The 72,089-nt window shown below is 43.9% G+C and overlaps 2 protein-coding genes across 3 annotated transcripts; both read right to left on the bottom strand.

Moving 5' to 3' along the window:
• Positions 1 to 57,469: 57,469 nt before the first annotated feature.
• On the bottom strand, positions 57,470 to 59,960 carry LOC307236331 (leukocyte cell-derived chemotaxin-2-like). The gene is made up of 4 exons (XM_080008706.1): positions 59,886 to 59,960; positions 59,588 to 59,699; positions 58,220 to 58,371; positions 57,470 to 57,728 (listed from the first exon to the last, which is right to left on the bottom strand). Exons 1-4 carry the CDS (start codon positions 59,917 to 59,919, stop codon positions 57,556 to 57,558), a joined length of 471 nt encoding a protein of 156 aa, XP_079864832.1. The 5' UTR covers positions 59,920 to 59,960; the 3' UTR covers positions 57,470 to 57,555.
• Positions 59,961 to 61,496: 1,536 nt separating this feature from the next.
• On the bottom strand, positions 61,497 to 68,737 carry LOC307236142 (uncharacterized protein). 2 transcript variants are annotated; one of them, XM_080008444.1, is made up of 4 exons: positions 68,632 to 68,737; positions 66,542 to 66,602; positions 65,059 to 65,270; positions 61,497 to 61,781 (listed from the first exon to the last, which is right to left on the bottom strand). In XM_080008444.1, exons 2-4 carry the CDS (start codon positions 66,579 to 66,581, stop codon positions 61,725 to 61,727), a joined length of 309 nt encoding a protein of 102 aa, XP_079864570.1. In that variant the 5' UTR covers positions 66,582 to 66,602; positions 68,632 to 68,737; the 3' UTR covers positions 61,497 to 61,724. The 2 variants fall into 2 exon arrangements, with proteins under 2 accessions (XP_079864570.1, XP_079864571.1); XM_080008445.1 differs by having other exon boundaries at positions 65,059 to 65,267.
• Positions 68,738 to 72,089: the final 3,352 nt, after the last annotated feature.

Genomic DNA, 72,089 nt, shown 5'->3' with positions numbered 1-72,089 from the left:
TCTGTGTGTCGTACTTCCCACAGGATTTGGGAAAAGTTTGACTGACTAACTCAATCGCTCGGCGCTACGTCACACTGCGTCAGTTGGTAACTTAAAATCAACTTCAATTCCAGACTTAGACGCTTTTGTGATTTGGTCTGGCGATGCCAGGTTATCATTGAAGGTCAAACAGTTAGAATAAATCTGCTTTCTTCACATTATCTCTGCAGATTCTTGGTCCCTTCATTCTGCGAGCTCCTGATTCTTTGAATGCCGGGCGCTGCAAGGTCTGAAACTCTGTGCCGTGTTTCTTTGAACCCCACCGCGAGGTGTCACGTCTCCCAGCTGCCCCCCCTGTTTGCTCAATCTCGTTTTTTATTTGTCCTTTGATTTGCATATATATTAAAGTTTACAGGGATATGTAATCAAATAAACCACAGATAAATATGAAGATGTGAAAGGCACTCTTTAAATGGTAAATGGACTGCATTTGTTACGGCGCCTTTTCTGGTCCGGGGGAACACAAAGGAGCTTTACAACTATGAGTCACCCATTCAAACACGCATGGCGGAGGCGGCCATGCAGGGAGCCAACCTGCTCGCTGAAAGCAGTTCTGGGGTTCAGAGTCTGGCACTGCGTCTAAAACGGCAAACTATGTACTCAAGTGCACAATACATGTTGGAATGAAGGAAAAAGAGCAATGTCTTGTCGGACATATTACATCGGCGGGGAGCCGCTGCACTTCCTTTCAGCATGTTGGGGGTTGATGACCAAACTGCAGCGAGACTGCCCCCGGCGTCTCGCCCTCACAATGCATTGTGGGATACACTTCTCAGCGTAGTGGGCAGTGTTAGTACACAACTTTATTTCACGGGACGTAGTAAGTCGTCTTGGTACTTTTCACACGGTATTTGAGCTTACAACTGCGTCACACATACAGTACTTAAAACACTCATTCATTTGGTGTACTAAATAGTCTGCGAGGTTGTCATTTTGGACACAGCAAGGGTCAAGGACGCTTTGGTGCATTACCAGGAAGCGGCGGGACTCTAAGCCTGGAGTCTTGGGTACTACCTGGTCGCCTACTCTACTCTAACCACTACCACCTCAGGGTACGGTCACACCGTCTGCGGAGGGGCACTGCAAAGCGACAGGCTGCAATGCATTTCAAACAGAGCTGCAGGGGGCGGAGCTGGAGGGGGCGGAGCGACGCCCGGCGGCGAGCTGACAGCTACGCGGCAACAAGGAAAGTAAGTAAAACTTTATGCGAATGAGCAGCGGCGAGCGCCAGACGACAGCCAATAGGAGGGACGATACGCTCTCAATGGCGCTGGTCCTCGGAAAATGGGCGCTCAGACTCACCTAAACTATTCATAAAATAAGGAACACGTCATTATATGTTTCTCCAACCAGGACAATTCTTTATTTTAAGGGAAGGGTGACAAGATTATTTAGGGGATTTATTTTTGCCAAGTAAACAAACGACCATTTGTGACCCACCACATACTTTTAGGTCATTCGGCGTCTTTCGACTTGTCTTTTTTCACATCATTTGGCAGTGGAGAATCAGAGCCTCCAAACAAGGTCTCACGTGTGTGAATCAAGCAAATATTTTTAAAGCTATGACTTGTGAGTGACAAGGGTGTGGTGTTTCTGAGATAATCACCTTCAAAGTTTTCCCCCACACTTGGTTCATCCAGCCAGCTCCCAGAATGCAAATGGTTGGATGACTAACAAAGCTACTTAACATCCTGCTGAATGGGCCAATCACTGCTTTGTTCTTGTGCTTTGAGGGAATGTTGAACAGCGTCATTAACTATTTTTGATCAACTATTTTTGTTTTCAAAAAAGCTTTAATTTAACAGTAAGAATATACATCTTTTATAAAAGTGGAATTACATAGAAGTTTAAAAGTATTGACAACACAACAAAATGTAGAGTCTATCAATAATATGAGTCTCGGAAAATCTGGAATCTGAAATCTGAACATCTGCCCATCACCAACCTCAACGGACTTCATCACGTCGGTCTCCTCCGGTGGTTCTTGAAAATATTATGTTTCATCGTGACATTCAGGTTTGAAATCCGCTGTTTGAAATGTTCTCCAAGTCCGGGATGATATCAGATTCAGCGGCGCTGTCGTTCTGAGTGTCACTGTCTCACTGAGAACCGACTATGATCATGGAAAATGAAGTACGGTACCCGCCGCTTGGATCACTGACTTGGATCTATCGCACTGGTCAGATTAAGGTCCGCGATATGATTTAGATCTTCCTCCACCCGCTTCCCCTAATCCGTAACAACAAGGAGAAGGAAGTTTTCATAGACAAGTGAAACCGTAGAATCCTCGTCTTGTTGACGGAAGTGACGCCAGTGACGTCAGCGTTTCCTCTTCGATGGTAGACGTTGGTACGAGCCCCCTCCACAATGAGGTCCCCCTGTGTGTGTTTTAAAGTAGTACGATTTAAAGGTTGAACTCTATAAAACGGTTTTACATTGTGACTTCATATCACATGGAATATGGATGAATGATCTTCACCTGGACGCTCGATTAAAGGAAACGATCGATCTGGGTTGTTCAGCGCTGTTCAGCGTCTCGGTAAGTAAGGTGCGTTTCCCCATGTAATCTAAAGGGAATATTTAACTCCACGGCTTAACATTTTTCCGCTATTTATAAATCAAACTCGATAGATTAAAAAAAAAAATCCGCAGTGGAACACGAATCTGGAAAAATCGAATTTTCCTTCAAGAAAGGTTCTTTCAACAACTCCTGGCGATTTTAGCAATGCGCGAGAGCGGGTTTTGCTGCGGTGGGTCACATTTTAATAAAATATAAAGTATACACAACACCATCTATCTATGTAATGTACTGTATATTTAATGGAAAAGGAGAGAGGTTTGAAATGTTTGGCACGCCCACAACAGCCGGACGATTTTGAGCCGACACGCCCACAAACGGCAGAGGTCCAGAAACCCCAGCGGTGTGACCCCGGCATTAGGACTCCATGGCTTCCGGGCCCAACCTTACGACCAAAGTTGCGCTCCCCTCGGTGCAGTTTCAGCTCAGGGTAAGTGCCGCGAGTAGTGCTGTTGACCCACAGTTACAGCGGCGTGGGTTTGAATCTCATCTCAGGTGTCTGTCTGCGTGGGGGAGGGGTAGGTTTCCTTCCACTCCTAAAAAAGACATGGAGGTTAGTCTTTTGCCGAGTTCCGAGTCGGGCGTCGCCACTTCCCACCTGAACGCGTTCCGCCGCCTCTGTCCGGGAAACATGGATGCCCGCAGTAAATGTGTGTTTGTCAGATAAGCTGGCGGATAACTCTACAGGCGGATCTGCACGGGAGCTTGATCCACAGTGTTTTGGATTGAGTTAGGCGATCGGGTATTTCTGAGTTCCGATCTCATTGGAATGCAGCATACGTGTGACCCGAGGAAACCTGGGGAAGATGGGAGGGGCTTGCACTTAGACAGCCAGTCAAGTCTGAGCATCTGAAGAAACCTTCACCCAAACAGTCCGTATAGCTGGAAGGCATGAAGAAGATATTTACGATTATCATTTACATTTTGGGATCTTTATTTGACGTTCTGTAATCAAGCGACATTGCTGAAATAAAAAAATAAAAAAAGATTTGTGACCTTTGCATGTAGGCCTGTCAACAGTATGCGAGAAGGGGCTGTAAGAGAACTTTCTCCTCTTTGCCTCTTCCTTCAGACTTTTATCAAAACAGTTTCTGAGGTATTGTGTCTCTGTAAAATGGAGGTACATCTTTTCTGATGCAAATTCAAAATCCTCTTCTTTTGCACACGTCCTTTTGAGTCTTTGAAAGTGGCTGATAGGAGTCTCTCTTCAGAGGCTAACGGCTGAGGCTCTGGGTGAGTGGAACTGCTGTTCAATAAAAATATACAATCGCATTCTTTCTGATTTCCCGTTCAAAATCAAAGTGGCGCTTCATGTTTGAGTCACTCAACTCCACGTTTGATGGTCAGAAGCGGCGGAGAGAAGCGCTCCCTCCACTATATGCTCATGAAAAAAAAGAACACCTCAAAACACTGTCTGGTTGTGTGTGTAGTTTAGTAACCACGGGTTACCAGGATGTGGGAACAGCGGGACTGGAACAGGAACGTCCTGGAATCCGGACGAGCAATGGCTTAATCCAATTGCATGGATGGATATTTCCTTTGTTATGTTATGTTTTTTACACTTGACACAAATTTAATTTCTTTGATTTAATTAAATGTGCATGGCTTCAAATAGGAATGATGAATTCCAAAAATGGTTATTTTTGAAAGAATCAATTTATGTAGCAGAATGAATGGTTTCTGGGTCGGCTTTGGAACATAATCGTCATTATATTTTGCAATATATGCCTGAAAAAATATATTGTGTATTGCAGAATATATATGGGGAGTCCTTCCATATATTCAAATGTGTTATTTAATATATTACAGGAGTGGTCAAGAATCTGATTTAAGCAGGGACAGGATTCTGTTAATTGAGGGCTGAACCTCTAATAAATCCTGTTTTAGGTTTTCAGTTACAACATGAAAGCTTTTCTCTGGCTTCTGTAGCTTAAGGCCCACTTCTGATTGTTAAAAACAATTCAGAGGACCATCTTCCCAAATAAAGGCGAAAACATAAACTGGGCTGCGAAATATGTGTTATTCCACTGTCAGCTGTAATGACCAGAATAAATATTCTGCTTACCCTCAGTGAGACACTTGGCTTGCTTCTGGGAAATAATGAGATAGGGTCGCGGTGGGACAGGTGAGAGGCTGACATGCAGGGAAGCATTCAAAGTTGCTTTCAGTTTGTTCTTTGCCTTTGATTTTGTGACGGTCACAATGGAAAACCCTGACTCACACAAATAGGTGGCGGTGGTGAAAGGCAACAGAAATGTGATTGCCTGTCGTGACAGTGGGGGTCATTGACTGGCAGCCAGTATCCACAATGAAGCAAGGTCAACTGGCGTGAGCTGGAGCTTCAGGCCGCCCTCCGCCGATCGTCCCATCGGTTCATTTTCCGACACAGTGGACAGGGCCGTGTCTTCTGCAGCGGGATCCACAGAGAAATGGTCCAAAATCCAAAAGGTTTCCATGTCGTGTGTCCTCCGGGAAGTAGTCTGCAAATGTTTGTGACAAGTGAGTCAAATGCCGGGATATGCACTGGATATGTTGACACGAGGAGAGGCTTGCAAAGTTTCACTTAGGAGCGAAAACATGTCAAATTGTCCCTCCTCGACGCTTCCTTTCCAAAGGACATTTTTTCTTGAAGCCTTCAATCTGGTCTGAAATCAAAGACACTGTTTCTGCCTTGCATTGATATATTGAGCTGATTTAACTGGTCAAATATATATATATATATATATATATATCTTTTTTTTTTTATATATATATATATTTGACAGGTTAAATCATCAACAATCATCATCCTCACTGGCCAGGCCATTTTTGCACAAAAGTTACCATCAGTGTTATACTCAGCTAGAGGGGAGTGCCGCTCTTCCAGAATTGCGTGCGCTTCTTCTCTCAGTTTAGAAAGACGATGAAGCTCATGTCCTCTTGAAAGCTCTTGTGGTACGAGAGCTGCAAACGCTCTGCATCAAGTCTTTCACACAGAACACCTTGTGTCGAGTGCATTTTTATTAACATAGTTAACCGTGTTCACATCCACCTCCGCGACTTCACGTGGTTCCGGTGAATCTGCTTTGTTTGCCAGACGTTCCCTGTCTAAGAAACGACGCGTTGCAGTCCGGCGCCCTCTCTCGGATCTGCACCGTGATGTATTCCTGCCACTGACGCAATCACCTGTACTGTGTTTCCAATCAAGACCGTTTTTTGAGGAGGTAATCACCGGGCCAGCGCATTCCCCCATCCGTTGTTGTCGTGGGAAGATCTTTGCCAAACAGTCGTTTCTGGTGAACATAACTTTCCCTGCCGTCGACTGGTCCAGCTGTAGAGAAGAGTATGCCCTTGCCTTTATTCTTTGCACAGGTTGGCATTCGATGACGTCACTCATGTCAACAATTCTCCTCACGGTGTCATCGGAGAGTGGCATTGATTGACTTTGGTGGCGGCTGCCTCCCCCAGTAACTCTGGGCACATATCCACAGCGGCAGACAAAATAAGCTCCTCTGCGATCGTAAAGGGTTTCTCGCTACCGGCAGCAACCATACGGCGAGCTTTCGAAGTGGCTTTCGACTGAGCTGTTCATGCTGTGATGACTTGTGCCAGAAGCCCGTCCCCTTTCCTTAGAAATTATTCTTTTGCCTTCCCAACACATCTCGGCTGCTTTGTGTTCAAGTGTCTCTGGAGCTTCGATGGTTTTAGCGCCTCATTTGACAGGATTTCACCACGCTCAGCACACGGCTCAGCATCGCTGCCTGCCAATTATGAATCCAAATTGAATTAATTCAGGGTCATAGTTCCTCACCACAGGCTTTGCAGCTTTCAACGTCCCAGGGTTGTCTCCCACATCACTTTTTAGTTTCAAAAACCAATCCATTTTGTGTCACTGCGTCTCGCTGCATCCGAGGGCATGAGCATTGAGCCCCTCGGCCTGTCGCTGACACACGCCGGCATCGCCGCCATGTTGGAACGGGCAAGACTGGCCTGTAAGCAGATAAAAGGAAACAGGGGAGCTGCGGTTTTTCTGGACACTAGCACTATAATGTTTACATTTCTCAACTAATTTCAATGAGTAGTTCTTATATTGAGGGGTTTATGATCTACCTGGACCAGAAAATGTTTTTTTTTCTACTCCACGTAGATCCTAAAGTGCCAGGCCATTGTTCCAATGGCACATTATTCCCTAACCCCAGTTGCCCATAAAATGTCCCATTTGATCGAAAGCCCATTTGTCCGACAGCCCGTTATCCAGAAAACAAACGCTCATTGCGCTGAAACCCGCTAATACGCTAACCCTAACCACTCCGTAGAGCGGAGGTTCCCAACCACCGGACCACAGGGCATTTGTCAACTGTGCTGTGAGAAAACGGATTGAAATTTTTTAGAAGTGATTTCCTCGCTTGGTGGAGAGGCTCCATAGCGGAGAAGCTCAGCAGACCCCCCCCCCCCCCCCCCCCCCCCGGCTTGTTGGCGGAGCGGTAATGTGTATTTACGTTGCAATGGGCCCTTGGAGCAACGGGCGTTTGTTTTTGGGGATAACAGGCTGTCGGAAAAATGGGCTTTGTGTCCAAAGGGACATTTTTCAGACTATTGGGGTTTCGGAATAATGGGCAGTCCCTGATCATAAACCCTTGAATACAAGAAAGATTCATTGAAATCGGCGGAGAAATGTAAACGCTATAGTGCTTTTTATCCAGAAAAACCAACACTCCCCTGTTTACTTGTATTTTTTTGCTGGCCAGTCTTGCCCGTTCCAATTTGGCGGCGACGTTGACGTACGATCCATCTGCCAATGTGACGTCTATGGTGGTGATATTCACATCCAACTTGTCATTGAAATTATGCATTTTAATTTTTCATTTATATGAATTATTGAGCACATTTAGATATAAAAAATAGCTAGCTTTGAAAATTACAAAAAATAAAAATAAATAACTTTGACCTAACTAACCATTTGGCATTACCAGTATCATGTCCTCAAGGTTTGTACCACGATTTAAAATATATGTTTAAATAGCCTGAGATAGGGCGACAATGTTCATATTCCAGTTATTTATACTTGGTTCACCAATTCATGTACATTATATATTTAGTCAAATAGATAAATAAACAACCCCAGGAGGATCTTGTTGGAGTTTGCAGACGCATGAACTCCACTCTCTGTAATGATAATGTATTTTGGAGGAAAGAACAATAAAGAGTCCAACTTTCCCCCCCAGGGTGGTCCCTCCTTCAGTCACACTCACCTGACAAGCCATCTCTGACTGAGAGGCTGCCAACCCAGATGACCACGAGCCACCGGAGCAGGTGTTGCGCCATATTGATGCCCCGTTAATTATCCCGAAAATAATACACAGATCCATAAAACATGGATTGCACTGGATGACAACAACTTGGCCAACGGACTCGGGGAAACTTTCCTCGGCCGCCGGTCAGGGCTCTGGGGAAGTTGAGGATGTTTGGAAGTCGGGATGGACATTTGTCATCACAGTGATCATAGGAAAGTTTAGGTAACATCAATAAATAGAACAATGTTTTGAATTCGAAAAAAAAAAAAATCACATTTTAAGGAATCTAACTTGGGTTCGTCCCATTGAATCGCAGGGTGATTTAAGGTGCGTGACATTGACATCCCAAACGACGAGACAAAAAGTTTCTACAGTGAAATTACCTCTAACCAGATCTCATTTTGTGAAGAATGGAAAATCCTACATTCTCAAAGTCAAAATTATGCACGATGTGCATCGTGGTACGATACCAATAAAAGTCAATAAACAATAATGTTGATTTATGACTATTGTCGCTGATTGGAAGGATGAGTATTAATGGGAAGCAGCAGGAGTTTGGAGAAGAAGACGGAGAGGAAGTCCTGCTTCAGGATCTGGATCCTTAATCATCGTTAACTTGTTCATCTTACTACACGGAGCCGTGTGTGTATGTTTGTGTTTTTGGAATAAATATGCAAGTCTGTCTTTGTGCACGTTTTAATGTGGTCTTATGCATATGTGTGCGATTTTCTGCATGTCTGTGTGTGTGCATATTTTTGTCAGTGTGTCATTGTGCATGCATTCATGTGTTGCATTCGTGCGTGACTGTATGCGTTGAATTTGGACATGCAGAGAGCGAGCAAAAGCCACATGATTCCATTCCAGACATAAAGGAAAAAGCAACACCATTATCTTAAGTCCATTTCTGTGGGGCCTATTGTGTGCGTGTAAACTGAGCCTCTGCTCAGATTAATGTGTGTGTTTGTGGGCGTTGGAGCAAGAGATGGAGTTTGGGCGGGGTGAGGGTGGTGATGGTGTGGGTGTGTGTGTGTGTGTGTGTGTGTGGGGGGGGTGCGTCCTCGAAGATGGAATGGCAGCGTGGGGGTGTAATAGAAGACTGTTACTCCAGCTCTCCAGTGAATAGACTAAGCTCTTACCATTTGAGAGATGGGGAAGAGTGGTAGTGTGGGGTTTGGGGGGTGAGGAGGGGTGTAGGGTTCTGGTTTCGGAGGCTGGAGGAACAACAAGTAAACAAGGCTGGCTTCGGTGCCCAAAACAGCCATGGGGAGTCACGGGGGCTGGCTAGACAAAAAGGATTTCCACTTTCAAAAGGTAAAGCAGCATCCACCCCCAGCATATATATATATATAAATATATATCTATGCTAGGAGTGGATGCTGCTTTACCAAATATATATATTTGGTCAAATATATATATATATATATATATATATATATATATATATACTGTATATATAGGGGTGGGCAGATAATAGTCGTAATCAGATTTGTATCTCTAAAATGTACCCCGATAGTGGTGATCAGATGATCGGAATAAGAAAAAACTGAAGTTTCCTAAAAAAGTCAGTGAAAGGAACTACTCGCTTTTATTGTGCAAAAAAAATGTTTTTAATTTTTGCCAGAGGGGAACGCTGATGGTAAAAGGTGAATTATGTTGTAGGTTGCGCAACCTGTGTCTTCTACATTCACTAAAGCGCGATTGGCAAACAAAACGCAGAAAGCAGCTTGAGTCTGGCTCGGTCGTCAACCCTCACCCAATGTTGTCGCTGCACAGTAGCAGACGGGCAAATCCATCATCATCCATCATCCATCCTATGAGTATTTTCCAGAAGCACCACGTTCCCATATCCAATCCAATCCTCCCACATGCACACAACGTCGAATTTGGCCGTAAAGCAGTCCTGCCACTGATTTGCGGCACAGCTTAGGGGAGGGAACATAGGTGTGGAAACGTAAATTCGCCGCTGCTCAACATCCGCTTCTAAACAAATACAATGTCTATTGAGACATGCAGACTTCTCTACAAAATTGACTGCAACTCGGTTAAGTCTGAACCCTGTCTCGTGAAAATCGTCTCATAATTAAGCAAGTTACAGTAGGGATCGTGGCGGGACCGTGTGCAGCTGTCCTCTCACATGAGTGTGATCGGATCAATGCAATGTATTGGTCATGATGTACGGCAGAGATACCCAATGAGACCGTGGTTTTCCCGATCACGGATATAAACTCAAAATGTTCGGACGACAATCCTCATCGGACAAAATGCAATATGGTAATGGAAAGTCGTTTCATACAATCAATCCGCCCACCCCTAACAGACAGACAGACAGACAGACAGACAGATATATAGGTAGACAGACGGATAGACAGACATGAGGATAAGGCGTGGAGGAGAGTACGAGTACAAATTGGGCATGCCAGCAGAGAGACCGGGTCATCATCGCCCTAGGTTTAAACAAAAGCAAAGGGAAGAGAAAGAAAACAGATTCCCAGGATGCCTTGCTCCTGTGTCCTTTCTCCGCTGCCTAATGATGAAATGATGGGTAAGAGCCCCGGCGCTCCGCTGAGAAGCCTCGCTTCCCAGCCTCAGCTTCTCCTCGGACACGGGGCCCGGCTCGGTCGGTTCCTCTCTGCAGCAACGAGCGATGGAGCCCGCACTCGGACGCCGACGTTGAGGAGACGGCGCGCCGGATTTTAAAAACACGTTTTAAAAACCGCCGTTGTTTTGGTTTTGCATTTTTATGATCTTTTTCATGTTTTTCCAGTGAAAAAAATTTCCAGTCACTGCCATACATTTTAGAGTTTTTGCCGCAAATGTTGAACATTTCAAGATCCTTGATTTAAGCAGCCACACCTGTCTTGGTTAAGTTCAGTTAATTGGGATCAGGGGTGGCTGTACACCAGTTGCTCATCAGAGCAATCAATGAGCACGGGTTAAATCGCCCGTCCCCACACACACGCACACACGGGTGGGGAGCTCTGGTTATGGCACCATTCCATCTGCGCCTTGCACATTACATCAAGTCGATAAACCATTTTGTCCTTCACCATCCTTGCCTGTGCTTCTGTGCCCGGGAAAAGCCACTTGGAAGGCACGTGGCGTATGTGATGTATGATTAGCCCCATCACCCTGAAATGAAAACATTTATTTTCACTCTTTCTTAAAAAGCAACATACAGGTCAGGTCATATTGGTCAGAATCCATTTTGTTTATCACCAGTTGACACGGTGATGCTAATACATGAACTTCAATTAAGAACAATACCTAAATTCTCTGTTTGGGGAAAGGTTTAGATGAAAAGCAAGAAGTAAAATTGGTTATATATCCATTCATCCATCAATAGTAATAGTAAGGGGAGTCCCATCGGGCCCGTGGGATTATTTGAGATATGCATTACTATTATTATCATTCATATATTTTTCAATATATTTAAATCCAGTTGCTCTTTATGTGGGTAAAATTCATTGTTTCCACTATGAGGGCAGATAAGCACAGGCCTATTAGTGAAAAAAAAAACAAATCAAATGAGAGTGGAATCTGCCCTGTAATTTTGTATGCTTATGCTGGCTGCGAGGCCCTGCGGACAAAACGACACTTTTCTCCGCTTTCATTTCCCACAAAACCATCTATTCCCGGGCAGCACACAGTCGACTGATTCCACTTCTTATTACACTGAGAGAGCGTCTGAGTGGGACGCATCGTTCATGCGCACATGCACTAACGCATGGGCCTCCCCCTATATGTCTTAAAAAATGTAATTTCAACCCACATGAAGTTGTAGTTAGTCTCCTCTATACAGCCAAACCCGGATCTGGACCCAGGCAGAGGTCAAGGGTCTCAACAGGGGGTCCAGACAGAGGGGTTATTACACCAACTTCAAATAATCCTTAACTATTTTCATATTATTTACCCTGAAAAAACATAGAAATATCATCTGCAAAATGTATTCCTGTCTATGAAAGTTTGATTTAGATTTGTTATGAATGAATAAATAAACAAGGATTAACATGGGTATAAATACTCTAATTTAATAACCATTACTTTGGATGGGGCTCAGATATGATGCATTTCTGGTGAAACCCATCAATTGAATGTGTTCTTGGACACTCTCTTTGTGGGGACATGACCAATGACCCATCTACATGCACAGCACAATATATCACTTTTCACACTCATCTCCACTATCAGCTTGGTTTTCTTGGGTAAAAACACAAAAAGTCTCAAATGTCGATTCCTGGTGCTACCTCCCTCATGCCTCCGCTGTATTGACTATGGAATATGACTCATCATATATTCTTGGTTTAACCATTAAACGGTTCAAGGAAAGGCCTTCATATCCATTCTACTCTACATTTCGGCAGCAGCAGCAGCACGGCAAGCTAAAATCGTGGGTTTGCGCCCTTTTATTGTCCCTCACCTACAGTTGTTTAAATATGAACCGGCGTCTACAGCAAACATCAGAGGTTGATACAGGATTACAGTCAGTCTTGTGGATTTGGTGATTTCAATGTTTTATGTAGGTAATAGGAGTTATTTTTGATTGCAGATTACAAAAAACAGCATAGACAGCACAAACAAAGTCCTGTAGTCTGAACACCGGCAAGATAAGAAATGTGATATTTGGACTCAACTTCAGGAAAATCTCCGGGGCTGGTATAGATTTTTGATCTGTGACTTGTGCTGTACATTCTATTTTTAAATTTAAGACAACGCTTTATTGATCGCTGAAACGAGACTACTGAACGGTGTCTTTTTTTTTTTTTTTTTTCATACGATTGATTAATACCTCTAAAACCTCGCAACATATCTCTGAACACATATATTGATTATTGCCAGAACACCATCTCCAGTCAAACGGAATCAGCTCAGACACTTTACCAAGATTCTAAACGCGATAATCTGCAGTTAAATTGAGTCATGAAAAAAAAAAAAAAAAAAAAAAAGGAAAGCAAGAAAAAGCAAAATACAGAGTACGTTGTGGAGAGTGTGGCTAACAAAAGACAAGGTTGTCTGACTTTTGAATTCCTTTCAGGGCTGGAGCAGGACTCCAGCGTCCATGGCTCATTGAGCCTCCATCTGGAAAGTGCCCTTGTGCAAGCTTTGGAAAATGTGTCATCAACAGAGCATTACAGAGATACAGTACAAAGTGATATTTTCATCTCGTCTCCAAAAGATTACAAACATCACCCGCCGCTGTTTGGACGCAGCAGTGTTTTATTGTCAATGACAGAACTAATGTCTTCATTTACAAAAAAAACAAAACAAAAGCCGTCACTTATTTCGAAAATTGAGATCCGGCGATGGGTCTGCCGTCATCTACAATTATCTGTGTTATGCACGTTGGGGTACAAATGAAGATTTTAATGGCGTGTAATGGGCTGAATTTTGGATTTCTACAAAAGAATAGAAAAAAAAATAAAAACCCCGAACATTTCTGTTTTTGAGCTTTGAAGCACGTTATCTCCACCCACACAGCTGTGTCACCACTACACGCAGACAGGGATTTTTTATTTATTTTTTTTGGTGGGTGGGGGGCGTACTTTCAACTTCAGGAGCTGTAACAAAGGACAACTGGTTTCAAAACCATAAAACAACATGGTGATGGGCGATAAAGCAGCTAATTGGGTCCTGGAAGAGAGATAGCAAGGTGAGAGAGGCTTTTCTTTTATTTATTTATTTATCTATTTTGAAAAGGGAGGAAAATTCGCCCCGCAGTTATCTGCCTCAAAGTGGAAACACGGCGCTGGACGGCGGCTCTCAGGGGCGCTTTATTGGCTTGATGAAAGGAAATAAAGGTTTGCGGTGGGACTCTGCCGGAGCCCCGATCCACCTTTCATTAAGCGGACAAAGGGAATCTCGGCCCCGGCTAATTAGAATGCAGGTGACTGGGAGGCGGGTGGAAAAAAAAAAAAAAAAGGTGGGAAAGGGAAAAGGAAAACAGAGAGGAATCACTGTTTCTTCATCTCTCTCGGCTGAAGGGGGTCAGTAGGTGGCCCCCCGAATACAAAGAGAGAGAGAGAGAGAGAGAGAGAGGGCCGGTTTGATTGACAAAGAAATTGTTCGGGGGATTGTCGCCGGCTCTGCAGAATGGAATGAACAAAGCGACCAGGGTGGATTAAATGGGCAGATTGTAATCGAGCGGACATTTTATTTGAGCCCTGTCCAAAAATGTATGCATTGAATTTGTTGTTGTATTTAGCCTCCAAATTATATTAAGATATTTAAGGATTATCTAGTCAGTGTTTTCTCCCCTCTGTCTCGGCCCCCGTGGCCCCGTCGAAACCCCAGGCGGCCGTCAGCATCTGCCTCTCGCGGGCTCTGTGTCTCGCGAAGCCCTGGAATTGAATGAAAGCGAATGTTCTTTCAGAGCCCAATGTCTCTTTGCACGTCCGTCTCCTTCAGTGGTCTGGCACCGCTTTTCATTCAAGCCATTCCACAGCTTTTTGGATTAACCTTGGTTTGGTTGGGAGGCACTTGCTCCATTCTGATTTGTTGTAAAAAATAGCCCCTTGGTTTTATGTTCCTTTTCACCTCCATATGTCAATAGCGTAAAAAAATGCACTGATCTGCCACAACATTAAAACCAGCGACAGGTGAAGTGAATAATATTGATCATCAGGTTCCAATGGCACCGGTCAAGGGGTGGGATATATCAGGCAGCAAGTGAACAGTCAGTTGTTGAAGTGGATGTGTTGAAGCAGCGTAAGGATCTGAGCCACTTTGACAAGGACCACACTGTGATGCTAGACCACTGGGTCAGAGCATCTCCACAACAACAGGTCATGTGGGGTGTTCCTGGTATGCAGTGTTTAGAACCTACCAAAAGTGGTATTAGGAAGGACAACCGGTGAATGGACGCTCAAGGTGCAGTGATGCACATGGGGAGTGCAGTCTAACCCGTCTAGTGAATGGTGCTATGATTGAAATGTGTTAGAACACAGTGCATGGCAGCTTGCTGCGTATGGGAGCGGTCAGAGTGTCCATGCTGACCCTTGTCCACCACCCAAAACACCTACAATGGACACGTGAGCGCCACAACTGGACCATGGAGCAATGGAAGAAGGTGGCCATGTCTGATGAATCACATTTTCTTCTACATCATGTGGATGGGCGGGGTTAGGGTCCGATCCGATGGAGCATCTGTGGGATGTGCCGGAACAACAAGGCCGACCCATGGGGGCCCCACCTCACAACTTCCAGGACTTAAAGGATCTGATCTAACGTCTTGGTGCCAGATACCCCAGGACACCTTCAGAGGTCTGGTGGAGTCCATGCCTCCACGGGTCAGAGCTGTTTTGGTGGCACAAGGGGGGGCTACACAATTATTATTAGTGGATATTAGTGGTGGTTTTAATGTCGTGGCTGATCATGTGCTGGGCAGTTGCAATCTTTTTGGTGATTCGTTTTTTTCAAGTCTTTTCTTGGATCTAATCTGTCCATATTTCATCATTACCGGGAGCATTTTAGGCCAGTGTATTTGGTTTATTACATCATATAGTGATAAACCCCAGCCATTGCATTCTTAGATTATGAATTAATGAATAAATGATGAAAGAATTGTAAGCTTTGTCGAGTCCATATACATTCCATTTTGATGATTTGTTCATTTTGAGCCAGCAAGAAGTCAGCATAAAGGTAACCACCAGTGCCAGATGGATTATGTATCCCTCTGTGTATGTACCTTCAAAATTACTGTAGATTCTCTAAGACAGGCACAGTGACACACACACACACGCACACAAAACATTTCTTAGACAGCATCACTGCAATAAACTACATTCTTGTGCCGAGAATGTTGCAGAAATGTGCATTTGTTGTGCACCAACATGCCTTCCTCCTAACAGAATGATGAGTGGTTTATCTAGTGCGCATTGATAGGAAAAACATTTAAATTCTAAAGCCTTATTGGGCGTCTGGGAAGGAAGGTTGTACATCACTATAATGAGCAACGCGGGCGTCTAACCCTCTCAATCAGACAAGCAACAGTGGACAAATCACCTTCCTACTAGAATGGCTACTGGCTCCATCAGCAGTTCAGCGCCAGCCTCCCAAATGCTCACATAATCCCACTAACTTGGACCAGGCATCACCCATGTTTGCCCTGCTGGCCGGTCAGTTTGAAATGGAAACCTGCCTCATTGAAGGGAAATGACGGTTTAAAACCAATTTGTTCCAACATTCTTCTCCAGCTTCCCCCATGGGGTTGAAAAAACAGGGTGATTTAACAGCCAGACAAAGCGGATGGCTCCTACCTTGCCAGCAAATGAATGATAAAAGTACCATCAGGGAAAATAATAGGCTTGGTAACTGACCTGCCTTTTAGGATTAAAAAAAAAAAAAGGAGTAACGATATGTCAGCGAATGGGGAGATTTCACTTTATCCCCGCTGCAACAGAAGCAGGGATCAGCTGTTCAGTATATTAGGAGAACAAAATAGTGCAACAGCCTCTTTTCTGTGGGCAACAACACACTGTTTGGCAGTCTACAAACCTGCATACATCCCAATGGGGACAGGAGGACACCGCTTTTTTGCTACTAAGATGTTCATTTGCTTTTGATAGCCGTCTAAAACAAAAATACAGTAATGACGCCCAAACCTTTGTTGTTGAGAGCAGCTCTCAAACATCCAAATATCACTTTTCCTCGGCAGCTGCTGCATGTGCGGATTCGCCGCGTTCCTCTCGACGATGCCTCTTCCCGCTGCGCTTCATCGCGTTCGTCGCGCTGAAATATCCGGCGACTCCGCCCCGCCTCGAAACGCTCACGTTTCGCATATATATCTATATTGCATTCCGCCGCAGATACGTTATCAAACTCGGTGTTATTGCTCGTACCGGTTACCACGTGACCTCTCTTTACGCTACGTCGTGCTGCCTAACAAACCATAAGCGCGTTTCACCCTTCGTGTCTCAGCGGGGGGATATTCATCAGACCACGGCGTCGGATTACATCATATATTACTGTACGTCCTGACGGCCTGTAAATTGCTGCCTATACGCCTGAGGAAAGAACAATTACAACAGGTACAACAATGGTGCACTCTGGTCTGATACCAAGGTATGAGCCTTGAGACAGGGCTCCGTCTCATCTTATGGCCCCTCTCTCCCCCGCCAGTGGAAAACTACTACACAGAGTCAAGTGGAAGAGCACTGGAAAGGACAGCACATGGAACGAGTGAAAATGTACAGAGTTTACGATATGGAAACCGAAAGTTACAGAGTTATGGACTACGAGAGAGAGAGAGAGAGAGAGAGAGAGAGAGAGAGAGAGCGATGGACAGAGAGGGGTAGATAAAGAAGGAGAAGGAGGGAGAGAGAGACAGAGAGAGGGGGAGAAGTTTGACGGAAGCTCGTAAAATAGACTTATCGTACATCGCCACTTCTCAACATACACTAGGGATGACAGCATTTAAGAGAAGCAGCCGGTGGATGCAGACTGAGCAGGGATGCCACGCCGGCCCTGAGGGTGGCACAACCGGGATGCACCATCGCCGAGCGTGGCCGTCTCAGAGACCAACAGCATCGCGACCGCCTGTTAAAACCGCCCGAATAATGAGCGGTTGACACGTGCAGGAGCCCAGGTACCTGCTGTCGATCCAGGAGGAGGTCGGGCCGGATGTTCCTGGCGCGACTTCTTTCCGCTTCATGCGTTGCGGCATCTCTCGGCAGGGCAACATCGATCTCCCGTTGGCTGTTGTTGTAGCAGCACGGGGTCCGCGTCTGGAGACTTGACCCCCTTTTCTTTTTTTGCTTTTACTTAAGCGTTGACGGCCCATGGGACCGTACATCATGTTGTCAAACGACGGTGGATAATGGAATGAGTCAGACGTCTCCCCTCGCCGCAGTTGGGGAACAAGCCCCCGCCTCCCGCACGCTTCCTGGACCGACTGCTCTGTGAAATGGCCGACTCTTAATACACACATTGATTCAAGCGTGCCACCTCTCTTTCTAAAAGGCCCATCGCCTGCCACCTCACAGTGTTTTATTAACTTGTTTATCTCATTTTAAGAGGCGGTTTATATTCATATTGGAAAGGGGACAGATTGAGCTCCGTCTTCTCAATTGCAGCAAATTCCAGACTCCTTAATTAAAAAGATTAAAAATGATCGCTCTCATTTGGATCAAATATCCCAGTGTCCACACATGACGGTTTGGATTTGAGCTTATTTTGGGTTCCGTCCACGGCGCGCCACGTGCACGTACACTCCAGCAGACACTGTAACGTCTTAAGAAACGTTCAGCTTTCCAAGCTTCCCGCAGCTGCACCCTCCATAATTGTCAAGTCCCACAATCCAGTCGTTCAGGCTGTTCGGCAGCTCTGCTCGGTGCTGCAGCTCGACTCAAACCATTCCAGCGCGTCAACTCTTCATAATCAGGTTCAGCAACAGTGCAGCTGATTGAAGCAATTAAATTCACCTGACAGTGTATTTGACCTTTCGCGCTGCATTCAAGGAGTCGGCGAAGCACGAACCGCGGCATTGTGCTCTCGTTCGTGTTGCGGGGGGGTTTGAGTCACATCTTCGCCGAAGGATCATTACGAAGAGGAAAGGCTCGCGATGAGCACTGTACAACGAGCGACCGCGAATCGATGCGATCGCGGCGGATTCCACCACTTGGAAATCACAGGCACGATCCGGGAGTCTCACGCGTGGTGAACCGGAGCTTCCGCCAGATGACTTGCTCGCACACCTCCACCCACTGAGCTTGTTACCAAAGGTTAATGGAACTCACAGAGCTGCCATTAATATTGATAAATACCCGGATTGCAAAGTGTACTTGAAAAAGGGTTGATTGGATATTAGGAGAAAGCACTGAATCAACATCGATCTCTCCACTAAAATGCCGAGGTAGAATCATTATTGATCTCGTGGCGACATTTTGATCGATCTAATGTTGTTCCAATGATTGTTCCGTGATTCATGTTACGCTGGAACTATGCAATGTACTTTGAGTTTTTGGAGTAGATATCAGCCAAAAACACTGTTTATTTAACATTGATCTAATTGCTTTGGCCATCTTTTTCCCTTGGAAAAATTCAAGATTCAAGAGATTTATTCGTCACATGCACATACATACGTTCACACATATAGTAAAATGTCTTTGCAACGCACCTGATTATGCACAATAGGTACTAAACTGAACACAATAGCTAACCTAATTCCTACCTAGCGAACTAACTGAAGTAGCCGATTCCTAAAACATAATGCAGTTAGTAATTAGAATAAAATAAAATAAAATTAAATAATCATACCCAACACTTGCTTCAATAATCATAACATTTGAAATGAATTGTATGTTTAATTTGACTATACATAGCAAAACCACAGTAGAGACTAGAATAAGCATGAACGTATTAACGTATCAACTACTCATCATAAAATAATGTTTATGTTAAAAATACACTTTGGTTTGCACCAAATTTTCTACCTTACAGAACAGGCCCTGACCGTAGAACTGAGCAAGGCAGGCTACAGGTAAACTTGAAAAAAGAAACCTACCTTCCGCCAGCTAAAGTCAGCCTGAGAGTTTATTTCAATGTTGAGTCAAAACCGCTTTGCTGTCTTTGAAAATGGCACTATAGACATGCACACTAGAGAAGGAGGGAGCCCTGATGAGTGTGGAAGAATGAAGCCACTTCTCTACACAGAACAATGTCAGACAAAGAAAGTATAGAGTGTAAAACTACAATCAGGAACTCCAATTATTGCCGGAGTCACTTTCATCAGATGGAGAGCTCTCAGGGAGGCGAAGATAGAACCCATCTCGGCCGGCACGGCTTGTTTTGATCATGTCTTGATAGACTAGCGCTCCATCTAGGGGCGGGCAGGGCGTCATCATACAGCGCCTGTCAACATTGGCATATGGAAAATTGGATCCCAATGTTGACTATTTTATAAGGGAAATGTCCCACCCCAGTAGCAGTTTCTTTCAATTCCAATGAATACATAGACAATAAAAACACAGTTATTATTGGTTTTGTTTGGAGACCTTTCGAGGCGAATATAGAGGTAAAAAGTGTTAGTGGCCGGATTTCAGTTGTAGTGACAGAAGATCCCAGGCCTCTTTCTCAGGTGGGAGAATGCCTCTTATTTTATATTCTCTGTCATAAAAAGGATCAAGCACCCCCCCCCCCCAAAAAGGAGATAAAAGGTAAAAAAAAAAAAAAAAAAAGTGATAGCCATGGATTTCCTGATATGAGCTCTCTTGAACAGAAATCAAGTGACCCTTCTACGCTCTCTCTTTTTCTCTCATTATCTGCCTCCATATACAAAGAAGCAGTAGCATGAACTGTCCTGACGGCTGAAGATAGGATTTCTCTTAAAAAAGGGAGGGAGAGAGAGAGAGAGAGAGAGAGAGAGAGAGATCATTATCGCTTATTGATTATTGTCCAATGTTCACATGGGAGTGGTTCCTCAACCCGTGAATGAACTAGAACGAGCAGGACTGCGGCTGGGCGTGTTTTCGTCGTGTTGTAAAAGCGTTTGAGGTTTCCTTGCGTCTGCCCTAATCCCCAATCCCAAACCTCGGGTCCGTGGCCCTTGGCGGTCTATAATCTTTTTTTCTTGTACAGAATATACCGTACCAATGTCAATCAGAAGCAGATAACCCTCGTTAATTCAGGCCCGTCTGTGTCGGCTGGTTCATTTCTGGTGACCGGTAAGCAGCGGACATGGCGGCTGACGGGCGGTGCGACGTAGGTGCGTTGCTGGAGTCATCGCCGGAGTCGTCCACGTTGTTCGTCCGCGACTTTCCCGCGTTGCTTCTACATTCGTCCCCCGCTGCTCCCGAAGCCAGACGGCGGCAATATTCCCGGCACAGGCAGAGCCGAGCGCACGCCTCCCTTAGTAAATAGAATTGATTCGACTGTATCTGACTCTCTCAGCCGCTCTGACCTTTTTTTTCCGCCCCCCCCCGCTCCATTCCGCCGTGTTCCGTCAGCGGCGAGACGAACACAAAAAGCCCCGGTGGGGGGGGGGGGAAGAAACGGAGAAACATTAGGATGGATGTTGTTTCCCCGGCCGTGACCATCACTTCCACTCAAGAGCCTGACAACGGTGACTTCGGAACAAATGGCACCGCTCCACAGAGCTGATGCGGTGTCTGGGGTTTTTTTTTGTCGCGCGAGCGTGCAAAATGCCATCCTCCTCGCCAGGCGGGATCCCGCGCCGCCGGGGGGGGGGGGCGCCTTCTGCCCCGGCGCCGGCTTGTCACTCACGCCATACAGAGAGCGGAAAATCCGGGAACGCGCCCGAAGCCCTCCGGCGGTTTTTTCCTCCCCCGACCGACGTCTCCCGCGACGCTCCGCTCGGCCCCCCCCCCGCCGACTTCATTACAGGCTTCATAGAGATGTCATCCCCCTCCACCCACCCCCACCCACGACACGCAGGAGGAATATGGAGGCTCCACAGGTGTCCGAGCTGCTGAGACGGCAGTTTGGATAATAAAAATAATAAAGCAAAAAAAAGAAAGGGGGTCACCGAAGAACACCGCGTCCCCCCCCCCCGCCCCCACTCGCCCACAATGTGCTGAGCGAGCAGCTCCACAGACTCAAGGCTTTGAAAATAATGATGATAAAGTAGGTCAAGATATTTCTGCCTACGACTCTGTGTTCTAAATCACAGCGGCAGCTATACAGGGCAGGCTCACTTTTCATCAGGGCCACAACCCTGCCCTACATCTCCTGGATCAGGGGAGCCGCGGCGGGGCCACAGCACCGTGGGCCCATAACTTCAGTGGATGCTGGGAGGAGGGGCGTGGGGTGGAGGGGGGCGGGGGGCTCCATCTTTAGGACCTGACTATTATCCGGACGTATTGATCCCAGTGAATCAAGTTAACTTTCAACCGCACGGCCCAGCATCAATAGAGGGTTGCGTTGTGCTTCCATTGCACACGCAGTTTAAGTTCAGTATTACCGTCGTAGATGTGTCTCCGTCTTGTTTTTCGAATTTACCATAATTCCCTCAAGGCGACTGCTAATTGTTTTTATTTATGATTCAACTCGACTAGGAGAGTTTTCATGCCCATCCAAGGTTATGGAAACTCACACAGCCGCCCGCATAACACCGCCAATGGGGGGAAACGACCCCACCGCCCCCCCCCACACACACACACCCCCTCCACCTCCCCCCTGCTCACTCTGGGCCAAAAGCTGGAATCAAACCAGAGGAACAGCGCCATCTTTAGGCGCAATGTTCTCCCTGCACAGGCTGAACCTGGTTGGATATACCAGGCAAAATCACATTTTTTGCACGGTAAGCGACGTCGGTCGGCAATAATGTCAACCAGTCGGATCGATCAACTGCAATGATCCGTCTGTAACCAGAGATGCCGCTCCCCGCAACGTGTTTCTAGGTGTTACTTGCAAATAGTGGAAAAGCTGATGTGCCGCACACAGAGCCGGTTAATAGTGAAGGGCTCACAGTGTTTGAGGATTTCACGGTTCATGATGTTAAACGCTTTGTCAGATAGAATTTCTGCAAATAATGCAAATGACATTTGTGTCATTTGCATTGAGTCTTTATTTTTTAAAAAAACATCCGTAGGAATAATATGTGTTGAACATATTTGATTCATATATGAATGTACAGTGTTGGTACATGTTTTCTGACATTCATACAGATTTTATACAACATTGTAGTTAAATGTCACAGTGGTACCCCTATGGCATGTACCTCAAATAAAAAACATAGTATAAGGACACTATTTATACACTGTATATGCTATTTATACTATACTTATACACTCTGTGCTCTCTATGTTATACAGAGCAAATAGTGGAATTACATCTTAATATGAAATCTGTATAAAAGAGGCCTTAATGGTGTAAGCAAACAATATCAATCATATGTACAATATATCTGACAATTTTTCATATGCTACATTATTTTGCTCACAAATGTATTGTTTCAATTTGACATCCAGATTCCTGATTCTAATTGAGCAGGTGGCAGTAGAAGGACAAACGTAAATGCAAAAAAAATGTCCACATTTAAAAAGCCTGCCGTAAACACCAGATGGCATCGGGCGTGATTATGTGAAAACCTGATTATTTGTCCCAGCGAGAAATCACCTCGGAACCGGAAATCCGTAGTCGGGCAAGGACGGCCTCCCACGTAATGTCAGACTTATTAGCTCCGGTTAAGCAGCCAATCAGGCCGGGAGCCAATCAGGGAGCCCCGGCGCTGACCCGCCGCCCCGGCCGACGCGCGTCTCTGGCGGAGCGCGATTCATCATGTAAATGAGCGGCGCCGACACCGGGCGCTGAGTCAGCAGAACGCGCCGCGTCCCGGGGAACAATGATGGAAACGTACAGTAGCGCTGGCCTTTTGTGCCGCCGCCCGTAAATCAGCCCTCTCCGACACCGGCAGCGAGCAGACCAGAAGGTAGATTACCGAGCCACGATGATGTGGAGCGGCTCGCTGTCACTGCTGCTAATGACCCAATCATTTTGTCGAAAATGTTCCAGGATCCTGAGCGCTGCGATCAGGTCAATGACACGGATTCTAATGGGAGACGGAGTGAGGACACCGGGGGTAGTAACATGAAATGTATGTCCAAGTAATTACAACTACTTATTAAACCTATATGTGTATGTGTGTATATATATATATATTTATATATATATATATAAAGATAACTTAAATTAGTTACATACGGTAAACCTTTGTATCTTTTATCTTTTGTGAGTATTTTTGTGGGTATTCGTAATGCTCCACTGGTTTTAGAGCACTACGTAACGTAATTGGCTTGCCAAACCTTTTTTTCCCAGACACCCCCTCAATCGGATTCAATCCGAGACCCCCCTATTTAAAAGATGCAATTATTTTATTTCATCAGTGGGCTGTTATTTTTGTCTGAATTGGTTGTATTGTCATGGTTTTTAGAGGGTGTGGCACATAAGATATACGTTAGGAAACCTCCCCATCAGCCTCAAAACGTTCAAGGCCTCGTGACCCCTCTGATATCTCTGGAAATCAACTGTTTTACAACATTATTATTGTCGTTCACCCGTTCATCGGTACAAATCACAGGGACAGAAAAAGCCAAACTTCAAGGGGAGCCGACGGTAAAAATGTTAAATCGACAATTCTTTACATTGTCAAAACGATTTTAGAGCAGCATTTTGCGAACCCCCAATAAGGGATAACATGAACTTCAAACTAAATGGAAGGCTCCATCACCACGCAGCACCTTCCCATCGCTCCGCCTCCTTTCCGATGTCAAGTCAGAACGTGAAAATAAAAAGAGTTGCTTCAAAAAATATCAGATCAGTCTTAGAGGCCTTTTCAACACGCCTTAGAAAATTATTTCACACCCTGGGATTGTTAAATATGAACTTATCTTATCTTAACTTAACTTAACTTGACTTCTCATCTTATCTAAATTTAACTTATTTTATCTTATTTTACCCTATCTTATTTTATCTTATCTTATATTATCTTAACTTAATTTAATTTATCTTTTATCTTATCTTATTTTATCTTAATTTAACTTAACTTCTCTTACCTTATTTTAATTGATTTTATCTTATCTTATCTTTTTTTTATCTTATTTTATCTTATTTGATCTTATTTTATCTTATCTTTTCTTATCATATCTTATCTTAAAAAGCAGATAGTTCACATAAGGGAATGTGATCACACTGTCTGCCTGTGCCGGTGTTCATTGAGGACGATAGAATCTCACAGATTCCCTTGCGAAGCCAAAAGCCATGTACTAGTGCTAGTGCTGATGTTGATCAAGAATCCTGGTTGACGCAGCTTCAGTGTTGCTTTTGCGAAGCTGCTTGTTCTCTGCGGCAGCCACAAGCTGAACCAGGGCTATTAAAAGAGTGGGACATGTTTACACATTGCTGGAGACGCCTTCCCACTCCCCCAGAGGCGCATTCTCAGTGGGTGCACTCCGGGGGTAAACACGCTGTGGGCGCGCCACCAGAGACACGCTTTGACCTTTACAGCACGCCTGATAAACGTCACCGACGGAGACTTTGCCCTTTCTCTACCGCTTTCTCCAGGCCTGTTGAAAATACTGTGCCTCTGCAAATAATTTCCTCTCTCTCTCTCTCTCTCTCTCTCTCTCTCTCTCTCTCTATCATGCATGGCCGCAGGGTTTGTTCTGGAAAGCCATTAAGAGAACCTGCCATATAACACAGGGTGCCAGAAGACCTGCACAGCTGTTGATACTGATCAACTTTTTACTTTTCATATTCTGTGTCCCCATCACCGTGCCCCATCAGGCCCATGCCGGTGTGGGTCTGGGTGCAGCTTCACCCCCAGCGGCCCCCCTGGTCCTCCGCCAGTGCGGGCGCACCCATGGGAACCCGCACAAACTCAAAGAGAACATGCAGGTCCCATGCTGCTCCACAGTACCACCCTCATTGTAGATCAGTTCCCTGATTAAAAAACAAACAAAAAAAACTTTAAAAAATGTTTTTGGTTGTCAGCCACCATACAGAAGCTTTTTTTTAATCCGAGTCCACTAATGCAATTGGCTTAACTAATATACTATACCACTATACATAGTCTGCCTCCAACAGAAATGAGGAAAATCAGTCGAATAGGGAGCAAAGAGAAGCCAGAAAAGCAAGCACGAGCAGGCAAACTGTGGGCAGAAACCAAAACCAATTCCAAGTGTTGTGTGTTGGTAGGGGCGTGGCGGAGGCCAAAGCGTAGCCCTGAGCCCAAGAATGCCTTGAATCGGCCATAGATAGTAGTGTAGCGTTATTAGAGATCCAGTTGTCCATGTGTCCATCCTCGTCCGTGTGCACTGTCGTGCTGATTTAGTATCGTTAGAGGTCCTTTTTTCCCTGTCTCAGGTCTTTCAGTGCACATCTCGCCGTACCTGAACAACCAACGCCCTCATATAATGAAGCCGTTCGACCAGAGGACGGCTCACTTATACACGAAGGGTGTTCTCCGTCAGAGAGATCCACGTCGCGCTGTTCAAATCCATCCCGCTTCGTGTCTTATTTATTACTCCTCTAACGAGGAAGGAGGTAACTGTACTCCAGCACAGACCTGAACTCCGTAATTATTATAAACGAGCGCGGATCCAGTGCTCATGATACGGCATCTCAAATAGCAGGATGGGATTGAATACAATGGCGAGATGACGTAGATCAATATTAGATTAAACTGTTCAGTCCACTTATGTCTAATAGAACGGGTATAATACATTCCAGCGGCGGAGGCTCTTAGGAAGCCGCTTGGATTCACTCAGAGGGTGATTTATGGCCGCGCTCGGTTCAAACGGGACGCTTAAAACGCGACTTTTCATAATAAATAACTTCCAGAGTCCCGTAGATCAGTTGTGCCCCGGGAATGATGAACAGAGCGGATTTCTCCGTACATGGCCTGGTTCGGCGGTGACAACCCTACTTTAGCCTTCTCCTCTCTAAAAGCTGCATTTACGGGGGGAAGAAAGATTAAGTGGCTCCTCAATATAATGTTGCTTGGAGACCAAAGAAGGAGAAAACATACTCGAGTCCTTTAACTTTTTCCTTTTTTTTTCCACCCCTGAAATCACTGCCTGTCAGCCCGGAGTGCAAAACTCAGTCGGTCATTACCGAACGACTCGGAATCCGAGCTCCGCCGCCATCACTGGAGGTGATGTGAGCAGTCACCCCCGCTAACAAATCTTGGATACACTCCTTCTAAATGATCCATACCACCCAGTAAAGGCAACGTCTTCTCAGGCCGGCGCGTAAATACAATCCGCGGTGATTTACGAGACGATAACGCCTGAGAGGCCGCGTCGTTTTCATCTCACACCGACAGAACTAAAGCCACTAAATTACCGCGGAGGGATTTCTCAGCGTTTCAGGGCCTATTGGAAGCTTAATGGGTGGGAGCCGTGGAGATCATTTTATGATCAGAGTCTGTTGACGACGGGTCATATTCCGCGAGTTGTGACAAACAGCTGCCCTTGATAAAAGCTGTGATCGCTCTTTTATCTCGCGCCCCATCATTTTTCTCCCCCGGCCCGATATGAGACCTGGAAATCAAGTAATGCCGTCATCAATGCTTTCCTGAATAATCCCGCTGAATAAAGAGAGGATATTGAGAGATTCTCTGAAGCCCAAGTGATGGCTCCCGGGATCAATTTCAGTCGGTCGGCCGGACCCTGGAAAAACCTGCGCGTTTATCTGCGGAAACATCGACAAGAGCAGATCCGCTCCAGTAGATTTCATTCAGCGCAAGTCATGTACGAGTTATTAGATATAAGCAGGCCTGGATGGAACATAAGAACCTTTTGTGTATTGTTTCTGGATTTCAACGTTAGACTTTTATCTTTCAATATTGGACTCAAAACCTGATTTCTGGGGACAGAACGTCCACACTGACTGTGCGCTTCTAATGAAAATACCTTGAACGACAGTCGAAAGGAAATGGATATGCACGCAGGGCTTTTGAAAGGGAAGATGTTATTGAGGCACGGTGAAAATAGACCTTCGGGAAACAATGTTTTATGAAATTGGGGGGGAAAAAATGCCCTGCTCAAAACGTTTCAATAACAACAAGCAACATGCAGATGCTGTATTAATAACATGGAGTGTGCAACAATTTTTGCCCGGTACTCCCTGGCATCTTTTTTAGAATGGCCCAGTACTTTCTTTAGTCAGACTCTACAATCAGTGGCGCAGACCCATCGCTCACTCAGACCTGGCATCTCGTATCCAGTGTGTCTCGGTAAGAGACAGGTTGCAGTCACGCCTGGCACCAGCATTCCTCTTCAGTGACACTGACACCTTATTTCACCTCTGTGCATATCATAAACGTAACTATGCCACTCTTAGGGTGTTTTCGATGGCGTTGCTGCAGTCATTTTCCTCCTTTTCTTTGAGAATGGCATCATATATCTATATGATGCCATATATATTTGCAATATAAATCATCGGGTATTACTTGACCTGAACTGAATTGTTAGATCGGTAAAAACCCGGGACGAATGCGTGCGGATGACAAACACGGGCCCTTGGATGGAGCTCGGAACACATTCACTCTGAATGTAGCTCGAACAGACCTTCCAGACAGAGAGAAGGACGAAGCCTCTCACACAGGATGAGCCATCGGGATGGCAAGGCAACACGTGGGAGAGGTCAAACAGAGTGTAAGGATGAAAGAGAGGCACGTGAGACAATTGTTGGACACAAACAGATAGATCTAAAGAAACATTACATTGAGACCATTGTACAAAAGCTCTCACTTAGCCGTGAAGGTTAGACTCCAGACGACCGCAGGACATTCAGAACATAGCTACATTATGAAGCTCCTGCTCGTCTTCTCACAGAGACCAAGAAAGCTGCACACATTACAGCAATTCTTCGGTCTCTGTACTGGCTTCCAGTGTGGAATTGATTCTGAGATACCACTCAAGCCGCACTACCTCAGAATTATTCACAGGAAAGAGTGAGCAACACACAAGGACATCCACACGACAGAGAGAGCAACACACCGAGGACATCTACTCATTGACAGGGACCGATACCTTGCGACAGGGACAGCAACATACTGAAAACTTCTACAGGGAAGAGTGAGCAACACACTGAGGACATCTTTAGGACAGAGAGAGCAACACACTGAAAACATCTACAGGGAAGAGTGAGCAACACACAAGGACATCCACACGACAGAGAGAGCAACACACCGAGGACATCTACTCATCGACAGGGACCGATTCCTTGGGACAGGGACAGCAAAATACTGAAAACATCTACAGGGAAGAGTGAGCAACACACTGAGGACATCTTTAGGACAGAGAGCGCAACACACTGAAAACATCTACAGGGAAGAGTGAGCAACACACTGAGGACATCTATAGGACAGAGAGAGCAACACACTGAGGACATCTATCGGACAGAGAGAGCAACACACTGAGGACATCTATAGGACGAAGAGAGCGCCACACTGAAGAAATCTACAGGACAGAGGAAGCAACATACTGAGCACATCTAGGAACAGGTGCAGCGATGACAAAACATTCTTCTATTCTGTATATTACCATTATTATGCACCATTATTAGCATTGTCATTTTCTGCATTATCTTGCTTTATTTGCCATTTACCATTACATTTGCCATTACTATTATTATGTACACTTCATACAGTTCAATAAAACCCACTTACTGTGTAGCATTAAGCGAATGCAGCCCCCACCTCCCCAGTGCCGTCCGCCATGCCTCAGCCTGCTCCTCGCCCCATAACTCAGAATAAGCTGTCACAGCCCTAAGACCAGAGCGTCACGCCTCTTTATTTAACACGTAAAGACTCGCATTAAGCTGCTCAATGAGGCTTGGCTAACAATTCTTTTTCGCAAGCTTCCTGTATCATAGCTTACAGGAAAGCCTTGTTGCCCTAATTAAAGTAATTTATCATGGTAGGACGTTATTAAAAGGCCTCCTGTGACACGGCTGTTGCACGGCCGAGTTCCCAAGCAGCCCCCGCCGCCTCCCCGTGCTGGAACATAAGCTTAGAAATCACACAGACCACATGCACGTCACGGCCGACGCTGCCTCGCCGCTGGCAGGGAAATTTATATGGTTTGAGCAGATGGTCGTCCTCCAAAGAGGAAGTGTCATTGGTTTAGGAAAAGACAATGTTATTTTAGTTTGTTTTTTTTGTTGTTGTTTGAGACTCCAGCTCTATTACACAATAGCAGGCAGTTCACACTTAAACACTTGATACGCAGGGGAGGACAAGGAGGCATAGCCTCATCAATAATGCCACATGTTGATGCCTTTGAAAAAAAACATCCAATAATGATCAACATTGGATATTTTATTATTTCTCCATGTCTTCCCATCATATCACTTAAATTCATCAAGATACTGGTGAAAATTATGAGTTAGAGTACCTAAATCCCCCCACAGGGCTTAATGCATTAACTAAAATAATTTATTGTTTCAATTTAAATAAATAGATTAATAAAGTATCTAGGAGTGGAAGGGTAGCGATAGAGTAGCGGTAGAGGCAGAGTAGAGGTAGAGAAGAGGGATGCAGAGTAGATGTAGAGTAGAGGCAGAGTAGAGGTAGAGCAGAGGCAGAGTAGAGGTAGAGTGGAGGCAGAGTTCAGGTAGAGGTAGAGAAGATGGATGCAGAGTAGATGTAGTGGTAGAGTAGAGGTAGAGTGGAGGCATAGTAGAGGCAGAGTGGAGGCATAGTAGAGGCAGAGTAGAGGAAGAGGTAAAGCACAGGTAGAGAAGAGGAATGCAGAGTAGATGTAGAGTAATGGTAGAGAGTAGAGGCAGAGTAGAGTAGAGGTCGAGGCAGAATAGAGGCAAAGTAGAGAAGATGGATGCAGAATTAAGACAGAGAGTAGAGGTAGAGTACAGCTGGAGTCGATGAGGTGGAGTGGAAGTCGAGTGTAGAAAGCAAGAGAGCGTAATGGCGGTTGTGTGTGTGTGTGTGTGTGTGTGTGTGTGTGTGTGTGTGTGTGTGTGTGTGTGTGTGTGTGTGTGTGTGTGTGTGTCTCAACAGCAAACACACATTATGCTGATGAGAGGAATCGAACCCTTTGGATACACGTCCTTCCCCCTCGGCAGTAGAAGAAGCAACGGCAGCAAAACGTTTGTGACAAGTAGTGTCACAGCGAAGGGAGGAACAATAGAAAAATGAAAGTATACCAAAAAGCATAAACGTCAGATAGTTGATCGGGGCAGTGTCAGTGTGCGTATGCTGATGCAGCCGGGTGCTAAGTTGGACATGGTGATAATGTGACAGTATGTCTTTACGTTGTGTTGAATTGACACACTTTGCCTGTTCGTTGTCATCGGTAATTACATTTGTTTTGACGGGTTAAAAAATGTTTAACGTCTGTTCAATGAGTCACACCTCCGTTTCCTGGGGCCCAGAACCAAGCCCCACGAATGGCGTTACGGGATAATCCGCTTTTATGACACAAACAAACCAACTCCCACCATTATGTGAGCGCTGGAAGTACACTACCACGGGATTATCTCACATTTGGCATTTGTCTAAACTAATTACAGGGACTCTCCTGAGTCAAAATCCAGAGTGTCAAGGTGAGCAATATCCATCTGTTCTTAATCACTTTCCAAGCAGAGGTTGGCCATCCCCACACAGCGACGCGCCGACGGAAAAGTCCTGTCAGGCGACGGAGAAGCTGTCACCGAGTCAGCGCCTCACCACGCTGAGAGATAACTTAAACTGACCCAAGAGAGCGGAGAAATTGATTTTAACTCAGTTAAATTAAGTCTACTGAGGAACTTGGGGGCGCCAGTCTCCTGGGTTAATTTTATCCTGATGTGCAAATAATGATCAGAGCTCCAGCGCCGATGGCGACTTTGTCAAGAAATGTACTTTGGCCCCGCGCCTTCGGCCCCGGACGTGCACATGCGCAGACCGGGTCGCACGCCGCACACTTCCGCGGCAAGTGCCCACACCCCCGGTGTGTCTAAGTGGTGGGTGGGTGTCAATCAGGAGAAGCAGGATGGAGAACCGGGCTCCCACCGGGGATGGGACCTCAAATTAAATGATTGGGGAAGACAGCAAATCAGCGCGCACGCCTGGCGAGGCTAACAAGGGGATCAATTGCCGGGTAGGAAGGCAGCTCCGACTGGCCCGAGCGGCGGGGAACAAGAGTTCGATCCGCCGGGGGAATCGGATGTCTTACATAGGGGGTCCTCGATTTTTACGGTCTTCTTCCACTGCTTTTGGCTGCTCCCGTTAGGGGGTCGCCACGGCGGATCATCTGCCTCCAACACCTTCTGTTCTGCGCATCTTCCATCCCTTACACCACCCGCCTGCATGTCCTCCCTCACCACATCCATCAACCTTCTCTTTGGCCCCCCCTCTTTTCCTCTCGCCTGGCAGCTCCATCCTCAGCCGCCTTCTCCCAATGTAACTCTCATCTCTCCTAACACACGCGTCCACACCACCTCAATCTGGCCTCTCTCACTTTTCCACCAAACTGTCCGTCCTGAGCTGTCCCTCTAACGTGCTCGTTCTTAATCCTGTCCATCCTTGTCACTCCCAGTGAAAATCGATTTTTACAGGGAATCAACATTTTAAAAACCTTTCTGTGAACATGGTTATTTTTCTGTGATTTCTCCCCGTGTCCTCCTTGTCCTCCACCGAGGTTCGACGGCGACAATTTAGACGGAAACGGCCACGCGTCCGGCGTCGGACATGAGCCTTCGGCGTAAACTGAGACAACGTGTCACTTGTGAGAAGTTGTATTCACCTCCTGTTCTGTTGTTAATTCCTGTTCGATTGCTGCTCCACCAGTCTCTCCGGCCATTACAAGTTAGTGACAAAATAGACGGATGTTAGATGTTTCCCTCTTGGCATATTAAACATTTTTACCTTTGTGATTGAAAGCAGTTTGCTGCTCCGACTCCTCATCGCGCTTAAGATTCCTCAATATTTCAAAAATAAGGCTTTCTGCATTTCCCCCCCCCCGTCTGGGCATGGATCTCAAAACTGACGTTGACGTGGAATCTGTCCGGATAGCTCTCTGCAGCGCGTTTACCTTCAAGAGGGATTTTTAGGGGGTATCGTGCTTCACCGGGGAAGCTCTGAGACCGGCTACACTACAGATGTTCAGTGCAGTTTAGTGCCCCTTGGGTCTGCTGCTGCTTTTCTCAGGAAGTAAATACTAATATGAAAGTCAAACTGGGAGAGACATTAGTGCGGTGGATTAGACAGCTGCCGCGCAGCTCGGGGAGACAGGCTGTCAAATCACGGGGGCCGAGGATATGTTGCATGTTCTCCCCGTGTTTGTGTAAAGAAAGTGGAGGGATGGATTAAAGGCCACATCCCACTTGACTTCTGACAGTGAAGTAGATTGCGTTATTTCAAAGCTAGAATTCATTTATGCTTTATATCTTTGCCCTGGAGGAAGAGACATGAACTGATCGTCACTCTTGATTAATTGAGCAATCCGGATCAATGGAATGACGTCGTTGGTCGGGGTTGCACGTAGGACTCAGATTGTGACTTCTAGTAGAAGAGGAAGAAGAATCTTTAAATATCACACAGCACACCACACTACAACACATGCACACACACCCACACACACACACGCACATGCACATGCTTTGGATGGCGGCCGGTGAAATGAGGCCTCTGCATTTAACCCATCCTGGCTTGTCCTTCCTCCGGAGGCACAGCCAGGAGCAGTGGGCAGCATTCGTGGACGCGCCCGGGGACCTGGTGACGAGTGTTCATGGCTGGTCAGAAGATGATGTGTGCATGTTTTTGTTGGGGGTCCTTACTGACGTGAGGTGGAGGAAACCCCATGTGGTAGTAAAAGGGGGGAGAGTCTGTGAGTCCACATTTGGGTGTGTGATCAGCGGTTTGTCCAAAAAAACGTGGGCATCACTCCAGTGCTGCTCCACTCCTCTTCCCGCATCGCCAAATTTTTGAGCCGTGACATCTCATCTGCTCTTATCTTCCTGATAGAATTTAATGACGCCTCAACTAGTCTTCGACGGCCGGACCCAATTTGCTCTTTCAAACAGCACTTCGAAAGGAAAAGGTCGACATTATAGTTTCACGTAGAACAGTCACCGCTGCGAGGCAGGACATCAATTATATCTTGTTGCTTTAAATAACGACTTTAGTGGCGGTAGTCCAACCTCTCCGGTGTTATCCAGCCCTTATGCGTGCCGCCACTTCACATTTGATTGCTTTAAAGGAGAAAGTTCCCACAAAACTCTCAAAAATAAGAATATCCCTGCCTCGTCTGTTCCGACCTCATGTCGATGCAGTTAATTGTGTGCAGGGTCTCCATGGTGAGCGCTCGTGTCACACGCTATGACAGTGGTGGGAGGTTGGTGCTGTCTCTCATAGCCAAGGTACTTTAGCGAGAACACCTATTTATAACTGCCTGGCTGTACCCTGCATCCACTGTCTGGCAGCTCGAGTAGCACGACATGGTGGGGTGGGGGCACCGGGGGGGGGGTGAGAAGAGATGGGCGGGGCCCCCCCGAGCGGGATTTGCCAGATGGCTGTGAGGAGTCGAAGCCCTGCCGATCGAATCCATGCCAGCCCAGCCGGTGGGTGGCCCGAGCAGGCAGCCATCGCTGAGGACATACGCCCTGTCCACGCCTATACAGATCTCTCCGAAAAAGCCTTTTTCACCCTACGTTTAAAAATAATAATAATAATAATAACCTCCTTCCCTGCGAGAACATAAAAACAATTTGAAACACCACAGAAGAAGATGAGGAGCGTGCAGCGTGTTGAGCTTCAAACACTGAGACTTGAACCTTTAACACGCGACAACATCTCAAAGGTTCCCGACGCAGGTCGAGGTCCCGACGTCGGCGTTTTCGAGGAAGGCCTTCTCCAACGGCTTAGTTGTCAGTTCCTAAAAGGCAGTTTTTCGTGCGGATGGGAGACACCCAGACCCACAGCATCTGCCGCAACAGGTCCCAATTCTGCCTCGCACCCTGTCCACCGTATATGCACCTTCGTCGTTGACATAAACCGCAATGGTGTGTTCATTGACTGTTTTCGCAGGCTGATTAAAATGCAGTACAGTGATGTTAACCAATTCTGATCAGGTGACTGATAGCTGGCATTTAGCCACGGCGCAGCGCAATATACTTTTACCTTTCACTGGGCGACGAAAAGGGCAGAGAGAGAGAGAGAGAGAGAGAGAGAGAGAGAGAGCCTCCACCCTTCAATAATCAAAAACATCTCATCTAGCGAAAGGCTGATCCTTTGTTCTAATTAACCTGTGGAAATGAGATCAATGGCTCCGTTTCTACTCTGGCCCTCTCCGTCCTAATGGCTCGTGAACAGCCGGCCGTGGAGCGGAATGCCAAAAGGCCAAAGGCCGGCTCCCGCCCCACGTTGACAAAAAGTACAAGCATCGGCAGGGATAATGTTAGCTCACAGCTGGAACTTCAAAACGGCTGGAGTTGTTCAGCATTAGTGAAATTGTCTTTATTCATTTGAAAATCGTGTGAAATGCTAAAATGTATAATTTATTTTCAATTTCTGAGAGCAGTTTCAAGTGCATAAATTCCACATTAGTTTCCGACTACATGTGTGTTATTTGATAAATAAGCTTGTAATTATAAGCAGATGTGAATGGAGTCCATATTCTCCTGAACTAGACAACATGTGTTGCATAGAACTTAGATTCTCAGGGGTTGATTCCCGAATTAAGAAACATTCTATTATTCTTATTATTATTATTATTTTAACTTTCATGCCCTGGCTCAATGTAAAAGTATGTCAAAGAAAATTGTGTGAAGCAATATCACAGATGCATTTTAAAAGTCGTTTTTTCCAGTGGGGTCATTTTCTGATTCCTCTGGACTCATCCATTGATAATAGCAGAGTTGGTACAGAACATGAGGACCGTGTAGAGTCACTGGGCTGGGTCTCCTTGTTGTTTCCTGTCTCAGCCAACACCGTGCCTTGTGTTCCTAAACTACTTCAGTGAAACAGTTGCTCATCCCGCTTCGTCCAAGTCAAGCGGCAGACCGCAGTAATTACGACAGAGACAAAGTGTTTTCCACTCGAGTGCAGAGGAGACCGCCGCTCTCATCCCATTATGGGGCCGCTTGAAGAAAAATAATCTGTATTCAGATCAAATGGAAGGTCAGTTGAGTTCTACTGAATCCAAATGACTTCATACCCTTAAAACAACTCATTCCAAATATATAGCTATATATATACACACATATACATCGTTATTAGATAGCTATAGATAGATAGATAGATAGTATATGTATATACTGTACAGTATATACTGTGTGTGTATGTATGTATGGAAATATATATATGCTGTATATATATGTATATACAGTGTTCATATAGTACATACATATATGCAATATCTCCATTTCACACACCTTCATATAGAGGTTATTATAGAACTCATTCCCACACATTAGAGAGAGAGAGAGAGAGAGAGAGAGAGAGAGAGGAGAGAGAGAGAGAGAGAGAGAGAGAGAGAGAGAGGTGTGATCGAACATGAGGAAGAGTGGAGAAACATCCCTGCACCCAACAATCATGATGATTAATTGTCCAGGAGTTGCTCTGTGTGTTAATGGAGGATTAAGGAGAAAACTCAGCGTCATCAATTCACTGTTCGCTGGCTCTTATTCTGCTTTTCTGTGGAAAATGTTAATAAAATGTCATATATTGTGTTATATCATTTTTTTATTATATTATACATTTTAATGACTGACTCCATCAGGTGGGTTAAAATTAATAAATCCACTTCATGGACTTCAAATTAATAAATGAGCAGAAGCATTTTATCCATTGGGGTTGCTGCATTTTGGCCATAACTACGTCCACTAGGGAATGTATTTGGCATCAAACAAATCCAGCAGGAAGCAGATGCAGGCAGGTGTTTTATACAAAGCCCTGGTTCCATCCCTAGATTTGTTTGATGCTGTATATTTTCCTTCATTTGCATTTTATCATGCATTTCATTCGATTTTATTATTGAATGCCTTTCCCTTTGCTTACATTGTCTTATTATTATTATTATTTTTATTATTATTATTATTATTATTATTATTATTATTATTATTATTATAACTATTATAATAATTATTATTATTATTATTAACATTATTATCATTATTATTATTATCATTATTATAATTATTATCATTAGCATTATTATACTTATTATTGTTATTACTATTATTATCATTATTATTATTATCATTATTATTATTATAAGGGGTCAAGGGGAGGGAGGGGGCACCGTTCTCAGTCTCGTTCCCGCAGTCGGTCAGTATTCACTACACTAGCGTTCGCAATTGCCACGCCCCCTTACCATGAAATAACACTATGTACACTATATATACCAGCCACGCCCCCTTACCATGAAATAACACTATATACACTATATATACCAGCCACGCCCCCTTACCATGAAATAACACTATATACACTATATATACCAGCCACGCCCCCTTACCATGAAATAACACTATATACACTATATATACCAGCCACGCCCCCTTACCATGAAATAACACTATTTACACTATATATACCAGCCACGCCCCCTTACCATGAAATAACACTATATACACTATATATACCAGCCACGCCCCCTTACCATGAAATAACACTATATACACTATATATACCAGCCACGCCCCCTTACTATGAAATAACACTATATACACTTTATATACCAGCCACACCCCCTTACTATGAAATAACACTATATACACTATATATACCAGCCACACCCCCTTACCATGAAATAACACTATATACACTATATATACCAGCCACGCCCCCTTACCATGAAATAACACTATATACACTTTATATACCAGCCACACCCCCTTACCATGAAATAACACGGGTCCTTGCTTATCGACCAATTAGCTTAAAGACCAGGTTGTAGGAATGGAACTTGGTCTTTAAGTGAGGAGTACCTGTATTTAACAAAGTGCAACGTATTAAACATCATAAATATATACGCTTCTGAGGACAACTGACATGCACCAGAGTAAGTTCTATGAAAAAAGAAACACACCACTGTCAGAATTTGTAGACATTCCAGAGATATCAATGTATACAGTCTTCCTGAATCCAAATTGCTGGTAACCATTACCATACGCAATTACTCAATACAAGGAACATGTATTTATTGCGCCATCCATTTACATGTATGTATGTGTTTTGAAATATTTATATTCCATTCATATATTGCCACATTTATTCATGTATATATTTATTTATACATTTATTACTCAGTGCGACCCAACCAAGTTGCATTGCCCCGGGCAGCGTGCCGTTTTCCACAATCAACATCGGTCCATATTTCAAGCAGAAATTAGTGAAATACACTGAAATTTGTAATTGCTGTCGACACAAAATGATGGTGTGTTTTCCAGAAAGTCGGAAAGCTGTAATACGTACCTGATGTGACTAAAGTGGACCCTGTGTCTTGCTGCCTGTAGTTTTATTTATTATTGCTATTTTATGAATATTATTACGCTGATGTAAATATGGCAGCATAAAGCCTGTTGAAAAGCATAACTGAGACCTTATGTCTATTCATTCTCAAAGATAAGGGAAAACATATTTTCCCTTATCTTTGGGCTTACGGTTTCACTTTTGGTAAAATATAATGATAAAAATAATAATTATTATTATTTTTATTATTATTATTATTATTTTATTATGATTCTGTTATTATTATTTTATTATTTTATTATTTTATTTTTATTATTATTGTTATTATTATTGTTATTATTATAAATATAGCTGCAGGTAGCAATACATGGGGTCCAGTTTAGTCATGTAAGATATGTATTATAGATTTTGGGGTTTCTGAAGTTCCGGAATCTGCGCTGTAATGATATGTGGGCACTTCTGGAGGGGACCGAGGGACTCGCTTCGGCCGTGGACTCTTTCTTCATCAAGCTCCTTCTGCGGGGATGGGGGCCGCACCGGGCTCAAGTTGGGAGGAGTGCGACTTCCAGTTCAAATTGGCGTTTTAGGAAGCGGTGAGAGCGGAGGAAGAGCCGGCACTCCTGCTGTACGATGTACGATTGCTTGTGTGTGTCACGCGGCTGTTTCTCTGCTCTGTCCGATTGGCTGTTCACGTCACATGTTTGAAGTGACGCATTTACGGAGGTTTACGAAGGGTTTACGAAGTTACATTTCCATGCAATACGAGAAATGTAGGAGCATTTCTGTGGGTAATAACCATATCAAGGCTTCTATTTTTCCAACGCCTTGCTGTGTCTTGAACGCATCACTAACTCACACAGTCAAGTGGACTTGACTCGATGTGGTCAAGAGTTTTTGTGGACGAATGGGGTTTTTTTCGTATTTTTTCTGAACCTGCACATTTATGGTTCATAAATGTGCAGGTCACGATGACGTTATAAAGTTCCTTACTGTAAATCTCATCCCGTTCCATTTGTCTTGGCGTGACACTTTGGCGTGTCGGTGACGCACCACCGTCTGGCTGCGGTGGATCAAATTTGGTTGGTTTTTGAAAGTTGAACTCAGACATATTCATTACATACCGGTTCAAACGAGATGTGTTCCGCGCTCGTAACGTCTGCCGTTGTTCTCTTTCAAATAGTTTTAGCCTGAAAAATTCTGATTGATTTTCCCAAGCAATTACAATAAGGGATCCCGCCCTGCAGGCTTGACCACTAATAATAATTATAATATAATAATTTTATAGCCCCCCATATACAAATTAGTTTTTCCCATTCCCAACATCTAAAGGCAAAATAATATTCAGATTGACTATTGTCTGCTCTGTTACCAGCAGCTTTGAAAAACTCGTAAAATAATATGGAATATCATTAATGAACTTCTCTCACAATCCCTACTTGTTGGAGGAGCATCCAGCTGCAGCTGTCAGAAGATCACTTTTAAATAGAAGCTTTCTTTATGGCTGTCTTCCTCCACCTCCTCCTCCTGCTCCTCCTCCTCCTCCTCCCCTGTCTGCAGCAGAGAAGTATGATAAGAGCTTGAACAGAGGGACTGGGTGAGGAATGAAAGCCTTCACCTGGATTCACCTGCTCCGCCTCTGCGGCGATGGCGGCAGCTGCGGGTGGTGGTGCTGGCGGCGCTGGTGGTGGTGTTGTGCACATTGTGTGGGAGAGAAGCTGTTATTCCCCCCAGGGACCTTGAACCTGCAGAGCAGAGCGGCTGTCCGGCTCACTGGCTGGGTGCTGCTGCCCTCCAGAGCCTCTGCAGGTGTCTAGCAGCAGTTGAAAAGGTCATGTTCAAAGATCACCACCAGGGGGCGTCTGTTTGTGACACATCCAACAGGGCTGCTTGTATTGTACTGTACATAGATCTACTGTTTACTTCTCCCTCCTTTTCGGCAAGTATTATATTATATTTATTTATCTATTATTTAAGAATTCAAGAATTTCATGAGTGTTATCTATCATTTTATTTATATATTTTTTCTTTATTGGTTATTTTTTATGTTTCCTATCTATTCTTACTTAAATCTTATCAGTAAGCATGCAAAACCAAAAATAGACTGATATTTTTTCTGAATCATTCTCATTATCATCCAGTTATTGTCACGCCTCTCATTAAATGACATACATATAATCTACAATGTGTGTTTATACATCTACAATGTATAATAACTATAATTGTACAAAAAAAAGCTGTGCTATATAACGAAAGACAAAGAAAAAGTATAACTAAACAAACAATGAGATGTTTCATATACAGTACTTAGTACGAACATATACATATAGTACATATACGAACATATACGAACTCCACGTGCTTCTCATGAAATATAAAGGATCCAATTTATATGATAAATCATACAAAGTGGACGGTATTCTCTGGATCACCAGCTCCACATCTGCACCACAAGTCAATTAACCAATCACAAATAATTATCTTATCAAGATGAAGATCAAGCAAGCCAATCAGAGCGAGTGTCACACCAAGATGTAATTATTCAGATGATTTTGCTGAAGTTAATAAACACAGATGACTGTGCTCGAGCGACGCCGTTATCAGCAGAGTGGTAAGTTTCTCAAAAGTGATCAATCCGTCGTTGCTACGAACAGCTCTCAACGATGAGAACCAGCATTTAAAGTTTCTTAATGCCTGGGTTGAAAAAAGAAAAAGGCAAAACCCATCTTTTTGGCACTGGTGACTGAAGTTAAGCTGTCCTCAACCCAAGACTCAGGTCCCGTCCTTCTTGTTGAAATACTCAGTGCACAAAAGGAAGTGTGGATGATTAAACACTTAAGTCGTCTCTGACCTTTCTTTGGCAAACTGAATTCTCAGCGTGTGTCTGTTTGGAGCATGCGGCGCCACATCTGCGGCTCTGGATGCAGAATCAATACAACACAGCTTGCCGTCTTTGTTAGGAAGCACTGTGACATTAGATGCAGCTGCAGCGTCGACTGTTCACGTGGAGGAATAACCCTGTATTGCATTCTGACGCCATTTATTCCACGGCAATAATTCTATTGCTACCTTGTCATTTGGGTTTAAATGGATCTATACATATATATATATATATATATATATGTTGTTTTTTACCTCCACTGTAGTGCTACCTTCCAGCCACATGCTCAAATGCAATTTAAATTGCAAACTTTCTGCAAACTTTTCATTGACAAGGCCACTTAGGCAACAAACAATATATATATATATATATATATATATATATATATATATATATATATATTGTGGGGAGAAAAAAATAGATATTAAAATATATATTAAAAATAATAATAATAATAATTTTGCTGCAGCCTCTTGCAATTCCTTGACCGCCACTATGGGGGCCTCAGAACCCAATTCGGGAACTCCTGGTGTAGACCACATATGAATGTGACGCAGATAAAGCAGAACGTCCTGTGACTTTAGTCCCGCTAAAACGAGGTACAGGAACTAAATGAGGAGACATTTAAAAGAACAACCCTGGTTCTAGTGGAAAGATCCTGTTGGTACCAGGAAAGGTTCTGTCTGATTGAGACCGTGCTGGAGAAAGTGTGTGATCCGGTGAACAGGCTTTAACACTTTTGGTTTAGAGCTTGTGGCTTTACTTGGATTCCCTTCGATTCAGTCTTGGTTGAGTTGTTTATTTTTTTAAATGGTGGGATTATTTTCTTTAACTTTGCATTGCCTCACTACAGCTCTGAAACTCTCCACACTCCACACGGTCGTTTGACAAGTCCATTCAGAAAGTGAAACAATGAAATGAGCGAATATAATATATTGGCTCATAGCTCAAACATATTATGTTTAAAAAAAAACTGTCTCACCTCGCTCCACAATCTATCTTGATAGTCCATTAATATAGACTATAGAGACACCAGATGTCTGAGGTGTCAGTGGGATGGGAGGCTGCCAGGTGATTGTTCACCTGTCTTGCTGTTGCCTGCCATCTTTTTGACATCCTTCCAGTGAGGGATAGACTGTATGGTGCCTCCCCTTGGTTTACTGTCCACTGGGGAGTAACTCAACCTCTCCACTCAGCCCGCATCACACATCCATTGGAGGTGGTGAAACAGCACCGCCCAGTGGTGGAGTCCCATCACCGGCAGTTCCAGCCCTCCCTTCGAGTCGACGTTCTTTCCTATTATCCTAACTATCTGTGTATCTTTTAACCCTCTTTTCCCAGTCAGGGTAAGGCAGGGGACAGGGCATGGAGACTATTCCGACCGAAAATGGCCGTGAAGCCCCCCTGAAGACGAGGGACCTGTCCTTGCAGGGTCACACGCTGTAGCAGCGCCGCCTGCCACACGCCGCCCGACTGGTTTTTCTAGGGGTCGCCGACACAAAGAGACACAGGCCATGATGGTGCAAACACACCAGTTTATTGTAGAGAGATGTAAAAAGCAGATGAAAAGGTGTCATGACACAGGCTCTCCCTGTGTGTGGGAAGGCCGATTTTAACCTGTGTTCACAGATTGCTCTGATGAACAACAGATGCACAGCCACCCCTGCTCTTGTGCCTATATAGCTAGACCCACGGCATGTGTGGCTGCTTAAACCACACCACCCGCACACCACATATTCACAATGCCAGGGAGAATCAGGCGCCACTGTGGCAGTTTCAGCTCACGTCATGCGAGTGGCGTTTTCAGTCCCCTACCTCACAGAGACACAGGCAGAGATGTTGCAAACACACTAGTTTATATAGCAGTTAGCCCCATGTGTGTGGGGATGGGTCATTTAACTGTTGCTCTGATGAGCAACAGGCATACAGCCACCTCTGGCAAATTACCTAGAGCCAGCTGTGGCTGCTTAAACCACACCCTCCCCAGACCACACACACATTCACTGTGGCTGCAACATGACCACACCACCCACTGCTCCATCGTGCTGTCGTTAACCGCCGCAAACCCTCTGGTGACCCCTCCACAAGAAGGCTGTAGTTCAACACCGAATCTGTCGATATTTCACTCTGCTCTAGTATGGTGACGCAAGACTCGAAAACGAACAAATCTTTTAAATGACTCGGGGGTCGTAAGTCACTCCGGCAAAAGAGTCTTTCGTTCAAGACCCTGTAGCTGCAGCCCAGCGTCTGAACTGAGACTCAAATCTCGAACAGAGAGGCCTGAGAGCATCACGCAGAGGAAGCGACACCCCGACCGATTCTCGAAAGAGATCCGTGAGCCTTGAGTCACGCGTGCGCAAGTCACACCAACTGAATGAAACGACCAAAGAGTCATTGGAAAACTCAACAAATATTTCTGCCGAGTCACTCGTAAAGGGCCGAAGCTTTTAAAAAGAGTCAAACTTTTCATCACTAGAATGAAAACAGCCGTGAGCAAAAAGCAGGGTAATAATAAGATAGTAAAAGTAGATATAAACACTTTAATCTGCTTATTCTTACCCTGCTTTTTAACTAGTTAAATTATTTTTATCATTTTATTATTCTACTTTTAAATGTATTTTGCTTTGCTTTTATTGTCGCTATCGGATGCCTTATTTTAATAAAGCACTTTGTGTTTGTGATGTTATTTTACATAACAACACACTATCTGTTTTGTTTATGTTTCCATTTTGCCAAACCTGCCCATAAAGTAACTATACGTGTTATTTTTCATATATCAATACAGCTGTTTTACAGTTGTATTATTACTATTTATCCTATTATTTATATTTTAGTACTGAGGACCATCCTTGACTCTTTGAGAAGCTTCCCAAAAAGAGGGGTCGTGCCCAAGTTTTTGTTAATAAGATTGCACGTTACTAACCACCTTGGTAGGAAATCCGTTTGGGACGCAGCTGAGACGCAAAGGTCCAGAGAGGAGGAATATAATATTAAAGTACTACACAGTTGTTTTTCAATAGCAGAGGGCCGCTACCTTTATATTAAAAAGAAAATGTGCTCACTTGAAAAAGATCACAATTTGTTTCTAGACACATCGTCTCACAGACAATACCGCAGTTGTGCGGTCATTTCACGTGCTTTGATTTTTATTTTTGAACAAATCTGAAATGCAGTGTCGTTCACTCTGTGTATGATAAATGCATGAAGCAATGGAGGCAGGTGGCGAGGCGGAGGTGTTTTCAGTTGAAGTACTGGGTGGGGTCGATGGTCTCCTGGCACATCTGGACTTGCACGTGGGAGGTGACCACCGAGTGCACGCTCTGCACAGGCAGCATCCTGCCCGGCGGCTTGCCCCTCTTGACCGGGCGCGTCGTCATAAACGGGTTCACGTAGAACAGCTTTAACATTTTACGATCTGTTTGTGCATTTTAAAAGCATCGTGAGATAAACATTTGGATCGGGGGTAATTACAACAAAACAGTGAGTTCCCCTCTGGAGATTTACGATTCTATGAAATCTTCAAACATTTTGTAATAGGCCGTTAATGTTGCAATGATTTGTCCACAACAGGCCACAACAGCCATTCCATAGACTGGATTTTATGAGAGCTTACACATTAACTTCAAGGAAAAACACCTAATTTCTAGAATAGGCTGTTATAGAGTAGTATCAGCTGCACAGTTTGAGGAATGTGTTTGAACACGAACTTCGGAGCCCAGTAATAGATATGAACAGATTCTGGAAGGCTTTGATACCGACATAGACGAGGCACGATCACGAGTGTAAGATTAAGGCATGAGCTACAGGGCAGTGGGAAGATAAAGGCGGAACACGAGTGACACGAAACAGAACTTCTGTTACGACCGGAGCTAGGAGGGACCCAAACGCACGACACAGAGCGACGGGAGGCAGACGAAAGATGTTTATTAGCCCACACGGTGGAGATGGCGTGGGGGGGGACCCGGTCAGGTAGGGATGGAGCAGGGCAGGGCAGGGATGATGATGACCGGGAAGGAGGGGTCAAGGATCCGGGTGGAGAGACGGGGAACCGGGCTGGATGGAGAGGGACGGACAGACTTGGTCGACGAGAGGAGACAAGCAGGCTAGGGGAAGACGAAACAAGGAGACATAGTGTAAACTAGGAACTTGGAACAAGGGCTAGGAGCTAGGACTAGGCCAGTAGCAGTACAACTTGGGTAAGCTGGTTGACGGTCTGGCAATGAGTGACTGGGGAGCTGGAGAATAAATACTGTGTGGGTGATGAAGGTAATTGATCCTGGGTGTGTGAAATTGGCTTCAGGGAGGAACCGCAGATGGGTCAAGAGCGGCCTCTAGTGGTGCTGGGAGGCCGTGGGCCTAACAACTTCCATACGTCCAAAAGCTGCCTCGACCGGTTCTTACTGAGTCTACTCAGAGCAGTTTGTTGCTGGTTGAGGAAGAGTGGAGAAACATCCCTGCACCCAACCATCATGATGATTAATCGTCCAGGAGTCGCTCTGTGTGTTAATGGAGGATTAAGGAGAAAACTCAGTGTCATCAATTCACTGTTCGCTGGCTCTGATTCTGCTTTTCTGTGGAAAATGTTAATAAAATGTCATATACTGTGTAATATCATTTTATATTATATTTTACATTTTAATGACTCACTCCATCAGGTGGGTTAGAATGAATAAATCCACTTCATGGACTTCAAATTAATAAATTAGCAGCAGCATTTTGTTCATTGGGGTTTCTGCAGGATTATTTTGGCAATTACTTCGTCCACTAGGGAATGTATTTGGCATCAAACAAATCCAGCAGGAAGCAGATGCAGGCAGGTGTTTTATACAAAGCCCTGGTTGACACTTTTCCAAAATTTCAAGTTGAAAAAGTAATAATTTATTTTGTTCATGTTCTTGGCCTGTCTCTGTTATTTAAAGTAGTTTACACTGGAGCCGGACAAAGCTGCCAGGGTGTGTTAAGCTGAGTTGACATATTGGCAAATTCTGTGAAATCCAACCTAAAACAGCAACGATCGTCTGAAATTTTGATGATACCGGATCTTTTCCAATATCAAAAAATCATATTTTCCCAATCGCAGTCACATTGGGGCCAAAAAGCCATTTGGCATCCCTAAATTTGCTCAACGCTATTTTATTTTCTTATGCTTTTAATTCGATTTTATTATTTAATGCATTGCCTTTTGCTTGTTTGCTTTTTTAAATTGATATTATTTGATTACCATGTATTCATATAAATCACTTTGAGCTGCATATTGTGTATGGAAGGTGCTATACTATAATGTTATTAATATTATTATTACAGGGCAGTTCCGACATGTTGTCGTCCAAGTTAAATCCAGATCGGTCCATTATTGTTATTATCTTTTAGTAAAAAACTGTATTTTTTTATCATCGCTGCAATGCGCAAATGACGGTGCACACAGGTCACATGCAGCATTGCAGTCTAGTGATTGGTCAACAACCAAGATGGCGGCAGGTGGGACTGACGTCAGACTCTCGTGGATGTCATGGATCCGACGAACCCACAGACAATCTCAATAAGATTTGAATTCGGGGCAGTTCCAACATGGCGTCGTTCGAGTTCCCTCCAGATGGGTTCGGTATTGCGGAAGGAGTTTACGATCAACAATCACCACCTCAACAAGATGGCACCATGCATAGATGTATGTTACAACGAAGAAGTTGTGCACATGCGCAAGGTGACGGAGTACACCGATCACGTGAGTCAATAACCCAAACCTTACCAAGATGCTGTTAAGCACAGATATTGTCACGATTGGACTTTAACAAAAGGAATATATGACGCAAACTCTAACCCTACAGATTTACAAAGCGACAGGTTATTGTTTTATTTCTATTAACCTTTATAACAGTATGTTTGAAAAAAAATGGTTAAAGTATAACCACAAGACAATTGGATGAAACAAAGGGCAGTGTATTAAACAAAACAAATATATACGTTTCTGAGGACAACTGACGTGCACCAGAAGTTCTACAAAATAAAAACCCAATAACATCACTGTCATAATTTATAGACATTCCAGAGATATCAGTGTATACAATCAACCCGAATTGTAATTACTGGCAACAATAACTATAAGCAATTACAGAATACAAGGAACAAGTATTTATTGTTATTATTCATGTGTTTTTAAATACTCACATTCCTTTTATATTTTTGGGCTCCAGATGCCTCAAAGAAATCCAAATTCCAAGGCAGCAAATGGTCTTTAATGGTCAGCCACCTCCTCTCAAAAATAAAATAATAAAAAAAAATAAAAGACTAAAACACTTTCTGAAACCTTTGAACAAAACTTTCCAATAAGGACTACGAAAACTCTAAAAAAAAGGACTGGAAAAACACCAACAGAAGTTGCTGAAAAATCTCTGACAACATTTAATAGAGATGGAGATCCTTTAAATAAACCCGTTGATTCTCCACACATCTGGGTGTTAAGAGGATCATTTCATGAGGGTGATGCACGGTTTGGAGGCTCCAGGAACCTGCAGTGTTCAGGCGTCAGTTTGACAGCGGAACATAAGAGCGAGACCCAAAGTGTCTGGACATGGAGAGCATGCAACCTCCTGTAGATGATTTTTTGAGAGAAGGAAGTAGCTTTTATCAGGACATGAAAACGCCTGGTAGAATAAAAGACATTTTTTTTTAGGAATAAAGTATATTGCAAGATCTGAATTTCCAAGGCAACATACCTTCAGTAGGTCATTTGCATTAACGTAGGCTGAAGTGGTGACTCGCTGTATTGGTGGTGAAAATTATGACTTTGCAATAGGGAATATAGCCATGCCAATTGGTAAAGCCATTCAGAGATCACTGGTAAATAATGACTCATGCTTATTAATGAATACTGGCAATACACGTGCAGTTATTAGGCATGGATCATGTTAGGCGGCTGTAGATTCACACGCACGCAGTTGGACATTTGGGGTATGACTCACCCAGCAGCTTTGCGGCTTATTACAACAGCATTTACTCTGTCTACAGGCATTTCTGCAATGCTGCACACCCATTCAGTAAAAGCCAACCACTATTTGAAATCACTGGACTAAAAGCACAGACTGTTGACATAAAACGACACCAGCCAGTGAGTGAATACTGTACAGCATCCAGGTAGTAAAGAAATCTGCCAAAGACGACGTTGTCATTCTGTAAATAATGTTGCTGATAGAATTCGCCATGTAACAAATTCAAATATATGTTATTGTCGGCAATGCATTAGAGAATACAAGCTTTCAATGCCTGCCTTTAACACCGGCTCAACAAAAATAGCTTTGCCTAAAATTGAATGTCATTCATTCTAGTAATAGCCGTCACATGCATAAAGCAATTCCAATGGGCGACCTGTGTGAAACAGGAGATATTGAGGATAATGGAAACTGCTTCTTTAGAGCGTTTTCATTTGCATCGAGTGGAAACGAAAACAATCACAAACTAATTTGACTCGCAGTGGTCCAACTCATGGAGGAGAGCTCCTCCACCTGCATTAATAATCTCACACACGAGTACTCCTCTGGGGAAAGTTATTTGCCACCAACGAGATGTCTTTCAGTTTGGGCCGCAGAAGGCGAAACACGGGCCACAGCAAATCTGCTCGGTGTAGATATTTGAACACGTCGTCGTTCGAAAATGGTTCCAGTTCTGTGGACGTAAGTCACGATTGGCGAAATCCAAGTCAAAGTCATACAGACGGCGACAGCAACCAAAATGGTAAGAGTTCGTGGAAAGGACATCGAACTGCATGGATGCACCACCGCTGACAACACCAGGGCAATGAAACTCTGTCTCTGTGAATCCCGATTAAATAAGTAAAGGATGGCCAAAACGACACAACGGAACCCCTGACAACCCGACGCCAGGGTAACACTGTACAGAGATATATATAACACAGAAACTCCACGTCTAACTATGTCAGACGTGTCCATCCCAGATACTGTGACTGACATGAACCTCCAAGAGGAGGGACTGCTGGAAGCAATATAAAAATACACTTCACGTTTAACAGACACCTTCCACACTCGCGCCAAATTCCACCACTGTCAAAGGTAAGGGTGACCGACGCAATGCTTCCTACCAGACAAACATCAAACTAAACAATGACAGAACGCTTTCTGTTGCAGCAACGATGCCAATGTCTGTACTGCAGAAATACTTGGACAAGCACATGCTCACCGCTTTACTGCACGACGCCCATACCATAGAGGAACATTTACTTAAGGGTGGCTACTACCAAGTCACCTACACTGAGAACAGTTTGGTCACCAACATATTCAAAATTGACTTAGATGACACGGCAACAGCAACATAATGCTGAAAAAGTAAGTTCGTTAGTAGGTTAGTAAGTACGTTTCTACACATTACGTTACGACCAAGTCTTATGTGTCGCATTTTGGCCTCGTCTTGTTCCCTCCAACTACTGCTGAATAAAACATTCTACTTGCACTATTTGTCATGCTTTTTTCCTTCATTTGGACTTCTCTCCCATCCTTTCACCATAAATCGAAAAAAAATGTCAAAGTACCACAAGAAGACAATTGGATTAAACATATTAAACATATATATATATATGCAGTATATATATATATATATATATATATATATATATATATATATATATACAAATTTCTGAAGACAACTGCCAGAGTAAGTTCTACAAAATAAAATACCAATAATATCACAGAATTTATAGACATTCCAGAAATATCAATGTATACAGTGGTACCTCGACTTACGACTGCATCTACTTCCGACTAATCCAAGATACGAGCAGCGATAGTCACAAAAATTTGTATCGACTTGCGACCGACTGCTCCAAGATACGACCGTGGAAATTTGCAGTTGGTGCGTCGGCGGCCAGTCAGCAGCCAGTCAGCAGTCAGTCAGCAGTCAGTCAGCAGTCAATCAGCAGTCTGTCAGCAGTCAGTCAGCAGTCAGTCAGCGGTCAGTAAACAGTCAGTCAGCAGTCAGTCAGCAGTCAGTCAGCAGTCAGTCAGCGGTCAGTAAACAGTCAGTCAGCAGTCAGTCAGCAGTCAGTCAGCGGTCAGTCAGCAGTCAGTCAGCGGTCAGTCAGCAGTCAGTCAGCGGTCAGTCAGCGGTCAGTCAGTGGGCGACCTACATCGTGTGTGTACGTAGTTCATGGCTTATCGATATTTTTTGCATATTTACTGTGTTTGCGATATGTATTTTGTTTATTTTCACCCTTCATGATTTCATAATTTATATGGGAAAAATTGCTTCGACATACGATTGTTTTAACATACGACCGTTCTTACAGAACCAATTACAGTCGTAAGTCGAGGTACCACTGTACAATCTAGCTGAATTACTGGTAACAATATCAAAAACCAATTACATTATACAAGGAACATTTACTGTGTAGGTGTTTTGAACTACTTTCATTATAATTTTATTCATTTTATGTTTTTCCTGTAACCCACTAAACACAATTCATACCGTGATATATCCTCTACAATTACACTCAATTAAACCACTTACCTCAGTTTGTTTATTTATTTATAGGTTAACAAAATACATTATTATTGTGAAGGCAGTTTTCTGTTGATTTACAAAGTGCTATAACAGACCACAACAAAATAACATCTGCAGTCACAAAACACACCGTAACAGAAAACCAAAGCACAGCCGTCCATTGAACTTTGACGAAAGGCCTGTTACCCTGGACCCTGCATATTGTTGCCTGCAGCTATATTTATTATAATTGTTATTGTTATTATCATTATTTTTATTGTTATTATTATTATTATTATTATTATTATTATTATTATTATTATTATTTATATTTATATTGATAATAATAATAATAATAATAATAATAATAATAATAATAATAATAATAATAATAAAAACATGTTTTTATTCATGTAATGAATAAATGTAAATATGGCAGCATAAAGCCTGTTGAAAAGCATAACAGAGCCTTATTTCTATTCATTCTGTAACATTTTGCCTTTCTTTAGGTTTCACCTCTCACTTTTGGTTAAATAATAATAATAATAATAAAAAAATAATAATAATAATAAAAAAAATTATAATAATAATAATTATAATAATTTTATAGCCCCACAAATCCAATGTATTTTTTTTCCCAATCCCAACCAAAGGCAAAATAATATTCAGATTGACTATTGTCTGCTCTGTTACCAGCAGCTTTGAAAAACTAGTAAAATAATATGGAATATCATTAATGAACTTCTCTCACAATCCCTACTTGTTGGAGGAGCATCCAGCTGCAGCTGTCAGAAGATCACTTTTAAATAGAAGCTTTCTTTATGGCTGTCTTCCTCCACCTCCTCCTCCTGCTCCTCCTCCTCCTCCTCCCCTGTCTGCAGCAGAGAAGTATGATAAGAGCTTGAACAGAGGGACTGGGTGAGGAATGAAAGCCTTCACCTGGATTCACCAGCTCCGCCTCTGTCGGCGATGGCGGCAGCTGCAGGTGGTGGTGCTGGCGGCGCTGGTGGTGGTGTTGTGCACATTGTTTGGGAGAGAAGTTGTTATTCCCCCCAGGGACCTTGAACCTGCAGAGCAGAGCGGCTGTCCGGCTCACTGGCTGGGTGCTGCTGCCCTCCAGAGCCTCTGCAGGTGTCTAGCACAAGTTGAAAAGGTCATGTGCTGTTGTGACACATCGAACAGGGCTGCTTGTATTGTACTGTACATAGATCTACTGTTTACTTCTCCCTCCTTTTCAGATAAGGAACATTATATTTATTTTTTTATTATTTTATTAATTTGTTTGTTTGTTTGTTTGTTTGTTTATTTATTTTTTTGTTTTATTTAAGAATTTGCTGAATGTTATCCATCATTATTTTTTTGTTTTTCCTTGTTATTTACATCTTGTCATCGGAATTATTCCCAGGTATTGTCATGCATCTGATTAAGTTCCATAGATACCATCTACAATTTCATACATAACATTACATTTATTATATATGCTGTATCTTTGTGCAAATAAATGTATAAACCCCATGATTAAACAAAAAAGCTGTGTTATACCATTTTGACACAAAAAGGTTTACAGGTTTACCTGGGGTTTTTTTATAATCAAGGTAATTTTAGTTGATTGAGCCCAAGGTTTTTGTTTTTTTTTCCTGGTGCGTCACATTCCGCGTCACAAACACGTCGGAAAATGGCCGTCTCATGTTTCCAGTCTGATTGGGAATAAAACAGTAAAAGCAACATCAACATGAAACAAACATAAAACTGAAAGACTTGGGCAAAAAAAAGTTCTCTGAGCCGCTCAAAAAAATCAAACACCGCAGTAGAAGCTACGTGGAGTGTCCACGCCGCGGAGCGGAGACAGTCCTTGGGTTCGGAGACCGTGTCTATTACCAGGGTCATTTCACCGGGGTCTGAAATCCTGGTTTTTCCTTTCCCACTGGGGTATTATATGTCAACTGTGGCGTCCCCTGCTGGACCCTCACCTGGGATCTGTTAACTCTTGTCTACGTTCTCAAACAATAAAGGCGTCACTTGGGAAGCTCCCCGGGCAGGGCGTGGATCTTCACCCCGGGGGGGGGGGGGGCGGCGAACGGAGGAAGGCATCGCAGGGGGCCAAGCGGCTCCGTTTCGTGATCCCAAGCCCAGATTGAACCGACTAACCCCCGGTCTTTCCCTCCCTCTCTCTCTCTCTCTGCACCCGGAGCCTGCATTCTTTTGTTTGATCCAAACCTCCGTGGGGGAAGCCCTGGCCTTGGCCACCTTTCCTTTGTGTTAAGTCCCGATCAATATGCACCGACGCCAAATTCGTCAGTCGTTGAAGCGCCATTATTTCTGCCGATGCTTCCATGACGGACGATCCAACTTTCGTGACCGAATGACGCCTATCGGCCGAGTTACCAATACTGCCGTTAAATGTACTCACCTCCATGTTGCCAGGTTCACCAGCAAGAATCAAAATATCCCATCGTGCGTGACGTAATCAGATTAAAGAAATCATGTGTTGAAATCATGTTTTCATTGTTAGTCGTCAGGAATCGCCTCAATGGTCAAGCAGACACGAATGTTATGCGCTTCGTTTTTCCTTTTATTTTTGTTTGGACGTAAACATCGTCACAAGAGTTTATCTTTGTTGGTTTGAACGTCGTGTTTTGTGAGAGCTACCACTTCCGGTCCCGGTGACGTCTCTGCGTGTACGTTGCTGCTGCTGTTGTCGCTGCTGCTGCTGCTGCTGCTGCTGGTGTCGATGTTGCTGCTGCCGTTGTTGTTGTTTCTGTGGCTGTTGTTGCCGCTGTTGTTGTTTTCTGTTGCTGCTGCAGCTGCCACCGTGGTTGGAGTCGCTTTTGCTGTTGTTTTTGGTGTCTTTGTGGTCGCTTTTGTTGCGGCTGGTGTTTCAGGGGCGTTCTTTTGTAAGGACCGGCTGACAACTACGTTCTCTCTTTCTTTTTTGAATTTCTTTGTCAAGCGCATTGTGTTGCCCTGGTATGAAATGCGGTCTGGGAATGAAGTGTGCCTTGACTTGACTTGACTTGTGAGGAATAATGTGACTTTTGCGTGTTGAGAAATGACATTCCCTCGTCAGAAAGAACCATTTTGAAGAGAGGAGCCACCCAAACTCCTCCTTTGTTGACTGTTATTTCATTTATTCAAGTCAATTAGGATGATAAAATAAATCCATTGACTGGAGGTAGCGGTTTGTCTGTTGGTGTTCATTAAGTGTTGAGTCCAGTAGCCAATGTCAACGAAAATAACTCCTCCAAACTTAGTCTGGTTGATTATGCTTAATGTTTGATTTACTCAAATCAACGCCATTAGTTTGTCCCAACTAAATCAACATGGGAGTGGCGCCCTGACGAGACAATTATTAATTATTAATTATGAAATATTAAAGTAAAGGTGTTAACGCTGCACTAAAGACAAAACGAAAAGCTTCTCATGAAATATAAAGAATAACAATTTCATTTATTATGTGTTTGTTTATTTATTTATTTATTTAATATTTATTAAGCAAGCCAATCAGAGCGTGTGTCACACCGAGTTGTAATTATTCAGCTGAAGTTGATGCCGATGACTGTGCTCTTGCGACGCCGTTACCCTCTGTTAATTTAGTACGTTTTCCCCATTGGACTCCATTGAAGCCCAGTGAGAAGTTTCTCAAATCCAATCAATACGTTATTGCTACAAACAGTTCTCAATGATTTAAAGTTTCTTAACGCCTCGATTGTAAAAAAAAAAAAAGGGTTTTGTCGATGGCGTTTTACTCCATCCTTTAAAATCCAGCAGAACCTTCCCTGTGCGTTGGGCCCACTTACAAAAAGCGGTTGTTTTTTTTTGGCGCTGGTGACTGAAGTTAAGCTGTCCTCAACCCAAGACTCGGGTCCCGTCCTTCTTGTTGAAATACTCAGTGCACAAAAGGAAGTGTGGATGATTAAACACTTAAGTCGTCTCTGACCTTTCTTTGGCAAACTGAATTCTCAGCGTGTGTCTGTTTGGAGCATGCGGCGCCACATCTGCGGATCTGGATGCAGAATCAATACAACACAGCTTCTTTGTTAGGAAGCACTGTGACATTAGATGCAGCCGCGGCGTCGACTGTTCACGTGGAGGAACAACCATGTATTACATTCTGACGCCATTTATTCCACGGGAATAATTCTATTGCTACCTTGTCATTTGGGTTTAAACGGATTATATCTATATATATGTTGTTTTTTACCTCCACTGTAGTGGTACCTTCTAGCCACACGTTCAAATGCAATTTAAATTGCAAACTTTTTGCATACTTTTCCATGACAAAGCCACTTAGGCATAAAAATAAATAAATAAATAAATATATATATATATATATATATATATATATATATATATTGTGGGGAGAAAAAATATTACAATAAAAACCATTTTGCTGCAGCCTCTTGCAATACCTTGACCCCCACAAGGGGGCCTCAGAGTCCAATTCGGGAACTCCTGGTGTAGACCACATGGAGATAAATGTGATGCAGATCAAGCAGAACGTCCTGTGACTTTAGACCCTCTAAACCATCTGTGTTCGGCCCAGGAAGCTTGTTATACACATTGTTATACACATATGATCGAGGTACGGGAACTAAATGAGGAGACGTTTACCAGGACCAACCTGGTGACACAGTGCCTGCACAGCTGCCTCGCAGCAAGAAGGTGCTGCGTTCAGTTCCCGCCTGGGGTGCTGCTGGCACCATGCTCTGGTGTGTTGTCTCCCAATTAGGGGCTTCTCTGTGAGTTTGCATGTTGAATTGCTGATGATTAAAGACGCTGTTGGTACCAGGAAAGGTTCTGTCCTACTGAGACCGTGCAGGAGAAGGCGTGTGATCTGGCGCGGCAGGATTCTCACATCGCTGCTGAACAGGCTTTGACACTTTTGGTTTAAGCTTGTGGCTTTATTTGGATTATTTTCTATTCGATCTTGGTTGAGTTTTTTTTTTATTTTTTTTTTTTATCTCTTTTGAGTCAAGCAAAATTGGATAATGTGGAAGTAGTTTATTTCACTTTGCAGCGCCTCGCTACAGCTCTGAAACTATCTCCACGCTCCACACGGGTCGTTTATGAAAACTGCAAACCTATAGTAAAAAACTGTCTCACCTCGCTCCACAATCTATCTTGATAGTCCATTAATAAAGACTATAGAGACACCAGATGTCTGAGGTGTCAGTGGGATGTGATGCTGCCAGGTGATTGTTCACCTGTCGTGCTCAAAAAAAAAAAAAAAAAGTGCAGACTGGTGTTGCCTGCCATCTTTTTGACATCCTTCCAGTGAGGGATAGTCTGTACGCTGCCTCCCCTTGGTTTAATGTCCACTGGGGAGTAACTCAGCCTCTGCACTCAGCCCGCATCACACATCCATTGGAGGTGGTGAAACAGCACCGCCTTGGGGTGGAGTCCCATCACCGGCAGTTGTAACTGTCCCTTCTAGTCGACCTTCTTTCCTATTATCCTAACAATTTGTGTTCCGTTAACCCTCTCTCTCCGGTCAGGGTAAGGGAGGGGACAGGCATGGAGACTATTCCGACTGAAAATGGCCGTAAAGGACGGAGACGCCCTGAAGACGCGGGACCTTGTCCATGCAGGAGCCACACACGTTCGCTGTGGCTGCAACATGACAGCACCACCCACTGCTCCATCGTGCTGTCGTTAACCGCCGCGACCCACTGACGCCTCCACAAGAAGGCTGTAGTTCAACGCCGACTCTGTCGATATTTCACTCTGCTCTCGTCTGGTGAGGCAAGACTCTCACGAACCAACTCATCTTTTAAATGACTCGGTCGTCGGCGCCGACGCCGACTTTTTTTCCCCGGTCGCTGCCGACGCCCGAGTCATTTCGAAGATGAGTTGGGGACGGCGGCGACACGCGGGCTGAACTGAGACCCGAATGTGGAATGAAGAGAGAAGCAGAGAGGAATAAGAAAAGAGACCCGAGAGCCCCAAGCGGAGGAAGTGACACCCCGAACCAGATCGCCAATGAGGACCCCTGAGTCGGGCGTCACGCACGCGCAAGTTGCACCGACCGAATGAAATGAAGGGTGAGTCATTGCAGAAAGTCAGCAAATATTTCTCCACTCGTCCCTGGTAAAGGGCCGCATCTGTAAAAAAAAAATGAGTCAAGAATGAAAACAGCCGAGAGCCGTGAGTTAGGAGTGACTCATGCGCCCTCAGCCCAGTGACCGTAGACTCGGACCAGCAGCCACTAAAGCGTCCGGAAGTCGTTCATCCCCGACGGGAGGTGGCGACGGAGAGCGACGCGGCGTTTTGGGGGGGGCGTCGCCACCTCGGACACCTTGGGCGGAGTTCAACTTCGTTCTAATAAGCTGTGACGCGGGGCAGCGATGATGCATTTCCGCCGGGACCGTCCCTCATAGACCCTGGACAAACCCTCAACTCCGGTTCCTCCACAGTGGAGGAGGAGCTCATGCGTTAAGATGCGGCGCTATTCATGTACAGAGACGTGATTTTTTTGTTTTTTAAACGACACGGGGAAGAAGTTTCGGGAGGTGGTCGGGATCCCCCGGTGGGGTTGATTACATGACGTTAAAATGTTGCCTCACAGCAAGAGGGTCCTGGGTTCGATTCCTGCCTGGGGCGGGCCCAAATAGGAGCCTTTCTGTGTGGAGTTTGCATGTTCTCCCCGTGCTCACATGGGGTTTCCTCCACCTTACGTCAGTAAGGACCCCCACCAAAAACATGCACCCATCATCGTCTGACCAGCGATGGACACTCGTCACCAGGTCCCTGGGTGCGTCCACGAATGCTGCCCACTGCTCCTGGCTGCCCCTCCGGAGGAAGGACAAGCCAGGATGGGTTAACCGCAGAGGCCTCATTTCACCGGCCACCATCCATGTGTGTGCCTGCATTTGTTGTAGAGTGGTGTGCTGTGTGACAATTAAAGATTCTTCTTCTACTCGCAAATAGTTCGATTCAAAGCGTTTTCCCCGTGCAGTATTACCTGGCGTCACCGACCACAAATCACACGGTCACGACACAGGTGAGAGGTGACAGGCGTAACAGATAAAAACCTGACATGATTCATTAATTTCAAATGACTGAAAACTCTGCGCACATTAATGTGCTCATTACGCTGCCGTGGCAACCACTCAGCGACGAGTCGAATAGGAAACGCCCGCGAGCGATAACGCGGCTCCTGGCGCGAGCCCACTTGTCACGAATCTTCTTCTCGCGAACAGCAAATAACGAGCCGGAAGTGGGAAACACTTTTATGAGCTTGAAGGATTAGACGTCAGATTGAAGTTGTTCTTTCATAGCAGAGACGTTGATATGAAAAACACACTTGCTCACTTTAAACAGTCGTCATTTTTTGTTGTTGTTTATTTTGGAACAGAGCTGCAGCGCTGCCATTCACCCTCTGTATGATAAATGCATGGAGCGATGGAGGCAGGTGGAGAGGCGGGGGGTGTTTTCAGTTGAAGTACAGGGTGGGGTCGATGGTCTTGTCGCACATCTGGACGTGCACGTGGGAGTGGATCCCCGGGTACACACTCTGCATGGGTAGCATGGTGCCCAGTATCTCCCCCTTCAGGATCTTGCCCGACGTCTTCACCGGGTCCACGTAGAACAGCTTGAAGCACAGGCCTATAAAAAAATTATAATAAAATAAATAAAAAATAATTATATATATATATATATATATATATTCAAATAATTGGGATTAACTGTGTTGTTCAAGAGCTACCTGTTCAAATTCAACTCTGGGACATAAAAATTTCAGGTGGACAAGTTTATTTACCTCGACCCAACTGATGGAAACTCTCCTAATTCCCATTGTATTTATTGCGACATTTCTAACACTGGTATAAAATTCCCTTAAAATGTCAATGGACAGGATTACGTTTTTTACCTCTATAATTAACAGTATGTCTGACGAACACTAGAGAAGGAGAGTTGTGTCTGCACTTGCCAGATCGTGTGCAATGTTGAAATTCAGTTTATTTTCCAGTCATCATTTGACTCACGTCTTATGTTGCGATCAAATTCCAGTTTTTCAAATGAGTGAAACCGGAGAGGAGCCTGTTGCTCACGTAAACAGTTTGGGCCCTAAATGTGGGAAATGGACGGAGCCATACCTTCTCCACGGAGGTTGATGCCGCTGTTGATGGCCGCCTTGGCCGGGTCGGTGTAGACGATCACCTTTCCGTGCAGTGTGACGTCCAGCGGAGCGTACACCGTGTCCCCGTCGCCGCAGACGATGTCCAGGCCCTTGTGTGTGCGGCCGCCCCTGGACGGAAAATCATCTTAAATAAGCAGGCGAATGTGGCAACGAATACGGCATTTAGTGGGGTTCATTCCAACGAGTAGAAACGGGAGAAAGAATTCTCATTCTCTCTCATTTTCTCTCAAAATGCGCTGCGTCTGAGGTTTGCATCACAAAATATTATTTTTTGATGTGAAAATCAGATGCAGTTCATCCCATGGCCACTAAGAGGAAGATCTCACTGTCGGATGAGGAATTAAATGAGAAGGAGGCTTTACTGAGATTTGAAGGAAATCCAAATAGATCCAAATAGACTGTGCACAAATTGGAATAAAACCCGGGAACAATTTTAAAGATTATGATTACATGTCAGTTTGGGGGGGAAAAGGGTGAAACAAGTAAGTACTTTTAGCTGCCTTCGTTACTTTTTTCCCTTATCGGTAATTTGGGAAACAGCGGTCACGTGTTGTTTATCAACATTGCACGTGTCGCATGTCATAATTGCACCAAATTGGACACTGCACGCCATTGGGTCCCCGGCGACACACCCACCTAGTGTGACGATCAGATGAACGGTGGTCGAGATAATCGAAGGACATACAGACAGAAGGACACACAGACGGACGGACAGACAGACGGACAGACAGACAGACAGTTCTGTTATTTGGGGAAGTAAGGTTGAATTGTTCCTGTTCCCAGCTCACTCACTCACAGAGCTCTGTGTGTTTACCAAGACAAAGTGCAACGCATCAAAATCAACGCGTGAGTTGAGTAAAACATGAGCTTCCAGTGCAATGAATACAATTATGTCCTTTTTTTTTAAGACACTGAGAATTATCTATGTAATAAAATTATGAGCTTTATTGAGTAGGATAAACACAATCATTTCATGAAAAGTTTTTGGTGCAAAGAATATGTAAAAATCACAATACTGGATATTGAAAATAACACTTATAATACTAAAACAAATGATAATATTTATAATAATTATTATTGTTGTTATAAGTATAATTATAATAATTATAAAAAATAATTGATAAATACAAAATGGAAATTATCAACTTGAAATTTAGAAATTAAAATGTAAAATTTAAATTGAGGAAACCTAAAAAAAAAAAGTCGATAGGTTTAACAAATTCAAGCATTTCTTTTACGTTAATCCAATGACCCAATACAATGATCTCTGCTGTCTAAACATATCAACAGTCGTTGTTCTGATGGGTGAATGTGCTGGTCGTACCGTCCGGCACCGTACTGGCCCTGTCCCCAAATGTCCTGGGTCCTTCTCCTGTTGCTGGGGTTCCCACTGCAGAGCTGCCCAAACTGGATGCCCTCACACACACACAGTGCGGCTGAACACACACACACACACACACACACACACACACACACACACACACACACACACACACAGACACACACACACACAGTCAGATACTGGGTCACAATGCTTTGAGGGGATATAGCAGTGAGATGTTTGCATTATTTAATAAGATAAAATATTTAATTTAAAAGTTGCGTTGAAGTGCTGTACGTACCCAACAGTAGCGTGCTGATCAGGACCCTCTTCATTCTGCCGTCGATCCGGAGCTGCTTGAGTTCGACTTCTTCACTTCCCCAACAAAGCTTCCTCTGGCTGGAGCAAATCTGCTGCTTTATAGGGAGGCTGGCCAACAGACTTCCTGGAATCCATCATCTTACCACCTGTGATGACCCCTTTTTCTTCGCTCTTGCAACAGGACAAAAACTCCATGTACTCTAAACTGTTTGCACACTGATATTTGGCGTGCTGCGACCTCAGCCGCTCAGATTCGAACCTGTGGTTTTTACCCTTGATTTCCCAAATGTTGTTTACTTACCTTTTTTTCTTCACTTTTTTGAGCACTTAAAAAAAGAACTACACCCGTCTGATCGGCTGAGGTAGGGCGGGCCAAAACTTTGCTGTCCAAACTATGACAGGAAGAGGCCACGTGCCCAACTGCTGTACCAGTTTTTCTGGACCTCGTTAACTCTGTTTTTTCGATACATGTTGTTGTCCAATGTTTGTTTTTCCACGTACATATTGTTGTTTGTTTCTATGTTTATGTTTTTCCGTGTACATGTTTTTTTTCTATGTTTATAATAATTATAATTATTATTATTATGATTCTATGTTTTTTTGTAATGTAATTGTATATAATAATAATAAATTATTCTCTATAACATTTTCTATGTTCACTTGATTTATTTATTGAAAGACTCCATTTACAGCAACCATCAAACTGTGCTGATGCCAACGGGAGACAAGAGGATCGTTTGAAAAGATTCAGAATGCATTAAAGTGGAGTTTCAAAAACATCATTTACCCGAATGTGACTTACAATAATTAAGTACCCATCTGGAGCAATTGGGGGGTTCAGTGTCTTGCTCAAGGACCCCACACCACACAGCAGGAGGAGCTGAGGATCAAACCGACAACCTTCGGGTTACCAGATGTCCCGCTGTTGCTAAACCCAGTTGGAGAAAATGACACACACACACACACACACACACACACACGCACACGCACACGCACACGCACACGCACACGCACACGCACACACACACACACACATACACACACACACACACACACACACAGCTGTTGAATAGCCAGTGGCTAAAATAGATCAAAATCTGTGGCCGCATTCTCCACAGAGAATGAAAAACAAACAGTGAGAATGCCTCTTTCTCCTGCAGGGCTGCTCTATATTGTTTCCGTGTCATCTCACTGGTCTGATGCACGTACACAAGAAGGAAGCTGCTGAATAGTATGCATACTTTATTCGCAATCCTGGTGTGATTTAGATGTTAATTTCTCAGATTTTAGGAAAGAATTTGAGGAGGTGGCTACATAAGTGGTGTGTTTATGTTAATTGCAAGCAGTTTTTTTTTATATTCTAATAAAGAATCAAATACATTGACATAAATTCATAAATATATCAATTATCTTTGAAGAACGATCCGCATGTGACATCATCAAGCCGGCTGGGTTCTGCATCCTCTTGATTTACTGGTTTTCAATGGGGACAGGAAGTGTTCAGACCAACAAACCTTTTTGTTTTGCCACAAAAAGGGTTTATTAGGAAAGCAGAACATGGCAAAGAGGAAATGCCGAAAGAAAAGACATGAACAACAAAGAAAAAGCATTCACTGTGGCGGGTTTTAAAAGGGTTACTGTGGAACATTACGACCAAGTCACACCATGAACCCAATGCATTGAAACAAGCCCATTGTTAACAAAGACGGTGAAAAACACGGACGCAGCGAAAATCGAACAAAATACACCACGCCATTAAAACAGAAGAGTTCAAATTCTGAGATTACTACTTGAATGAAATATCTAACTGGCAGTGTTGTCACCCAGCCTCCTCCTCGCCCCCCTCCTCCTCCTGGACATCGGGCTCTTTGATCAGCTGAAAGTAAAAATAAAAAATAAAACAAAACCTTATTGTTGTGGGTGGATAATAGATGAGATGAACAAAGAAAAAAATAAATTGTTTCTTTAAGATTTGTCCGTGTGCAAACACAGAACGCTTGGACCGGGATGTTTAGTGGCAGTTGCTAGACCATTATTTGTTCTTTATGATGTATTATTTGTTATTTAGTATTCATTATTTGGTCTTTATTTTCTATTATTTATTATTTAGTATTTATTATTTGTTCTTTATTATGTATTGTTTGTTATTTAATGTTCATTTTTTGTTCTTAAGATGTATTATTTGTTATTTAGTATTTATTATTTGTTCTTTATGATGTATTTTTTGTTATTTAGTATTTAGCTGTGGCCACCCCTAACGGGAGCAGCCGAAAGGAGAAGAAGATTCATTATCTGTTATTTAGGATGTATTATCTGTTATTTAATGTTCATTTTTTGTTCTTAAGATGAATTATTTGTTATTTAGGATTTATTATTTGTTCTTTATTTTGTATTATTTATTATTTGGTATTTATTACTTGTTCTTTATTATGTACTTTTTGTTGTTTGGTATTTAGCTGTGGCCACCCCTAACCGGAGCAGCCGAAAGAAGAAGAAGAAGATTCATTATTTGTTCTTTATGATTTATTATTTGTTCTTTATTGTGTATAATTTGTTATTTAGTGTTCATCTTCTGTTCTTTATGATGTGTAATTTGTTATTTAGGATTCGTTATTTGTTCTATATGAAGGATTATTTATTACTCATGTTGCACATTTGTCCCAGGACATTGTCAGCCATCTCGTGCAGTCTGGCTGCCCACTTGTCAACCACTTTTCCTTTGTATAAAAATGTATAATAAGCGCGGTCCTCCGTCAAATGACTTACCCCGGTGCATTGGGAAACAAGTGGGAATATTTAAATATGGATTCTAACTATAAACATCATTATCCCTCACTTATAAGACCATTACATTTCGGCAAACCATATTGTCAGTCTTGGCCACCACTTCAAAAAGTTAGCTTTGGGTCATGTCGGATACCAAACACCACAATGTCGCTTCATTCAATATGGAGGCCTCTGTCTCTGTCTCCACCGGGACACTCTGCACGGCCATTTCTTTCTCACGGCGGGTCCAGAATGCCATTCTAGCCTACCACTATTTAATACGCCTAATTAATATTTGGTGTGTTCTAAACCATAGTATGCTCACATATTTACCAAAAGTCCCAGGGTGACGTACTACATCCATGGAAATATCGCAGTGTGCAAACCCTGCACTGGTGACAATATCCCACAATGCACTGGGAGGAGGAGGTCTCACTTTTTGTTGGTTTGGAGGTTATGTTGCCAGGTTTTAGATGCTTTGTTTTGTTAGTTCAACATTATGAATGTTTTGCTTGATAAGACGGACAAGCTGGGTTGGAACAGCCCGTTGGGGCTCTTCCTCATCACTTTGTTGATTTTGGCCGGGAGCTCCATCGCCTTCTTCCCTCGGCTGGAACTGTGAATGAATCAATTGTAAAAAAAATGGGGCCAAAGTTGCGCTGCTACTTCCTTAAAAGGTAGTGGTTGCTGGTGAAGCCAGTGTTGTTTTAATGAGGATTTAACATCTTGTTTTGGAACCCAGTGGGAGGAAAAGCCATCAGGACTTGTGAAGCAAGAGTGGAGCTCTGCTGCCTTGTTGAAATTCCTGCTGGTCACCACGAGGTGAGAGTATTCCACCAAAATAAATTTACTGATCCCTTAAACGTGACCGTTATCAACTGAAAACATGCTGTCCGAAGGGTCTTAAACACAAAGCACCTGGGGGACCGCATTGAACATTGAAGGGGGAAAAAAAAAGTATCATGTTTGTTTTTTGTTCCTTTTTTACACCTTGCATTGAATTTCCTGATAATACCTAGTTAAAAAACAAATAAACAACTTCATATCGTAGAAAAAAAAAACGTTTGTTATATACTATTTAAATCTGGAAACATTGAGTAAAATCGCATGGATTAAATAAGAATTATGATTTTAAAAATGAATTTCAGGGTCATGTTTAACACAGTATCGTAAACATGGAGCAGACCACATTAAATGATGTCATGGGCCTCATGTGGCCCCCGGGGCTGTTGTTTGACACCCCGGTACCAACCTTACAGAAACTCCCAAAGTCACACAGATTAGAGGTAAGATAGTGAATAATTTAAAGTGTTTCATCTGAATGGGAACATACTGTATATTGTCAGTGTTTTTTATTCACTGAAAATATATGAAATTTAGGATAAAATGAAAAAAGCCTGTTTCAAAATCGTGCATTTCCCACTGTGCATCTGTTCTGTTGATGATGTATGGCACACGGTTGTACCATTTAATACACCAGTGGACCAACTAGTCACTTTTTAGAACTGACTAGTTCTTATATTCTTGTTACTAGTTGCTATTCCAACAGTTACCAGTAATTATGTTTACTAGTTAAAACGTATTAGGTACTTGTACATTCCCATTGTTACTAGTATCTATTCCCATTGTTACTAGTATCTATTCCCATTGTTACCAGTATCTATTCCCACTGGTACTAGTCTCTATTCCCATTGTTACCAGTATATATTCCCATTGGTCCTAGTATATATTCCTATTGTTACTAGTATATATTCCCTTTGTTACTAGTATATATCCCCATTGTTACTAGAATATATTCCCATTGTAACTAGTATCTATTGCCATTGGGACTAGTATCTATTCCCATTGTTACCAGTATCTATTCCCACTGGTACTAGTCTCTATTCCGATTGTTACCAGTATATATTCCCATTGGTACTAGTATCTATTCCAATTATTACTAGTATCTATTCCCATTGTTACCAGTATCTATTCCCATTGGTACTAGAATCTATTCCCATTATTACTAGTATCTATTCCCATTGTTACTAGTATCTATTACCATTGTTACTAGTATCTATTTCCATTCCCATTTAAATTAAACTATCAACAAGCTGTTTTGACTACTAATTTCTCATGATGGGTAAGAAATACATTGAAGGCACTAGTCACTCATGAATAAGTGCTATTACTCAAGTAATGGTGACTAGTAACATTGCAATAGTTACTATTAACAATGGGAATAGTTAGTAGTATCTAATAAATAAGTACTACTACCTTGTACATTTTGACTAGTAAAACTAAAATAGTTACTAGTAACTGTTGGAATAGCACCTGGTAACTAAGATATATTTGTTGTATGAAGTGTTAACACGGCTTCCATAGTAATGTCAACGCTGGGAACGTACCGCGGCCTCCTTCCGGGCCCTGCGGGCCGGGCTGAGCGGCACCTTGAACACAGACCCGTCTCCATCGCTGCTCCCTCTGCTCTTCCTCCGTCTGTAGCAGAACCACCAGGTGGTTCCGACCACGGCCAGCGCGGTCATCAGAACCCCGGCTGAGACTGAGGAACACCAAACACCAAGGAGGGTGAAGGGATCCTCCTCACTCCACCCATCTCCTTAGAAAAAGTAAGTGAGTTTTTCCGTCAAAGGAGGGCCCTTTGGGTCCACAGCATTTAATCCCCTCTATTAAACACAATCATCTGCCAAGCTAAACTATTGGTAATTATTTAAAGTTCATTATTAACCCACTATATAGGAAAAAAAAAGTCATAACTTTTTTCAAAAGACTGCTTTTATTTCCATGTCCGTAAATCGAGTCAGGAAAGTTGCATCACAAATATTACAGAATAAAAGATGTACGACACAATGTAGTTATTTTGAGAAGTAAATCTGTTTCCCCATCCACACAGCACAGAATATTAATAAAATACAAAACTTTATTTTGAATCAAAATGTGATCATTTATTTGCGTCCCTCAGTTTCGGCTCGATTCCAAGGCTGGTAAATTAGGATATTATTTATGATGGGAAATTTGATGTTTAATCATCTATTATGGGGTCTGTCAAGCATAACCCATCCATGTAGTAATGCATGAGTGTAATGGATGATAAGAATAAGGCTTTTGTGCCTGGGGTGGAAATGATTTTTCTGGGAAGTTTAACATGTACATTCGAAGATCAAATGTAAAAAAAAAAATGCAATTCAACCAAATATAAATATTCCTTGTTATTAAAAATTCTGAAAATAGAAAGGCCGAATGGCCCCGTTCTGATGGAATGACTCAAATTAACGTTAATTTCCCTGGTTAAACTACGCACCCGACCAGGAGTTTGGATTGTGGTTCCTCTTGAGTTTACAATTGTTTTAAAGTCAGTTTCTTGTGGTGGAAAGAATCTTATGTACACCCACTTTGCGCTTGTATTTAAGTACATTTTCAACTATCTGTACGAATTGAAGTATATTCAGTTTTACTTAATAGGCACTTTATGCGTTATTATAGGTTCAGGGCACGATATGACAAGAATGTTCACTTTCAATACTTACTGTAAGAGCATGTACTTACCGTATATACTTTTACTTTAGAATTACAGTAATGTCAATGTGGTACTTTCCTTTCCGCTAGGGTCATTTTGAGGGAATTTTGTACTTTTACAGTTCTGAGTACATCTTCTACCACTATCTCACTTTCTGTGTATGAGTCAGTGTAAAGTTCTGTCAGATTTTTAGGAGCCCACATTGTCCGTCAGATTGCCTTTTATCAACTAAAGGGAAGAAGAGCTGCCTCGTCAGCTCTACCCGGCCTTTTACATTTAATGAGGACAAAAAAAAACAAACACAGGTGAAACAGACGGTTGCTCTCGTCCTCTGGTAATCAGCCTTTTCTTACCTTGATCCCAGACCGGCTCCTGTGCCTCCAGTGACTCCATCGACTGCGTCCAGGTCAACGGCTAAACACAGAATGACATGAGATGAGATGAGATCTCTGAGGCTTGTTGTTGTGTCCTCTGCTGCTGCAGGAGCTGATGCATGTGTTGATGTTTCCATCCCCAGCCGCGACAGCCAGCTCTATCTATCAATCTCTCTATCTATCAATCTCTCTATCTCTTTATCTCTCTATCTATCTATATATATATCATTCTTTCTACAATGCTCCACTAGATGACAGTATAAACCTTGTTTCCAGTGTTTTACGTCCAGTTTGACACCATCACTGTTGTGCAATTAATGTCAATTATTGTTTATTGTTAGATGTGATTTAGTCAGCCGCGACGTGACTATTCAAACGGAGGGGTATGTTCCCCCCCTCAGATTTGGCCAGGTTTTAGATTTAGCTTCCTCTGTATTCATTGACATTTAACTAGGTCCATTTCGTTTTATCAATCCCCAAAAAACATAGTAAGGTAACTATATTCACTCAATATTATTCTTATATCCAATATGTGATAAATACCTCCCCCACTTTTTTGTTTCCCACTTGGTTCAGTCCTTTCTTCCACAACAAAGATGTTTTTAGATGACACTCGAGATGTTAAACCATCTCTGGCGGTAGATGGAGAAATTACTTATTCAACCGCAAGAAGTTGTACATGTGCGAAGGTCGGCTCCCGCTACACTCGACGCCTAGATATGATCCACAATTTTAGCTTTCTTAATTTATCTGAGAGACAACATGAAAAAAAAGTTACGACGTGCCAAAATGTGTGCGTATGAAATATATTTTGTTGTCAACGTCCCCGAAATAATTGCCACAGAAAATGGAAAATTTGACATTGGTATATCCCTCTGTGCCCTCTCGGTTATTTTATCCAGGTTGCCCCCGGATTAAGTTCGATCTTCCATACCTTCCGACCTCCATATCGTTATTGTACGTGATCCAGTGAGGCGTAGTTTGGGGAGCTAGTTGTGTCAGACAACCCGGCCTCGCCACCCGCTTCCACGCCTATATATGGGCCGGCCTATTGAAACAGCCAATCCCTTTTGCCCCAGCTGCTTTGCTTGCTCCGCTCCCTCCACCTCCCCTGCATCCTCCTGAGCTCATCAATCCTATTTCAAGCCCAAACTCAAATGACACTGAATCAATAAATATCATATTAAATCAAACCCATGTCTTAGTAAATAAATGAAACACCGGTGGACTTACACTTATAATCATTTTGCGGGGGGGACCCTCCAGAACCTCCTAAAGGTCCCCGTGGGGGTCCCCGGACCCTACATTGAGAACCACCGGTCCATGTGTAGGTGACGGTAACACTGTGACGTTCCGATGCTCTCAAGTCACTCTCCCGTACCTCTCGGTTTCATTTAGAAAAGCTGTTTTTTTTTTGTTCTTTCTTACCGCTTAGGAACCATTCACGCGGTTAGCGTCCCCCTGTATTATCTGGGAACAGAAACGACAGCCCACTGAGGGAAAACAGCCGGTAACTCAAGGGTCAAGAGAAGAGAAAACATGCCACGGCAACTCAACGATCCTGCAGAAGCTTGGATCAGGATCTCATCATGGCTGCACAGGATGACACACCAGGTCCTGGGTCAATCTAGTACCGACGCAATTTGTACAGGACTTCAGATCTGTTCAGACATCAGATCATGAGCTTTACCTCATTGATGTTTTTAAGGCCAAAACAATGTACTTGTAATTATGATTTATACCATATACAGTACACCCATGAACACGCATTTGAATATTCTGTATATTTTTATATATTATTACATTTCTGTTTTGTATTTTTCATCTATTTGTGTATATTTGGCTATTTCTATTTCTATTTTATTTTATTTTTTGCTTTCCTTTTTTTATTCTATATTGTTTTATTTTTAATTTTTTTACAGACTGTCAAAGCTTTTTTTTTTTTTTTTTTTAATGGTAATCGTCTGTAGAGAAACGCACCAATCCTCACTCACAAATTACAAATTCCTCGTTGGGCCGACAGGTGAATGCACTTGGTGGATTAAACTCATTCTAATTAAGATTCTTACCTGGTCAGTATTCCTGCTGTAGAATGTCTGGGTAGAATGCCCAGGTTGTCGTTGTAGTAGTAGTATTGCCGTCGTGGTGTTATTGCACTACTGCTCCAGGTCGGCGGGACTCTGAGCTGTCACGGGCGCCACTCGCCAGTCAGGCCTGGCCCAGTGAGCCACCACGATAGTCCTTATCAGAGGATTCCAGTTGGCCAGCAAAAGGCGGGACGGGAGCCTTAAAACTCCTCATAATGCATCCACTATTAGTTTATCTGGCAAGAGGAATAAATAACATTGTGTTCCTCCAGTGAGGAGGCTCATATGGCAAGCTGTTTTAAGGCTTTGTAAAAGTTACTAGTACAGAACTTATATTTGTGTTGCTATTCTAACGGTTACTAGAAACTATTTTAGTTTTGCTAGTCAAAATGTATTAGGTACTAGTACTTTTTTATTAGATACTAGTGACTTTTCCCATTGCTACTAGTAGCTATTATGATGTTTCCAGTAACAAATTGGATAATTTCATTGAATCCTATGTGGCTCCATGTTTCAGATCTTTTCCTCCGATTAGTATCTATTCCAATTATTACTAGTATCTATTCCCATTATTACTAGTATCTTTTCCCATTATTACTAGTATCTATTCCCATTGTTACGAGTATCAATGGAAATACTGCAGACTATAACAAACTACAAGAGCAGCTCCTCCCCAGCCATGAGTGTCGACGCCTCGCTAGCCAACGAACTGAACTCCTTTTATGTCTAGCAACAGCACTGCTAGCTCGCGGGCTAATTAGAGTTACACTGCTGGGGATGAGCGTGCACTCTCAGTGTCTGAGCATGACGTCAGGAGGGCTCTGATGCGGGTGAACACCAGGAAAGCTGCGGGCCCAGATGGCATATCTGGGCGAGTACTGAAGACCTGTGCTCACCAGCTAGGCCCGGTGTTCACTACAATATTCAACATCTCCCTGGCTGAATCAGTGGTCCGGTCCTGCTTCAAGAGGTCCACTGTCGTTCTTGTCCCGAAGATCGCCTCTCCAACCTGCCTGAATGACTACCGTCCGGTGGCCCTCACTTCGGTTGTCATGAAGTGTTTCGAGAGGCTGATTAAGGATTATATCTGCGCCTCCCTCCCCCACACCTTGGACCCGTTGCAGTTTGCGTACCAGCAGAACAGATCCACGGATGACGCGGTCTCCCAGGTACTGCACACCACGCTCACGCACCTAGATGGTTGGAACCAGAGGCGATAGTGGCGCCGCCCCTAGCGGTCGCCTGCGCCGGCGCTCCGGTTACTTTCTTACTCTTTAGTATTTTTTTCCTTTTTTTATCACGATGTTCGCCAGAAAAACATCAACAATTAACTCATACGGCCGCGATGCACTCATGGATATAAAAATTTCCCTAAACGAACAACTTTGGGACTTTTTATCCGTGGGAGCAGAGTGGCCGACGGAAATCCTACGCGGGAACACTCGCAACAACAACTACAACAACAAAAATGGAGTCGCTGTTCCACGAGCCGGCCCACGGAGGAAGCACCGAGGTAAACGAGACGGCATTCGGGTCAGAATGAGGACGCAACCTTACCGTCCACCTCTGCCAAGCATCCTTCTTGCTAACGTCCAGTCCCTGGAGAACAAGATGGATGAACTTCGAGCGAGGATTCAATTCCAGCGTGACACGAGGAACTGTTGCGTCCTCTGCCTGACGGAAACATGGCTGAACCCACTGGTGCCGGATGAAGCCATACGTCCAGCCGAGGCCTTCTCCGTGTTCCGCGGCGACAGAACGGGAGAGTCGGGGAAATCCAAAGGTGGAGGCGTCTGCCTAATGGTAAACAACCGCTGGTGTAACGCCAACAACACCAAATTCCTCTCCCGCTCCTGCTCGCCGAACCTGGAACAGCTGACCATACTATGCCGTCCATTTTATCTCCCCCGGGAATTCAGCACGGTCATCATTACAGCCGTTTATATCCCACCGCAAGCGGACACCGACGCAGCTCTGTCGGTTCTGCACGATGTGTTGTGCGGATTTCAGAACAGACATCCCGACGCGGCTGTGGTGGTGACTGGGGACTTTAACAGGGCCAACCTGAAAAAAGTTCTGCCGAATTTCCACCAACACATGACGTGTGCCACCAGGGGAGACAGAACTCTGGACCATTGTTACACTCCTTACAAGAACGGATACAAGTCCGTGTCGCTTCCTGCTTTCGGGAAATCAGATCACGCCGCGATCTCGCTGCTTCCTGTTTACAGGCCTCTGATCGCGCGGGATCTGGTGATGACGAGGGAAGTGAAGCGGTGGACGGACCAATCAGAGGCTGCGCTTCAGGACGCTCTGACTGACGTAGACTGGGACGTGTTCCGAGCGAGTTCAAGTGACGTCAGCGAGTTTACGGAGGTTGTAGTGAGTTTTGTGGCTACGCTCGCGGATGAAATCGTTCCCACGGTGAAAGTTCGGATATTTCCAAACCAGAAACCATGGGTTGATAAATCCATCCGCTGCGCTCTGAATGCGCGCACGGCCGCTTACAACGACGGACTTGTATCTGGCAACATGGACAACTACAAAGCGGCGTCGTACAATCTGCGGAGGGCGGTGAGGGACGCCAAACGGACGTACAGAGACACCGTGGAGCTGCAGATGGAGCGGGGGGACACAAGACGCTTGTGGGAGGGGCTGCGAACAATAACAAACTACAAGAGCAGCTCCTCCCCAGCCACGAGTGTGGACGCCTCCCTGGCCAACCAACTGAACTCCTTTTATGCGCGGTTCGAGTCTGGCAGCAGCACCGCTAGCTCGCCGGCTAATTGGAGCTACACCGCTGGGGACGAGCGCGCACTCTCAGTGTCCGTGCACGAGGTCAGGAGGGCTCTGATGCGGGTGAACACCAGGAAAGCTGCGGGTCCAGACAGCATATCTGGACGAGTACTGAAGACCTGTGCTAACCAGCTAGCTCCGGTGTTCACCACAATATTCAACATCTCCCTGGCTGAATCAGTGGTCCCATCCTGTTTCAAGAGGTCCACCGTCGTTCCTGTCCCGAAGATCGCCTCTCCAACCTGCCTGAATGACTACCGTCCGGTGGCCCTCACCTCGGTGGTCATGAAGTGTTTCGAGAGGCTGATTAAGGATTACATCTGCGCCTCCCTCCCCCGCACCTTGGACCCGTTGCAGTTCGCGTACCGGCAGAACAGATCCACGGATGACGCGGTCTCCCAGGTACTGCACACCACGCTCACGCACCTGGATGGCCAGAAGGGGGCCTATGTGAGAATGCTGTTCATTGATTATAGTTCAGCTTTCAACACCATAGTTCCCACCAGACTGGCTGTCAAGTTGTTAGAGCTAGGATTGAATGCTCCGCTGTGCACCTGGATCCTGGACTTCCTCACAGGCCGCCCCCAGGTGGTCAAGGTGGGGAAGTACATGTCAAGCTCCCTCACCCTGAATACAGGATCCCC

The sequence above is a fragment of the Zeus faber genome, assembly GCF_960531495.2.
Source record: "Zeus faber genome assembly, chromosome: 10".
NCBI lineage: Eukaryota > Metazoa > Chordata > Actinopteri > Zeiformes > Zeidae > Zeus > Zeus faber.
The sequence above is the reverse complement of the archived record's forward strand: the minus strand, read 5'-3'. Positions and strand labels throughout refer to the sequence as shown.

Coding starts and splice junctions, on each gene's coding strand:
- LOC307236142 (XM_080008444.1), bottom strand. CDS start 66,581: ATGGAGTCACTGGAGGCACAGGAGCCGGTCTGGGATCAAG. Junction 65,271..66,541: donor GGAGCCGGTCTGGGATCAAG/GTAAGAAAAGGC, acceptor ACTTTTTCTAAG/GAGATGGGTGGAGTGAGGAG. Junction 61,782..65,058: donor GGGCCCGGAAGGAGGCCGCG/GTACGTTCCCAG, acceptor TTTTACTTTCAG/CTGATCAAAGAGCCCGATGT.
- LOC307236331 (XM_080008706.1), bottom strand. CDS start 59,919: ATGAAGAGGGTCCTGATCAGCACGCTACTGTTGG. Junction 58,372..59,587: donor GGCCAGTACGGTGCCGGACG/GTACGACCAGCA, acceptor TTTTCCGTCCAG/GGGCGGCCGCACACACAAGG. Junction 57,729..58,219: donor CATCAACCTCCGTGGAGAAG/GTATGGCTCCGT, acceptor ATTTTTTTATAG/GCCTGTGCTTCAAGCTGTTC.